Source organism: Pleurodeles waltl, chromosome 1_2 (assembly GCF_031143425.1).
Source record: "Pleurodeles waltl isolate 20211129_DDA chromosome 1_2, aPleWal1.hap1.20221129, whole genome shotgun sequence".
Lineage (NCBI taxonomy): Eukaryota > Metazoa > Chordata > Amphibia > Caudata > Salamandridae > Pleurodeles > Pleurodeles waltl.
Window position 1 is genome coordinate 526,145,414 of NC_090437.1, and position 72,089 is coordinate 526,217,502.

Consider the following 72,089-nt stretch of genomic DNA (forward strand, 5'->3'; position numbering starts at 1 on the left):
ATATTTATGGGTGATCAGGGTTTTTAGGAGTCAGTGATGAGTTTTTGTGTAGAAAGGGGTTTTTAGCCTTCAATGGTAGAAGGTGTTTAGGGTGGTGAGTGTTTTTAGGGATCAGGAATGGGTGTAGTTTAGGGATGGTGAGGCATTTTGAGGTTCACAAAGAAGTGGAATTTAGGGGTGGTGATGGGTCTTTAGGGTTCATGGCTGGATGAAGTGGAGAAGTGTAGAGAGGCTTTTATGGTTCACGAATGGGCAAACTTTAGGGCTGTGAAGAGTTTTTAAGGGTGAGTGACGAGTAGAGTTTAAGGGTGGTAAAGGATCTTTAGCGTTCAGGAATGAGTGGAGTTTAGGGGTAATGAGGGAGTTTTGGGTGTCGGCGATGGATGATGTTTGGGGTGGTGAGGGGTCTTTAAAGGTAAGGGATGGGTGGTACTTAGGGGTGGTGAGCTTTTTTTTAGGATTCATGATGGGTGGAGTTTAGGAATGGTGAGGCTGGGGTGAAATAGTGGCTCCTGCTGCCCATGCAGCACAGACTGGTCCCCAACCATTCAGAGGGACCCTACCCTTCAAGAGACCTCAACTGGGCCCAAGGTCAATGAAAAGCTTTGAGATATTGCAGGCTAAGGGACTCCTCATCATATTCTGCAGGGAGGAGCCATAATTTTTCATTATTCCACTGTGGTGAGGGGTTTCAATGGGTGAGTGAGGTTTTGACATAGAAAGGAGTTTTAGGGTTAAGGAATGGGTGGAGTCTAAAGGTAATGATGAGACGGTCTTAGGGTTGAGGGATGGGAAAAGTTTAGGAGTCAGGGATCGGTGGAATTGAGGCTTGGAGAGGAATCTTTAGGTTTTTAGGGATGAGTGGAGTTTAAGGGTAGAAATAGCTTTTAGATTCTGGGATGGGCGGAATTTGAGAGTCAGAGATGGATGTAGTTTTGGCAGGGTGAGGGATTTTTAGGGGCAGGGGCTGTGAAGGGGTTAGGGATTGATCGTGTTTAGGGGAAATGAAGGGTCAAGAAATTAAAATGATCTGAAATAATTGGCTGACAGTGTAAATTATATAATATGTAAAAGAAATGGCCGGTGCCATATAACACTGAAATAAATACCTCAGGTAAAAATGTAAGTAGGACCTGCAACCATTGCATTCATACTTTAAAAAATAAGCACCAAAAAAATTTCTGAAAAAAAGATATTCTATGAACTGTTTTTTTATTAAATGGTAAAGGACATTTATACTGCAAATTTCCATGAAATGGTATAGATTAAATTATTTATCAGTAATGCAGTGCTTAATTTGTATAAATATAGGTGTCAGGGCCCTTGTAAGGAGGTCACTGCAGCTTGAACCACCCATTTCCCCTACCAGTGCTGCCAATGGCAGTACCAAAACAACTATTACCAACCATGCTCCTACAAGCATGATAATTTAGAAAATCCCTGGCACCTGCAGCTATAAGAACGGCTTGAGTGGCAGGTATTAGTCATTATTAATGTATATTGCATTAATACACAACCATTGTTGACAAGTGCCAGTGCTAATAATTAAGTGCTGTGCAGAGCATAATAAACCACTGGCTCAAATTAAGCACTGCAGTAATGGTATTCTATGAAATTGTTTTTCTAAGAAATCACATACAGACTCCATTATGGGCCTGTCAACTGCGATGTGCATTGCCAATGGCACTTCTTCTAATCCTGTGACTTTGCTGGCTCCTACTCAGATTCCCAGGCACAGTCATGACATCCTCAGCTTTCTAACTTTTGCTGCAGGACTGCTGGTGCTTGTAAATATTCCATACTCTCATGGACTTTGGACTGCTTCATCGTCAGATGCAATGCTATGTGAGGACCTGGAGCTCAGAACTTGTGAAGGACAGACCACTGCAATTGAACAGGGGTGGCCCCTCTGCACTGGCGGAGGAGCGTCACCCCCTGCTGAAAGGAAGCAGAAAATTAAAATGATAATTAAAGCATTTTATTTTCTCACTTAGGCAGGGCGGAACACTTAGCACTCTCCAGGCGGCTGTGTTGCACAGCTGGGAGGAGACCAAGTCCAGGCTCCCACTCCCTCACTGAACAGCATTTCAGCCCACTCAGGGCAATCCCAGTGCTTCTCTCATGCTGTATAACAGCATGAGAGGAGCATCTGGATTGGGTATGGAGAAGAGCAAGGCAGCACTGAAGCAGTGGGAGCAAAGGAGGCGGCAGGTAAGTGTATTTTTATTTATTTATTGATTATTGACCCCTTCCCACTCCCCTTGCTCCACGTGCTGCTCCACTAGCCCTTTCTAGCAATAGCCGCTGCTGCAAATGGGTACAAAGCTACAACTACTTTATTGGAAGGTTGGGCATACTTGAGAAATTTCTATTGCCTCAGGGTTTATCCACTCCTGCCTGGACCTCCATCCTCCTCTTCCCTTGTTCTTTTGAAAAATTACTCTTTTCTCTTATCCCATCAACCACTTCCTTTCTGTCTCCTCCCAGACAGAGGTCAGGGTCCCTTGGGCAGATGAACTCAAGCCCTCGACTTTTTCCCTAGGGTCTTAGCTCCCACTCAAACGTTGTGAATGTTTGAAAGGGTGTTGAATTCTTGAATGGCCTATGAAGGAAGTGTTTTGATGTCTAGTATGGAGATCAGCTTTCTGCTCTTATCATGTTAAAAGTTGCTGTAGAGAGAAATGGAGTGAGAGCAAAGGACTGTGAGATAGAATAATTTTGCTTTAATTGTGTATTTTTGTGTATGGGGTTGTTAGAATGCAATAGCAGCCTAGTGAAGAGTTGTGATGTAACGTGATTGGCAGTGGTTACTTTTATTGTATTGCTGCGAACATATTCTTTATTTTGGGTGGCTCGAAGGAGAGTGACCGATATCTGTGTATGTGGTCTTGTCTACCATAACTTTGTGTGAATTAGTTTTAATTTTAATGTGGCCATAATTGGCTCCTGGAGAGCAATTCTGTTTATCCTCTTTCCGGTATATGGTGATTGCTGCCTGGAAGGAAAAAAAACTGTTGAAGAGTGATAGTTGGCTGGTGCAGAACTAAAAAATATGCAGACACTACTTAACATTTTGAAAGGTGCATATGCATTCCGTTAAACTGTTGAAGGGCGACGTGGAAAATAAGTCGAATCCTTAAAAGCATCTACACCACGGGTGATTAAGAAAATACTTTTCTTTTTAATAAATGCGCATTTTGAGCCTGAAGAAACAAAGCTTGAAGCAACCAATTCTTACGTCATTTCACACAATGTTTAATTAGTGTGCTTTATGGCGTTGATACATATGAATTGACAAGGATGGCGACACCAGAAAAGCGATCCCCAATTCAGACATTTGTTCAAGTTCATACAAGAAATAGTGCAAACTTTTAACAATTTGAACTTAGACTTCCTTCATTTTGTTGATTTTTTGTTATTCTTTCCCTTTTTTTAAAATTAGGTTTTTTCTCGTCTATCTCATTTCTGGGGCACATTACTTAGGTGGTCCAAAGTGTGATTGATGTTCTGCAAACAGCTCTTATCCCTGGCTCCAGGGTCCCTGTTAAGTGCTTTATCTGCTCGCGAGAGAACGTTCAAAGGGCCGCACTGGCCCTTCATCTCCTCTCGCGGTACAAAGAGCCCCATTGTACATTGTGCAGCCTGGTGGGGTGATGGCGTCTTTGCAGATGCATAACTCTCTTTCCTACCGTATAGTTTTTGATGGTCGCCTGTTTCTTCCCTCACATATATAACTTTGTACATAGCTTACGTTTGATTTATCAGATCGTGATGTGTCCGCTGAGAAACTTCTCGTCAGTAGCGTGAGCCGCCTTGCTGCTACACACAGACAGCGTCTAATCCTTCTGACGGAAATCTTTAGATTTAGCTGTATTTGGCATTTTCTTTAATAATTCTAAGAAGCGTGTGGAGTACTTGGGTCTTTTCTCTCTGGCACTTTTTTAAGTGTTGTGCAGAAGCAAAAAAAAAGTTGAAGAACAATGGCCCTGATGGGTAGGTCTGAGAGAAGTGTGCTGAGAAAAGCTTCGAGAATGTTGTGAGAAATCTTATTGTCAGGTACAGAGAAAGGATCCGGCCTTGTGTAGTGGCCGCTCCTTGTGACGTCTGAGGGGTCTCGTTAAATAAGGGGGAGGGCCATACAAGCTCTGCCTGTAAAGTCGACTGCAGCCTTTGTTTTGCAACCAAGCATCGCCGGCCCTTAAGTGTGGGCTTTATTTGCAGATGTCGGGAGCACTTCGGTGCCTGAGGGGGTGTGAGCCGCAGGGGTCAGTGAGATTACCCTCCTCTCACGTGCCTGACAACGCTCCCTGGTGGACCCTCCATGAGGAGGGCCTGCTGCCGCCCTGCACGTGGGAGAGCCTTTCCTCCTATTGTCGGCAAAGCCTGCCGTGTCAAAGGTGGGTCTGGGGGGGTCGGGGGCGTTCACTGCAAACATTTTCACAGGCTGTGGGAATGGCCAGGGAGGGATGGGGGTGCAGCAGACATCCCCCCCAGTTGGAGCAGGGGATCTCTGCAACAACCAGCGAACGGAGGCAAGGATTTAGGGTCTGGATTTCACTAGATTTTCTATGAGAAGTAGTCATACCTTCTAGGTATTAACTGGTATATATGTATAAACTTCCGGACAGGGCGCCGTCGGGGAAAGCACGCGTCCAGCTTCGCCACCATATTGTTTTATTCAATGGCGTTCTTGATGACGTAACCATTGCCTGCTCTAATACACAAAACAGCCCGAGCCATTAGACGGTAAACACGGATACACATTATGGTTTTTATTAACTTTAATGAAGTTTTAATTACAGATACAACCAGAGGAAACACACATAGACGTCAACAATCACACCTTTGTACATGTTAGTGCACCATCTTTGGCATTAGGGCCCGCGCGCATACACTTAAACATATTTCTATGTTACCGTCCTAACACTATAGTAAACACAGTTAATACACAAACACTGTTTAAGTTGAGCCGGTGTTGCAGGTGTTCCCTATAGCACTCATTTTTCAGGAGCGAATCTCATTTTTTTCCCTAGCATTCCTTGATCCAAAGCAAGAGAGAGAGAAATACACAAAGGGACAAACAAGCGGAAAATAAAGCGGGAAAAAGTTACAAAGGAGGAAAGCAGTAATGAAAAGAACACGCACGAGTGAGATAAAGCGGTAGGGAGCGGCCGGTGGTGGATTAAAGAGTCACGAGGAGGAATCATGACTGAGCACTCACGGTGTAAGACACCGCGACCCTTGACAGCACCACGGGACTTGAGCTTCTGAACAAAAATGCGGGCCTTTGACACTCATTTAACAAATGAAAGCCTGCACATACAATCTAACACAGAACACGCACTGCGTACAAATGCCATACAAAACATACCTATAAAATACAAAAAGATATAAGCTCAAGCACGAGGCTACTGTTATAATATGCTTCTACCTGCATTAAAAGGGAGAGGCAAGCAGGATCCCTGCCACAGTCATATATTGGCACCTGAGCCATCTCCTTCTCAAATAAGCTCAAACCTCCAGCTGGCAAAATCGGTCGGCATCTCTTTGCTTCAAAGTTGCCAGGTACTATATGATGCCAGTTATGCTTCGTCACACCGGCCTGTGGCCTAGAACAGTGGGTGGGGAACGGAGATATTTCTTCGCAGCATCTGGGAAATGGCGAGGTCCTGCCACTGACCCGACACCGGGGAAGGGGGGGTGAACTTCCTGGGCTGCTGAGGGCAGGGGTGGAGGGGGAGCACTTGCTGCAGGTTGGGGGTTGACCCTCATTGTATGCACGTGCAAGGGGGTGCAGGGCCGTGGCACAACACAGCGTTATGAGCCCTCCTGCAGAATGTGATGATGGACCGTTGCGACTCACTCTTATATCTCATAGATATTCTTAGGCTGAATGGACAACCTTGAGAGGGCCCCCCGGGCCATAGGGCCTGCATTACTCACTTAATGCACGTTTTTTTTATGGGGGGGGGGGGTTAAGGGGTGAGTGCATGTGGGCGTTAGTCAAGAATCCAAGGACGGCCTTTGAAAGATTAAGGCACTGCAGCAAACATCGGGGGACATCCACGTAACATCTGCAATGTTGTTTACGTTAATTCTTTAAAGGCTGGGGCGTCTGCCGTCTTGTGGGAAATGCTTATTTAGCTGGTGTTCTCTCACTGGGCCTAAAGAGGACTTCGCTCTCATTTAAGGCCCTGTGGAGGGACCTCGCTTTTCACTCACAGGGGTAAACAGCACCAGTCTGCAACAGTAACTATAGTGAAATATTACCCAGAGAAGCAACCAGCAGTCCCTAATTTAGATATTACATTCAAGCAGAGAACGCTTGCATTTTGAAGGGACAACCTGTGCAATGTGAGGCGCACTTGACAAAGAGGGGACAGGAGTATTTTTTTGGGGTGGGGAAGGGGGGCCGGGAGGCTGTGGCGTAACTACAACATTCTCGGGTAGATTCAGAGTGATCCAGGCCACAAGGGACACGATTACCTTTTTAGGTATACAACGTCGGGCTCAAGGAGCCTTGCGTTGCCTGCAGCGATCCACTCGGTAAGTGTCTCCAGGTCATAGAAACACGTCATCCGCTGACGTCATCCTGAACCTGGAGAACGGGTGTGGGAGTTTGTGTACTAGCAAGCTAATGGTTTAAATGGGTCTGAGGTTCACCTTTCCGTCCTAGTAAAAGTAGTCAGTGGTAAAAGGGCGAGGAGTGCAAAGTTTTGCAGCGCAGCGAGGAGAGGGAACGCAGCCGCCCCTCCCCCAATTACACAGCACCACCCACAGCTTGCACCATATGGGTGTATATTAATTTACATGACATTTTTAATATTTTAGTAAGTGGCACTGGAACTATTTCCTGGCATGAATAATTAATCACGCACACAGTCTTGCAGAGAAAGTCAAAGATGTTACAAAACATCGAATAAAAAAAGGCACTTAATATTCGGAAGACATTTAGATGAACAGGTCACTAGTTACGCCTTAACAAAAATCGCTATTTAAGTTTAGAAGACCAAACACGACTCTAATGGAATTACATTATATGCGCCTTCCCTGTGCTCTGGCAACTCATATTTCCGAATGCTTCTGCTTTTTTGGTGTGCATAAAGCAGTTCACCGGGTCCAGTAGCTTTATTAGGTAAGATTGCTGACTATTCGTGGGCAGATGGCTGTGGTGTTTCGTGGCAGCAGATTGAACGGGTTGGCTCTCTGGCTTTGGGGGATCAGCAGCCAGAGCTGTGCACTCTTGTGAAGAGGTTTAATTCATGCACAGAGTGCGTGTCCCGTGCGCCGGCGCTAAAGACCGTCATTATTGGCAGCGCTATTGTGCGCCATTGGACACACGCGCTGGTCTCTGCAGGAGAAAAGACAGGGAACACAATGCCTTATAAAATGCTTTTGAATGCTCGGAGGGGAGGGTGCGGAGTCTCCTGCTGGCCACAGCAGAGAGGGGGCTGGGGTTCATCTTGCCTGCGTCAGCCCCTGCTCCGCTGTAAGGTGCCAGACACATGCATTTGAGTCCGCGAGAGCGTAGGAGACAGGGGAGGGAAAGAAGACACGAGTGTGTTTTTTTAAAAAATTTATTTTGTTGGTAGAATCCCAAGTACACGGGCTGGACTAGGCAGCACACCCACAATAATCTATGACACATATTCCACTTTGAAGCCAGCTGGTATGATCGTCAAACATGAGGACGAGCGCTGGGAGGGGCGAGATTGTTCCGCTGCACACTGGGCACATAGGGCGGTGGGGTGTACTTTCTTTGCCGAGATCTAGATAGATTGCCGAGGATGACAAAATATGCTCCGCCACAGTGCTGTGCACATACAGCACCTACAGATACACCCTATATCTTATAAACGTGCAGCAAGATGAAGCATGTAATTTGTAATAAACGTGATGTCTGCTAGCATTCTCAAAGAGCATGTACTGGACCTTGGCTAAAACAGCTAATGAGAAAAGTGCAAGCCAGTACACCCAGCAGCCCCCGTCCCCCAACCCCGATGGGAGTGCAGATTTGATATGTGTCAGGTCCACCAGAAGAGCCCTGCCTGCTGAAACCAAGGATCTGCCATTTTACGCACAGCCGAACAGACTCGTCATTAACAACAAAAACTCCGGGAAAGCATTTATCCAGATTCATGACTTTCCTGAAAGTTCAGCCGAATATTGGGAACATAACACTTCAGTAGGACTGGGGTGACGGTGTGTTGGGGGAGCGGGGAGGCAGGTTTGCGGAAAGATGCAACATTCCACAGAGTAGAATGGAGAACACAAACAAGTGGACGAAGGTCGACGATGCGGCAGAACCGCTTTTCCGAAGAACCCCCTTTTTAAACTGATTCTCCCCCCACAGAAAGTTTCCTTTCTTACACTTTGGACAAGGGACATACAGTCCGGGGTCACAGGGAGAAAGAAAACGAATTAATAGTACAGATAACAATCCAAGGTGTCACGAAAATAAAGGGGACACGGGGCTGTTGTTAAAGTTTTGTTCTCTAGTAATTTGTCTCCTCTTTGTTGGGGCACACTCGTAGAAAGCGAATGCCGTGTGGGAGGGACCCCTCCTCCCCCACCCTCTCCGTCTCCCTTCCCTTCCTCCGCCCCCGCCATCCACTTTCCCTCCTGCACTTTTGTGACTCCGCCGTCCCAGGCTCCACCAAGTCGTTGATTGGCCGGGCGCACTTTCAGCACCAGACGCGAAAAAACAGAGTCGTGGTGAAGCTTTGTCTGTGCTGAAGGCTGAAGTTGTGGAGAATTTAGTCTGGAGTGGGCGACAGAGGGGGGCTTAGTCTGCGTGTCAGCAGAGGAGGAGGGCAGAGATCAGTCTTTGGAGGGAAAGCAGCGGTGCAGGCTTGAGAGCAGCAGTGAAGAGGTGGGCAAGAGAAGAGTAACCCTAAACGCAACAGCTACAACAGGGGTACCGGACCTGCTGCAGCGGAGAACACGGTTCCGTCCTCCAAGGACAAGTCTTGAAGCAGGGAAGAGGCGACACCAGACCTGCAGCATCCTTCCTGGGGTACGACGCAGCCTGTCGCGGGCAGCAGTCACAGGAGGGAGAAAGAGGAGGGAAAGTTTACAAGGCTGAAAATTGGAAGTTACCCGGACTCCCTTGTTCTGCAGAAGGGTCTCTGCCTGCTCCCCGGTTCTGGGGACCCAATGCGCGCTGGGCTCAGACCGCCCAGGGAGTTTGGCAAGAGCGTGCTGTGAGTTCTCGGGACGCGGAGGATGCTTTGGAAGAAGATGGGTGAGCGCAGCCTCTACCGGGGACTCCTGCCCCTCGTGTGCCTCCTGCTGCTCCTGCTCCGAGGATCCGGGGCCACCAACCTTAAGTACCGCATCTACGAGGAGCAGCGGCAGGGCACGGTGGTGGCGCGTCTCTCGGAGGACGTGGCCGCTCTGCTGGCCCAGCTCCCGGACCCCTCGGCCGTGCGCTTCCGCGCCATGCAGCGCGGTGGGCCACAGCTGCTGAGGGTGCGCGACGATACCGGCGAACTGAGCGTGGCCGGGCGCATCGACCGTGAGCAGCTGTGCCAGCGCGATGCCAACTGCTCGCTGCAGTTTGATGTGATCACCTTGCCCACTGAGTACCTGCGCATACTGCACGTGGAGCTGGAAGTGCTAGACATCAACGACAACGCGCCGCAATTCCCGCGCCCCCTGATCGCCCTGGAGATCTCGGAGAGCGCCGCCGCCGGCACCCGCATCCCACTGGACGCCGCCACCGACGCCGATGTGGGTGACAACGCGCTGCAGGGCTACGCGCTCTCCGGCGCAGACTGCTTTGGCATCGAAGTGCGTTCCCGCACCGACGGCGCCAAGTACGCCGAGCTGGTGCTGCTGAAGGAGCTGGACCGAGAGAAGCAGGCAGGCTACGAGCTGCAGTTGACCGCCTCAGACCTGGGGGTGCCCCAGAGGCAGGGCACCGCTGTCATCAAGATCACCGTGTCTGATGCCAACGACAACAGTCCGGCTTTTGAGAGGCCTTCCTACACCCTGCAGCTGCCCGAGAGTTCTGCGCCGGGCGCCCTGCTCATCGACCTGAACGCCACAGACCCCGATGAAGGTGCAAACGGGAAGATTGTCTACGCTTTCAGCAGCCACGTGTCACCACAGATCCTGGAGACCTTCAAGGTGGATCCGGAGACGGGCCACCTGACCCTGCTCAAGCAGGTGGACTACGAGGCCACCAAGTCCTACGAGATCGACGTCCAGGCCCAAGACATGGGCCCCAATCCTATCCCTGCGCACTGCAAGGTAATCATCAACGTGGTGGACATCAACGACAACAAACCGGAAGTGAGCATCAACCTGATGGCCGTTGGCAAAGAAGATGTGACCTACATCTCCGAAGCGGCGCCTTTGGAAACCTTTGTGGCCTTGGTCAGGGTGCAGGACAAGGACTCCGGCCTGAATGGTGAAGTGGTTTGCAAACTACATGGACACGGGCACTTCAAACTCCAAAAGAGCTACGAGAATAACTACGTCATTTCCACCAATGCCTCACTGGACAGAGAGAAGCGGTCGGAGTACAGTCTGACTGTAATAGCCGAGGACAGGGGCATTCCAAGCCTTTCCACTGTCAAGCACTTCACTGTCCAACTTAATGATGTCAATGACAACCCACCCCGCTTCCAGACAAACCGATACGAAATTGTGGTGGCGGAGAACAACTCTCCCGGAGCCTACATTACATCGGTTATGGCCACCGACCCAGACCGAGGAGACAATGGTCTGGTGACCTATACTATTCTGGACAGCTACATTTTAGGGAGCTCCATCACCACCTATGTGACTATTGATCCATCCAATGGGGCCATCTATGCCCTTAGGACGTTTGATCATGAAGATGTGAACCAGGTGGCCTTCGTAGTTCAGGCCAGAGATGGAGGCGAGCCACAGCTTTCTACCAATGCCACAGTGGTTCTCACCATTCTTGATGAGAACGACAACCCACCTATTATAGTGAGCCCTGCACTGAGGAACAACACTGCAGAAATCGCGATCCCTAAAGATGCTGAAAGTGGGTTCCTTGTTACCAAGATAAGGGCCAATGACAGAGACTCTGGCATGAATTCTGAACTTAGTTGTTCAATCACAGCAGGCAACGAGGACAATATCTTCATAATGGACCCAAAGTCATGTGATATTTACATGAATATAAGCATGGAGTCCTTTCCTTACACAGAATGGGAACTGTTTGTGACTGTTCATGATAAAGGAAGTCCTCAATTGAGTGCCAAAGCTGTCCTTAAATGCTTCGCCTTCGAACCTTCCTACACTGCTTCCAGCACTGAAGCCACCCACACAAGGAAAGCCTCTCTGGATGTCTCCATGATAATAATAATTTCTCTGGGAGCCATTTGTGCAGTCCTTTTGGTCATCATGGTCATCTTTGCCACTAGATGCAACAGAGAAAAAAAGGACACCAGATCTTACAACTGTCGTGTGGCAGAATCAACCTACCAGCACCACCCTAAGAGGCCATCACGACAGATCCACAAGGGGGACATTACGCTGGTGCCCACACTGAACGGCACCTTGCCCATCAGATCTCACCACAGGTCATCTCCATCATCATCGCCAACTTTAGAAAGAGGGCAAATGAGCAGCAGGCAAAGTCAGCACAGCCGGCAGTCCCTAAACAGCCTGGTGACCATCTCCTCAAACCATGTGCCTGAGAACTTCTCATTGGAACTCACCCATGCCACACCCGTCGTTGAGGTAAGACCATCTGTAAGTACACAAGTATCAATGCAACCTTCTATGGGTGATGCATTTTTATGTAAAATGTTTGTGCAAGTGTTCAAAACTTTGTAAACTGTAAGAGTGAAGTTAAAGTAAAGGAGCAAGTGTGAATCAATTTTCATAACTACTTATGCATTTGAGGCCCAGTCTCATGCCACGCATGCTAGATTAGATGCTTGATTTATTGTGAAAACTCAACAAGTTGTGGTGGTCTACTGAAGTTAAAAGAAAGATGAAATGACTGGTTTTGTACACATACTGACAAGGTACATGTTTAATGTCAGAGCAGCAGAACACACCAGGTGATCCACTGATACTTGAAAGAGAGCTTCAATCTCTTGTCAAGCTAGTCTTTTTTTCCAGTCAAAACAGTTGCACTGTGGAATAGACTCTTGTACTTTGGTATTTATAAATGCCTTCAATGTCTTAAAGATGTTCTAGTGGGTACTATGTTTTGTTCCTAAAATAAGAGGAAGATCTGAGATTTGATTACTTTTAAAATGATAATAGGTTAGAGCTTGGTGTGATTGGTGATGAAAAGACCTATGAATTGAAATTCGTTTCTAAAGATATATTTTTTAATATCCAGCTACTTGTATAACTAGACGAACCCTGTGTTCTACTTGTGTATTAACCATGAATGTGTGTTGTTACACTTATTAAGAGAGCAAATGTCAGATAGGGACTCTATGCAGTTTTATGTAGTGTTCAATAATTCTTCCTTAACAATGATGTTGTTTGCACGTGCAACTATAGATTAAGAATGTGTTGCTTAAAAAGGACATTCTCCAAACAATCTATCCCCTCTTCTTCCTACTTGAGGTCTATACTCCATGGACTTGAAGTCGCAGGCTGAAGATTCTGCAGAGATTTTCATAGTAGAGAGGGTTCGTTTTGCCATGTTACCTTCCTTCCGGCCTTCAAAACCTGCACTTCCGGCTAGTGCAGTGTTGAATGTTGCCTTCACAGGCCTTCCTTCCAGCTAGGCAATGCTATATGTTGCCATCACAGGCCTTCCTTTCGGCTAGTGCAATGTTATCTCCATGGGCCCTTCCTTCCCGCTAGTGCAATGCTGTATGCTGCCTTCACAGGCCTTCATTGCAGCTAGTGCAATGCAGTGCAGATTGGAATGTCTGGGGAAGGTACACTTTTCATCCTGAGTGTTGCCATGAGAAGCACACAGAAGTGCCTGGGGAGGGCAACATGGAGACTGACATGCCACTCTGCAAATTTTCGGAGGACATCAGCATCTTGACACTACTACGTCACAAGTTTGCAAAGAACGATGGCTCATTTCTGCAATGTTGATCACAACTGAATCCACATTGGCCAAGAACTGCAGCGCCCCACGAACTTTACATTAAAAATCACCAGGGAGGGTCTGGGGAGGTCAACATTCAATCCAGCTCGCACTCTGCATGCAAACGTCCGAAGTAAATGTCTATTCCCACAGACCTAAACATCTCGAAAATGGGCATTTATCGGAAAAAATATTAACAGAATAGTGGCCTCCTTCTGCCATGTTGGATTAGTGGTCTATCATCGTGGCTACGTGCCTGGAGTCACATGTGTGACCTTGTTGGGCAAGCATTTATTTGCTTTGCAGGCGCTACTGAACGTTACAAAAAGGAGAGCCAGAGGTCCTTCCTGAAGTCTGATAGGGAATTTTTATGTAATTATCTATGGTAAATGTCTTATGGCTTGGCTTCAGTAGCTTCAAAACTCTCCAACTCTCCATCAAAAAAGAGGTCGAGGTGCTGTGGGGAGGGGGGTGGTGAGTGGAAAGAAGGGCTTCTGTATATATATATATATATATATATATATATATATATATATACACACTTGTTTTAAAGTTAAGAATACTTTGCAACCACACTTTGCTTTCATGTCTTTCACTTCATTGTATACATAGGAAGCTTGCACTTGTTTGAAATTTAGAATTGTCTTATTAATATTGTAATATAACTATCTCGTAACCAGTGGGTACAATGTGTGTGTGAATGTTGCATTTGTGAAATATTTAATAAATGTGCGCATATGTAGAGAAGTAACCTTCAAAAGCATCAATGGAGGCCTTACTTTTTCATTCTGAAACTTATTATACCATTTTCTCATAAAGGTCTCACAGCTCCTTGCCATGCTTCACCAAGGCCAGTATCAGCCAAGACCCAGTTTCAGAGGAAATAAATATTCCCGGAGTTATAGGTGAGTTCCTAAACTGTACAAGCTAACCCCAAGATAGGACTACAACTGTATAAAAAGGGGTTCTATGTAATGTGTACTTGAACTCTTGTATTTTGTATCTGCAGATATGCCCTCCAAGATATGGATAAGTTTAGCCTCAAAGATAGCGGCCGGGGCGACAGTGAAGCAGGGGACAGTGATTATGATATGGGCAGAGATTCTCCGATAGACCGTCTTCTGGGTGAAGGATTCAGTGATCTTTTCCTTGCAGAAGGCCACAGAATTCCTACAGGTAACCCCCATTTACTTGTTTTTAGTAAATGTTAAATATTTCACTGAGTACTCCTACTGCCACTGCATTCGAGTCTCTCCATATCTTCTCTAGTTTTCTCTCCCCATATCCTTATTTTCTAAATAAACATCCTGCCCTGTTTCCTTCTTGTCTTCTGTTAGTGACTACCTTGAATTTCTAGCCATAACTTTATGTCATCAACCCTTTTTCTTCAGTTATCCTTGTCTTCCATATCTCTGAAATCTGTAATCAGTTACTCTTTCCATGTCCATCACTTTTTTTTCTCAATGCTTATCTCTTCCATCTTGTGTCCCCCCCCCCCCCTCCTTACAGCCTACTTTCTTTTATTCAGAATACATGGTGACATGTGCCTAATTCACCATGACATTTTTGAGATAATCAAACTTGGCAGTTCATCTATGTTTCTGATGAATGTGAATGTGTAAGAGGTTATTATGTACATCCTGCACAAACATATCCAAATGCACAAACCCAGAATTCAAAAGGAGGGCTTCTGTGCCTTGTGTGAGTCGAGGGTGGAAGGTTGTTGTATCGTCCCACTAGTTATTTGAAAGTGTTACGTGTGTGATGACTCCTCCTGCAAGTTTCTTGATCCTTTATGAAGTATTTGAGAGACTCTGTTAGTGTTGTCATGCCTGTTTCTTGGTCACAGAAAGCCTCCAAAACATAGGCCAACATTATCTCTCCAAGTCTTTATCACTCAAAGAAACTTATTTTTTCATAATATGGAGGTATAAGGGTAGATGATATTGCACAGTGGTAAGCATGCCCACAGTCATGCATCACCATAGGAAGGTCATGTCACACAGGCTGCACAACTGACCCTTAGGTGGGTGTGCACATCACTTACACTCACTTCGAGGTGGTGCAAGTGGCCGTCAAACGTGGATTTTGGAAGTTTGGGATCATCCCGAAATGAATAAATGACCGTCTAGAACTGGACCACTTCACATACATATGCACGACTATAATTGCAGTGCAGACTACAGGTTCTGGTAAGCCTCATTTGTCACTGGACATCTCAGTGAGTATCGCTTAATGTGATTAGTGAATGCCTACATCTGTGTAGGGTATTCCTTGAACATTTGCACATCCATTGTAGGCTGTTTGTGGATAACGTGTTTTCAAACTGTGACAGGCACATTTATATTTTTGTCCTCGCTGTTCTGTGTTTAGGAAGCTTGACTCTTAAATATCAGTTTGCTCACGTTTGTGCTGAATCTCCATTTTTACAGCTGCATTTGGCAGTTTGTGTTGCATATGTGGGAAGGCTCTGTGAACAGCCACTTTTCCTCAGGCTCATATTTTCCATTCATTTCACAGACCACTTTCGTTAACTCTATGGGATGTTTCCCAATCCACCCTCAAGGATAATTTTTGTGGTCTAGAAATTCTACCCTAGCTTGTTTTTCCAGTCTTTTGAAAGATAGTTATGGATTAGTGATGGAAACTGAACCCTGAATGGTAAATCTGACATGATCAGAAGAGTTGGCAAGCATAAGTCTTATGTGGAAAATATTTTGCAAAATACCAGTACAGGTTAGTGTATTAGCCTGTTGTAATGTGCACTGGACACTATAAAGGTAATTTTCACCTATGCAGTCTGTTAAAGAGTTTAACTGTACAGTTGAGTTAAATAATACCATTTAGTGGAGCCAGACAAGAGGAATAATATCGTGGTGGGGTGATGGGTATTTTGTGGGGAAAAAATCTACTGCACACATCTGTTCATGCTCCAAAGATCTTTCTACAGATGAGTTTACGTTTAGAATAAAAACAAGCTTTTTACATTGTTTCTGTTATTTGTTTGCAACATGTTCTTTTACTCACAAGCTTTAGTGTGACCTCATGTTATGGAATTGTGTGTATTCTATATCCTGGGTCCTATTTAGACACCACCACTTAAACCATTGTTTCATCGTTTAAAAAAGCCTAGAGGATTCAATTAACACATAATTTACACTTTGCATCTGAAACATTAATCTGCAATACATGTATGCTTCATTGCAATTTGTGGTAAAATTATGTATTAAAAACAATGTGACCTTCTCAGTTAAACCCATATGAGAAGTGATGTTACAAGAGTTTATAATTTACATGTTTGGTTGCATCAAAAGTTGGTCTTGTAAACTATGACAACAAATACATAAAACTTGAATGTCTGTTTTGACTGCCACTTTTAATAATATCAGCATAGGGTGAGAAATAGAATATGAGATTGAATGGAAGAGGAACCCATTATTCCCTCCTCCCTTTCTCCTCCCTGCTCCTCCTTTTACCTTCTCCCAGTTTTCCTCTTTCTCCAGTCCTTTTCTTCTTTTCCCATCTTTCTTTACTTTCCTAATTCTTTACTCTTTCTCCCTTTCAAGAATATTCAAGATGGTGTGTTTATATTGAATGAGTGATCAGTGCCATGAAAGGCCCCATGGTCCCGAAGTGATAATGCTGGCTGCTCGAGTGAGCTATATCAAGTATTTGGCCAGACTCACAGATCATGTTGGTCCCCCTTTTTGGCTGCTTAATCTTTAATACCAGCCCGTTAGGTTGCTACTTGCTATTTGTCCTGAAGAAGACCACATTTGAATGACTCAGTGGGGCCGAAACATTAACAATTTTCTAGCCCTGACCACTCATTTATAGTTGAACTACAAATAACCTGGAACTAGTACTTGTCTGGATGTAGATGCAATTTGTTCCAGTGAGTAGGTTCATATGTGTGTGTGTATATTGTCTGTGCAGTGTGTACTTTTTCACCATGGTGACTTGCACTGTGCCGTTACCAGGAACATCTTGATATCACTGTACTGTATATGCAACAGTTGTTTTTTATTTGATTTCAACATAAACGAAATATCATGAATATCCTTTGTTTATAAATAGCTGTGGGGACAGTTATCTGGCTGCTGCCACATATGGAATTAATAAGAAATGATGCAGACTGCAACACCGTATTTTTAAATGTACATGTGTAATTAAGGGTCGTTACCACTTGAGCTAGGCGAAGGGGGGAGGTGTTAAGGAATGGTGCTGGTGGGTATTAAACCTGGGTAGTAGTGGCATTATTGAGTTAAAACTAAATTGATTTGATCTCTTTTCGCTTTCTTTTCTGCAGCTGTCCTCTGTTTCAGCTCTTCCCACTCCCTTTGTTATCTTTCTGTTATGTGAGATGCATCTCTCATTTTTCACCTAGTCACATCACCCTCTATCTTCATCCCTTGAATCTTAAGCACTTTCCTCTTCATCATTCTCTCCTGCAATCGTCCCATTTTTTATCTATTCACCATCTACAGTTCTGGAATGTGTTTTTTTTCTCTTATCTCCATCCTTTCACACTACACATTTTATTCTCTGCCTGTCCTCTTCTTCCCTTTAATAAGACTGTTGTCCCATCAAACTGCCCCACTTTTTTCTTCTCGTGCCTTGCATGTGTTCATGCAGCCTCGTGCGTCACCCCTGCTATTGTTTTCATCTCATACATGTTAGTTTTCCCTAAGTGACTACTAGTAACACTGGTAACTGGGAGCAGACGTTCATGCAGATTATTGTTGACTAAAATGAACCATGTTCAATCCACTCCTAAGTGGGTTTCTGATATAGACATTCCATGTGTGTTCTAATACCTGTATTGAAGCTCATATCTGAACACTTGTGAGAGAAAGTTATCTTAGTGGCCCAGGTGAAGAGTTTGAAACAATGGCACTGAAAAATTGCACATGTTTTTAATACTGATTTTGTCATGTAAGTGGAATGCTGGTGTCTTATACAGACCACACTCATTGTGTGGCATTTGATGGCTCTGAAACCTCTATAACTAAGCATCACTTAATAAGATTTTAGCTTCAAATTAAGTGTACGTTAATTTGTTTACTTATTTCCAAAATTGAGGAAGAATACCAACAGTTTGAGAAGATATTCCCAAAGATATGTCTTACGTTCTTTCATTTTTAGCACTTAAAATTCTCACCAAGCCTGGCAAGGGGGCTGTGAGGATGGGTAAGTGCTAGAAAGCTTGCCCTTGCAATTGGAGTTTAAGTTGAAGGAGATGTTTATGCTTCCCAGCCTCCATAGATACCTATTTAGCTGTATGTTTTGCCCAAAAAGGAGATTGTGAGGTAAAGGGATAGAGCCATGCATGAGGGGCATAGCATTGGATCCTGAGTGGGACAAATTTGCTTTCCATCGTCCAAAACTTCCAATAGTGGGTGTGGTTAAACAGCTGTTACATGGCAACTGGGCTCTAGTTACAGATGATAATTCTGTCCAAGATCAGGGCACCCATGGATTGGGGATCATGGTGTACTGGTACGGAGTGGCAGTGGTCCAGCCGCATTCCTGAATGGCAAAATTGACCACTACTAGACAGGCACAGGAGATGTCCTGCCTCCTTTTTTAAAACTTCAATAGATTTGCACTCTTATATGAACATCAACAATGAGATTTAACAGCTAGTTAATAGGAAGGTCAACATTGAAATAGAATATCTACCATTAACTTAATTCCTCCTTCTTAGTACCTATGTGTGTGTGTCAGATGTATAACTGTTATTTTGATATGGTTACACTTCTGTCAGTATTGTCTATTCTAGTGACATGCCAGATCAATGCATCAGACTATGTAACAATACATGTTGATGTTATGCACTCTTAGGAAGGCAGTACCCATGCATGATCATTATTATTGTTCATTGAGTACCCAGAGTACATAAAAGGTACATATTGTCGAAATCAGATTTCCATTGGTTTGCCTGGCACAATTGTGGCTTTTAGTCTCAAAATTTTAAACTATAAAGTTTTGTGGCATACTGATGCAGTGTTTTTGATTTAGAAAATGTTTCCCATAGTGCACAAGAGAGAGAATTGATTTGCAGCAGAAATATACTTTGGAGGTCAGGTTGCAATTTGGTAACTCAAGGATGTGTTTTGAGGCTGGAAGAGCAGAACTTTAATCAGTGCCAGGGGAAATTATTTTACATTGATTTGCAAATTATAGAGTCCCTTCGGGTAAGACACATGGGCCTAATTTAGAGTTTGGAGAACTGGTTACTTTATCACAATGTGGCAGGCATTAAGTCTACTCTATTACAAGTGCATTACTTGCTGTTATGGCGCATCTTATAAGGCAGGTGGTTTGGAGTATGAGTTACTCCATCCCATGATGATGGATATCCTGTCCGCTTTTTTACCTGTGCATTATATCCAGGGCTGCTTAAATTATGTGATTTTGTGGTCACAGCTTTTTCTTCATAATTATAGATCTGCAGCGTTTGCCACAATCTATTTTGTGCTGTATAATCCAGAGGTTTCAACAAAAAACTGTTTTTAGCTGAAACAGATCAAAAGTTACTAAAAGCAAGGTGACACTGTTGCCTCTCATTTGGATGGCACTTTGAAAATGTTCATTGGTCACCTTTTTGTTGCCTTTTTTCAGTATTTGGGTGTCAGAGTGTACTAGTGAGGTGATAGCTGTGCGAAGACAATGTTAACATTTAAAAGCTGCAAGGTAACGATGTACTACTAACATTAAATGAGTCGCATTATGGTGCATAATTTGCCTTTTCTCACAGCATAATTCAGTCAACCCTTCTGTATAGTCTGGTCATTCACTGCCCCATAATTCCAGTGGCCCTGATTATATCCTGTGGTGTGTGTAATAAAGTGGGCAGGATATCTGTTACATTGTGACAGAATAACCCATTCATTAAATGCTAAATCGGACCCTACGTGTTTTCAGGGCCAGGTTGGTAAAATACATCAGAGATGCCCAGCACCTGTGGGTATCAGAATTAGCAATTAAATATTATATGGATTTGGGGCCGTTCACACATTTATTTTTGTCCGCTCTCAGGGCCAAGTGGAGCCACAGTGCACTGTAAAGTGATGACATTAAGTCAGTTGTGACGCAGGCAAACATTATAACTTTACAATATATTTTTCAAAATCTGGTTCATTCCTTGGCCTAGCCTCGTTCATTTGGTTTTTGGTACATATCAAGTTAAAAATTATTTTAATTGAAGGCCTCTTGCAGCCTTTTCACTCCTTTGCGCTGCCGTTCTGTGATTCCAGTCACCTATGCTAATCTCCCTCCTCCTCTGCTATTCCCATCATCCCAGCCTTCTGTGTGTACATAGGCATGCTGACATCTCACTTTGTAAAATAATGTCAGTCGTAGGGCAGTCTTTAGGGACATGCTGTAAACTCTAATCCACAGAGCCCCAAGGTGAATAACCTCTAAAATCGCCCTGGTCCCTGCAGGCCTGCATTGTTAGGGTCCCACAGATGGAGGCTGATTTCCATGTAGCAGCATGTTGTGCTGCCCCAAAGCCATCTGGCCTCCCATTGTTTTGTTTTCCCTTTCTTCGAATCCCCTCACTGTTAATGCCTCTGCCTGGGCTCTCCCCCTGCCCCCAGCGAGCTGAGCCAGGGCGACCAGTGCACCCCCATCAGGGCTGTCTGCATAATAGGCCAAGTGATACAAGGAGGAACATACTGGGCGGCAGATGCATTCTATTGCTGGCAGAAAAGTTGGTCTGCCATACATTTCTGACTGGTAAGACTTGCAGAGAACCAAGGCTATCAGGCAGTGATGGGTGAAACATGTTAGGTTCGAAGAAAATACCGATAGGACGAGGAGTAAGGGGCGTATCATAGTAAAACATTTGGAATATTACTTCTTCATTCACCTCCGAAGTGGCTTCTTTGTCTTTTATTTCAAAGTTTTTGCCCTTAATTATTTTCATGCCTTACCCGTGGTTTCTAGATTTGTTTTATACTCACTGGTGCAGAGGTATGTTAATTGTTGAAACTTGTAGTCATGCAGAAGTGTGCAAAATGTCATGTTTTTTTCTACAAAACCAACAAACAATTTGGGAAATTACACGTATTAAACACAATATACATCTCTGATATCCCAAGTGACTTCTCTCTTCGCACACTAAAGTCCCTAAATATACCTGCTGGGGACTGGTTGGAGAGAAAATGTCTTGCTCGGGCTTATAATGTCTGCTGCAAGAAGTGTTGTACTCAGACCACCATAAAGCGGTCAAATATCATGCCAAATCTCATTTTTTTGCAAAATGGCAACACTCCGGATAACAAGAAATGCACTAATAATACCCCGGGGGTGCACCAGTGTAACAAAAATTTGCACAATCCCATAGACAGAATCTTTAGAACATGACATAACTTGTGACAGCCAGTCGCACCTGTCACCCACTCATAATAATTTGTGTGTATTGTACATTTTCATGAACAAACCTACCCACCCTGGAAGCCAAAATGTCAGAAGAAGTGCAGCAGGAGGGCCAGAAGGGCCAAAGAGCACGCTCAATAGGAGATGTAAAGGGAAAGTAATGGGGACGGGGGTCGGGCTCCGAGGGTCTGCTCGCGAGGCAGTGGCAGCTGGACAGCGTATGGAGATGGATTGGAGGAGGGAGCGGATTGTTCTGCAGTGTCACAGAGAACAGTGCGAGGGCAGAGCAGGGCAAGAGAAGGACAGAAGGGGAGACATTTGGCTGGCTGGGAGCTGACTGAATGCTGAAATCTTTTCATACATAATTCACAGTGATCACTTCAACAGTTTTACCAGACGCTTCTAACTGCAATATATTTCCGCATCTGAACTCGTGATAAAATGTTACCCTGCCTTAACACAAAAAGTTTATTTGAGCCTGATTCTCACTGTAATTGGAAAGCGCGCACAGCACGCGGCCCAGTGTGCTCCTAATTAGCAAACAGGAATACGTTGAGTATTAGGCCATTCTGGTCCTTTTGCAGCAGACTCCCCCAATGCAGTTTTTATAGGAATCTGTGTTGATGTGTATTTTTTCCATGCTTTGATAGGCCTTCTTTCTGCAGTAAACTGGGTTATTTGCTGAAAGCTGATAAATTAATGGTTTTGTGTTCTTTCCACACAGCAATGAGACTCTGCACAGATGAATGCCGTGTTCTGGGACACTCGGACCAGTGCTGGATGCCTCCATTGCCATCTCCAACCTCTGACTATAGATGCAACCTCTTCATTCCTGGAGAGGAGCTCCAGTCCCCGCAGCAGCCGCAAGAGGAACCGCAGGAGCCACAGCAGAAACCACAGCTCGATGACGAGGTGCATACCGTCGACACCAACGAGAAGAAGAAGAGCTTCTCAACCTTTGGGAAAGACTCTGAGGACGAGGAGGCGGCTGATGTTTGTTCTTCCTCCCTCCTTTCAGAAATGAATAGTGTCTTCCAGCGCCTTTTACCACCATCCATGGACGCGTACACCGAATGTAATGAAGTGGATTGTTCCAATTCTTTGGAGCGCAAGAAAGGGCCCCTGGCGGCCAAGACTGTAAGTTACCCCCAAGGGGTGGCAGCGTGGGCAGCAAACTCTTATTTTCCGTGCCCCACAAACAATAACGTGCCGCCCCTGGGGATACATTCAGGTGTACAACCGTCTTCAAAATGGCTGCCAGCCATGGAGGAGATCCCAGAGAACTATGAAGAAGATGACTTTGACAATATGCTCAACCACTTTGGTGAGGGCAAACACGAACTCATGGACGCGACCGAGCTGGTTGCGGAAATTAACAAGTTGTTACAAGATGTAAGACAGAGCTAGTTGTTTTGAAGCTTTATTTTTTCCATATTTATGGAAAACTGGAACTATTGCGAAAAACTGGCATTGCCAATCAGTTGCATTTATCATAAATGTGTCCGTGTATGTTAAATATTAAAATATGTATTTTCGTATGTACACAATGCAAGTGTGAATATCCTTATTTGTATTTTAAAAATACATTTGTATCTTATATTTATGTGTAATTTAATAAATAAATTATATTTTTATACTCTGTAATGCAAGCATGTGTTCATACATGTACACATTGGCACTCTTTATTGTGACATTACATGATACACACGTACTGAACTATGTATACATGAAATAAATAATATCCTTGCACTATATTTGAAATGGAGAGTGTCCCTAACGAATTCACTTACATACACTCATTCTTTCCTAGAATTTCTTAATCCAAAAACTCATTTCAGTGTTGCATTCTGATAATAAAAACTTTTCACGATTTGTAAAAAGCATAAAAGTACTTCATTTTCTTCTTCCTCGGGAAATGGGATTGGGCTGCCAAAGGTAGAGTTCAGTATTTTTCAGTCTTTCTTGCATTTGCCTTGCTGTGTTTCTCTAAAAATTGTATTCCAGTTCATGAACCATGTTTGTGCGTGAGTCGTCAAAATACATACATGTTTAATGATATTTTAGGTCACCTGGATAGAAAGTTCAGGTTTATGCCACAACTCTGCACATTTGTATAAGCCTGCTGGTGGTAGTTACAAATCCTAAACAAACATGATTTGCTTTTTGGAGAGCACCACAGCTCGAAAGAACATGAAGGTCAGTAAGTAACCAAATAATTTAGAAATAAGTATGTTCCACTGTCATTTTAGGTAACGAAAGGGGGTCTTTACTATTCTGACGTCAGACACAATTTTGCTTTAAATTCACTTTGCAACAGATTGATCCACGCCCTAGTTCTGATTTTTTTTCTAGGCAGGCTGCCTAAAGCACAGAACCAAACTTTTCATGCTTTCTGGAGGTAAAATATTTTTTATGGGCTTCCAAGAACTTGAAAGGTGCTCACAGATTGCTTATTGCTTATCATTGGTTGACTTCACTTTCACACTCATTTGCTTCCTTTGCTTAGATTGACTTGCCTGTCTCTTGTGTTTGTCCCTTCCACAGAGCATAGCCTCTTTACCAACGTTTGGTCTGACTTGTGTGTTTCCACTGCTAACTTTTTGGTCAACTACTTTGTTCACTTTTTGGTCATCCAGCCCATGAAAGTATGTTTTTCAAGTCTCTCCCTCCTGGCTCCTCTACCCCACACTTCCTGTGGCTCTCTCCCTTGTATGCTGTGTGTTCATCTGCGTGATTCTACATGCCAAATTACCCCACGCTAATTTTTTCACTTTTTGGTCATGCAGCCCATGAAAGTATTTGTTTTTCAAGTCTCACCCTCCTGGCTCCTCCACCCCACACCACACTTATCGTGGCTCTCTCCCTTGTATGCTGTGTGTTCATCTGCATAATTCGACATGCCAAATTACCCCACGATCCATGTTACTCTCTCCATCAGGTGCTTCACCACTATCTGCTATGTTGTTCTCTTCCTTGGGGGCTTCTCACTCCCATGTGCTGCGTTCCCCCTCAGCCCCCCACTTTCAAAGTCTTTTTAAATTTTTTTTTATATTCCATTATTAATGAGGAGCCAGGCAGCAAATTATTATTTATTTAGCAGTCCCTCTCAGATTGCTAGTACAAAGTGGCATCCACAACATTTTGTGGCGGAAACAAGCACATGCATATGTTATTATGTATTCAGATGCCTATAAGCTGATGCCGCCACCAGTAGTGGCTGAAATATCACACCTTTTTCTCTTTTGGCCCAGGCTGCACCACATTAGCAAAAATGCGTTTTACCAAAAGGTCCTAAAGGTGAGATCTACTGGCTTTACTAGTGCTTTTTTTCACTCCTTTTTTCTCAGTACTGCTCAGGCAGATCTTACCCTAGTTCTTTCTCAATGAGGGTGATCAAGGATTCCAATAAGATATTCCTCTCACATTATATGTCAATTGGTACCTCTTTCCAAGAGTAGAGCTAAAACTCTCATTTGGAATGACACAGCCAGCACACGTGTGGAAAGGTGGTGAACGTCCATCCTGGGAGAACATAAACTTTCAACTCAAACACAGGGAGGGTGTGCTGGTGGCACTGGTTCATGTTTATAACTAGAGCCTAGTAGATGCTAACATAATTGACCCCAATGTTATTGTCCAAATTCCAAGCAAGGCAACCATGTAGTAGCTGGGTTAACTGTTACGTTCTTACTGCAGCCTCCTAGTGCTTTGAAGCTCCCTCAGAGCACAGGGATGGGTAGGAGAAAGACATCAATGGACAGGGAAAGAGTAGGGGGGACTTGCGAATAAAAAGAGCTGCCCCAAAACACACCTGCAGGAGGTGAGGTAGTCGAAATCTGAAAGCTTGAGCAAATGTAACACGATTCACTGTGGCTCAAGTCATTGTTGTCTATGGTACTATTAGTTTCACGCGCCTACACTCCTTTGCCTTTCTGTTCTAATGTTTCTTATTATTACCGTGGACCTATTCTGGTGGTGGCATTTCCACTCCTCTCTCTTTCTCTCATTTACACACATCCACTCACTACAGCAACCCCCCCCCCCTCCAATTGGCCGGGAAAAAAAATGCCAGCTCCCATGTTTTGATAGAATTTAGGTTTAATGGGACTCAGCTGTCAATCTATTTAACAGATATAACTAATCAGCATACTTTAATTAATACATATTCCACGGGAGCTAAAATAAACCTGTCAGAAGGCTATACACAGAGATCTGGTGTTGTGATGGAAAGAGCAGCTACTTGTCATCTCTCAGGCCGCACCACTGACGAGATGCCTCCCAGCTTGAAGCATCAGCGGGAGAGAGGCATGGCCGATCATTTTTAAGGTGAACACGAGCATAATACATGACAATTTCATAAAGTTCATCTTTTTATACCAGTGTTCGTAAGGTCACAACTCCTTAATTAGCTTAACATTTGAGAAGTGTGATGTCAAGTAGCACATTTTGACCTCAATCGAGGTGTATAAAAGACGGTTACAGCCCCAGTAGACCTGTTTTGAGAAAAAAGTAACTCACACGCAGCTGTAGATGTTAGATTTGGAATTAACTTCAAAAGTATATGGTGGGTTGAAAATTCGATTAATTAATTGTCATCGTTGCAGATTTAACCTTCATGTGAAACATAGTCAAGCATATGCGTCCAGAGCACAGATGTATGGGGCAAAGGACCCTGAAGAGAAAAGGGGATGATGATCTGTGTATCGGAAGCGGCAAGGGGACGTACGGTGGAGGGAAGGAGGAGAAGACAAACATTAAGGCGGCGAATGGACAGAACCCCAGAGCTGTTTGTAAAGAACGAGTTGTGGAACAAGAAAAACAAATAAATGAATTAAAAAGCAAAGTGACACACACACAGCTACATTGTCCCAAAACAAAAGGCACATTTCCATATAATAAATGCTGCATTTTCCCTTCCTGCAATTCGCTTATTTAGTACTTATCTCAGTAGGCAAGTCAGAAAATACATAGGGAGAGCAGAACGAGAAGTATGCTCCTGGACTAAAACTCAGAGCACAAGCCAGCCTATTGAAAGAGATGACGTGTAACTCACACCAAAGGATATTTTTAATTTTTTTAAGTTACCAATCAACCATCTTTTGGCAGAGTAATCTGTAAAACCTTAGCCTCTCCGTATAATCGTAGCCTCTCTGAGCATCACCTTTGAGGATGGTTTAATGACTTTACTCCATGTACCAATTCAAAACTTGGCCTCAGCAGTTCAATTGTCTTAATGTATGTGTGTATGTTGGCGCACAGAGAGAAGAAAGACAACTTGAAACCTGCATCATACTTGTGTCTGTTCCTCACACACTTAAATATACCAGGATTAGCTCACCAATGGTCAATTTAATAAAAGGATTGTTTCAGAATAGCTTAAGATATGGCTCCAATGCTGCAGGCCCATATTGTACTTCAGGTGGACCTAGTAGAAGAATTATGCTGTTGAGGGTCCAGGCTCTTGACTTAGCTGTGGCCCAACATTCAAATGGGACCTGATGGTGGCCCTAAGTCAAGTATTTGTCAGAAAATAAGTTTGAACGCCCCCTGAGTCTCCTACCAGTATTATACCGAAAAAGACATAATTCATATTTAACAGATGTAGCGCGTACTGTATATTTCAGGGTTACCTTATTTTTTATTTATTCTGTGTCCCTTTCCTGACACAACAACACGTGGAACACAAATTACTGCTGCTATGCATTTCTGTGCTTAGAGACCTATTTTGCCACCGAGGAATTCTATTGGCTGTCGTCTGCCTCAAAAGGAACTTCTCTCCCTTTCCTCACTAAGCATTCCTTCCATTTGCTTTGCTGACTATATAATTTGCGGACACTCTGAAATCCAGCAGGACATATTAGACTGACCACTCAGCATCCTCATGTTCACAATTCACCAACACCGTGCAGCATGCAAATCACTCTCCCTAAAAACGCAGTCATTATACAAAACCTTCATTTCCAAAGCCAGAAGAATATTGCAGTCATGCTCCATCACACGCAACACGGAGCAAAAGCTACTTAGCTAGTAAAGTGTTGCTACTCCACCTGTACACCCAATATACCATATAAGCTGGCCGCCTAAACCTCCAGGAAATGCTTGCTAAAACATACCATATTCTGTGTTAATACAGCTCTCTAGGTATGTAACACAAATAATGTGTAACATTACTAAAGTTAAAACACAGGCAGTGAATAATGATGTTGCTGCACAAATTAAATGGCAAAGTCCTTTGCACAGAGAACCATGCATATAGTACTTCATCACTGCATCATATGATCTAATCATCATATCAGCGACAAAGCACAGACACTGGGCCATATTACACATAGGGGACACTTTTCCGATTTGTGCCACAGTGCACCTTTAAAGAGGTGTGCCATGTGCAAACAGGGAAAGTGTGCCCTATGAGAGTGAATGTGCTGCGTCCAGTGCAGCCTCATACTCGTGCTTCCCTGAGAAAAGAGCCTTCAAGTGAAATAATAAGCTGCTGCCCCAAAGCCTCTCTGTATTTCACTGTGCAGGTGACAACTAACCTGCACTTTAAAGAGTGATTAGAGATCCCTTTCCATGCAGGTGCAGTGAGTGACTGTAACCCGCCTGCAAGAAGGTGTCTGGGGGGTCCATAGCGTAGTGTCCTCCCGAGTCTGGGTACCGACCAATAACTACACCACACATGGAGCTGTGTATTACATGTCTTTATTTTTCAGTGTGCAACCATGAACTCATAATTCTAAACCTGCATTCACTTCACCATGTCCTAAAGCTGACAGCATCATTCTATGGTCCTTTCAGGATGCTAAGGGTTCCATCATACATTCTCACAAGACACAAGATCACCCCCTCTTTTAAATAAAAAAAATTAGAATTGTATACAATATATACATATTATAACTCTTCAATGAGGCTTTTTAGCACTTTGATGACTCATCCAGTTCATATCTTTGGAAACTGGGAATCAGTAATGAGAGTGTCCATGATCTGCTTCAATAATGTAGGAGGAATGGTCGCCTGGGATTCTCAAACTGTCCTCTCTGGACCAATCTCTACATTGATATTAGCATCCAATGAGCACTGAGCCACATGTTTGAAGTGTGAGGAATCTCAGGAGATAGATTTTCCTGCACACTGGGTTGTCACCACGTGCCCTTTGCTAGTTTTAACATGAAACGGCTCGGCATCAAAAGGAGCATCAGACTTACATCTTTGTGCTGACGAATGAGCACTCAAGCTCCTCGAGTGAGGACAATGTTTTTTGCATGTCGCCTTTTGTCAGCATAGGCCTTCATTTTCTGTTTATGATTCAAATCTGTTGTTCGAGTCTCTGTTTCAGGTTTTGGTCCACTGAGGTAACTTGGCTCTCCTAAACATCAACATTGCAGGGCTTTTACCTGTGGTTGAGTGAAGAGTTGAGCGGTAAGCTTGTAAAGTAGAATTCAAGACAGTCTTCAGGTTGAGCTTCTCTAATGTAGCACACTGAGCAACTTTCTTTAACATACTCATGAAAAGTTCAATGAGGGTGTTAGTCTATGGCCAAAGTGGAGTGCTCTCCTAATGCTCTCCTAATGCTTCACATTAAGCAGATTGATAACATCTTTGAATTCACTTCTATTGAATGGTGGGCTATTGTCAATTTAAAAAATCATAAGAATGCCCATGCTGTAAGGATGCCATCTAATCTCTCATGCTACTGCCCTGAGTGATAGACAATAGATCTTCAAATAAGGGGAAGCATTAGGTGATATCCATTGTCAAGTTGCCCGAAAAAGTCAACAGCAATCCTTTCCCAGGAATGCATTGGCAACTCTGGCATGTTCAAGAGGTGTTGAGTAGTTTTTGGTGACAGGAAGTTACATAGATGATGGGTTTTCAGTTCTTTTTCAACTCTTTCATCAACATAAGGAAACCAGACTCAATCTCATAGAGCTTGTTTAGTGGCAACAATTCCAAGATGTCCTTCATGGACCACTTCAATCACTTGCTTTTGCAGAATCTCTGAAATGACAGTTGTTTAACCCCTCAGGATATATCCTTCTTGTGTCACTGACAGTTCATCTTTGACATTTTTGTACTTCTGATACATACTGTCACTGGTCTTGTAGCCATAGACCCCAATGATCAATTCATGAAGGCATCTTGACTTTTGGATTGACAAAGATAGTCAGCAGTGCTTGATGGTCTGTCACAAGCTTGAAAGGAACATATGGAATTGTTCACAAGCCAGCATAATTGCTAACCTTTCTTTTTCAGGTTGTGAATAAGAATGCTCAGTGTGGGGCAAACTTTTACTTGCATAGGCCATAATATATCTTCGAGCATTTGTCTGTCTGCTGTCTTGTGCAAGCATGGCACCTCACCTGACTGGGCTAGCATCAACAATTTCTGTATGCAGCTTTGGATCAAAATATGCTATTTCAGTAGCTTTTCCAATAGTTTGTTTAATTCTCTTAAAATATTTGCATTCATGTGACCAGAGAAATTAAACTTTTTTTTTTGTTAACTCTCTCAATGGAGCACTCACAGTGGTAAAGTCTTATGTATATCTGGAACAGTAACTGGCCATGCCAGGTAATGAACATAGCATGGAAAAATCTTGTGAGGGATTGCAAGTTGACAACGCTTGTACCTTAGGTGGATCGGGTGTCATACTCCGTCCGACAAGATATGTCCAAAGGACTTTGGCTTTGTCTTATTAAATTCACATACCCCAGCATTTAGTACTAAACCTGCATCAACAAGTAAACAACACACTTGTCTTAAAACGCATTCATGTTCCTTCTGTGTAGCTCTGAAAATCAATGTGTCATTCATATAATTGAAAGCATTTACAACAGGTTGTATGAGACACCTAATCTCATCTTGAAAAATCTCAGCAGCTGATGACGCACCAAAAGTTAGGGGCATATTTAAGAGCCCCTACTGCCTCTGTAGCATCACTTTTTGTGACGCTCCGGTGGCACTAAGCACTGCTCCATATTTACAAGGAGGTGTAATCCCGCGTTACACCTTCTTGTAAATATGGGCCCCTCTGACGCAGTTTTCTGAGTCAGAGGGGCGTGTAATGGGTGTTGCTGTGGGCATTCTACTGCAACACCCATTGCTTTTGACACTGTCTCAGATTTACGAGTTGTCATAAACCTGAGGCTGCACCAAAAACTAACACCACCCAGGGGTGGCATTAGCATGGCAAAACGAGGAGGAATGCTTTTATTCCTCCTTGTTTTTTGCTTTTTCTATTTGTGCTGCATTCTGTAGCACACATAGAAGAAGCAAAATGCCATGTTTACATGCACGAAGGGACACCTTCCTGCACATAAACAATCACTAAAAATTACGTTTCGGTACTTCTATGTGTGCTGCATCCTGCAGCACACATAGAAGTGCCAAATTGAATTTACAGATTGTTTATGTGCAGTAAGGGCCACCTTCCTGCACATAAACAATCTATCCCCCTCAACGCAAACACCTTTTCACTCTGGTGCAAGGTTGCCTGTGTTGGTGCTAGAAAGCTTAATTCAGCACCAGCGCAGGGGGAAACGCAGGGGTGCGCCGTATTCCTCTAAATACGGCACACCCTGGTTTTCAATAGTGGCGCAGTGTGGCACTGCTATTTTTGGTGCAGCACTGCGCTGCACTATTTTAGCATAAATCTGGGCCTTAGTCGTGTGTATCGAAACAGACCAACATGTGTAGAAAAGATTGTAATGTACCTGTAATTCTTCTTGAGCTCCAACTTATGATATCCTTTATTGGAATAAATGTGAGAGAAGACTTTTGCATCGTTCAATTGTGTTATCATGTCAGCAATGTGCTGACCTGGATGTCATTCTTTTTCAGTTGTCTTGTTCCCTTGACAAATATCCACACAGATGTGTATGGCTCCTTCACTGTCCTTTTTGAGCACTACTACTATGGGAAAAACCAAAGGCATCGGACCAGCAGAATGCTCAATTATATCATGCTTAAGTAGTGATTCAAGTTCATTTTCAGTAGCTTCTTGTAAATGAAATGCAAATCATCTGTGTCTGAGCAACAGGACGAACATCCTCATTGGTGCAGCTGTACTTTCAGAGTCTTAAGCTTTCCTAACTAATGAAATAATGAAGGTCACTGACTTACTATTTTATGCTAAGATTCATACTGTAGTTCACAGATATCAGTCTGATATCAGCAGCTGTACTGAAACTGAGTAGGCAGAGACTTAAGGCTGTATGTTGATGTTTGTGAATGGACGCTGGCACTTTTGTTTTCTTTTGCTTCATAGTCACTACAAATGAGCCTTTACTTTTCAAAGCTGTCAATGCAGCCCATGTGTACACTTTTGTTTTTCATGGCATCAGTCATGGTAGTGGACATAGTTAATTATAGTTCTCCTCAGGCATAATACTCATGGACACACTGCTGTTGATGATAAAAGGTTTTGCACAACCATTTCTTTTCAGTATAATCTTTGCACAATGTTTGAACAGCTTAGGTGCTTTCTCATGTCGACTTTTCTTTGACTTTTACTTCTCTGCACATGCAGCCAGTCCAACGTGTGCAAATTCTTCTGAGGTAAACATTGACATTGCACAAACTTCTTCTTCACTTTCATGAACCACTTATACTGACACACATTTTGATGATGAGTTAGATCATGTGTACTCACAAACTTTTGGCCGGGGGCTAAAATTACAGTCTGGTTTGTGGCTGAGAGCCATGCCGATGGGCCTGTGGGGGTGGTAGGTGGGGCCAAGGGGCAGGGCTACTGGTGTAAAAAACATTACTAGACAATGCAGTATTTCGAAGCCAGATGTAAGTACAAAGCTAGATATTTTGACAATACATTTTAATTATTTAATAGTATTCTTTAGAGGCATTGCATAGTAATCCTTGCTAAGCAGATATTCAGCACAGGTTTAACTGAGACCGGAAAATAGGTACATCAAAGAAAGATATACTAAGAACTTATTTTACACTTCATGTCTCCTAATAGTGTCTTATAATCTGGTACTATGTCTGAAATGGCAATCCTTAAGAGTTGATCCAGGTATGTCTGTTAGCTTATTTCTGAGGTTACTCTTCAACAGTCCCATTGTGGAAAAAAAACTTTCACAAACATATGTTGACCCAAACATACAAATTACTTTCTGGGCCACTGTAAAAAGAACAGGAAATTTGTCAGAATGCACAATGTTTCAGATTTCTTCTGGTGCCTGCCCCAAAAAAGATGCTTCGAGAGCTACCACTTTCATGGGACTTCAGGTGGAAAATACTATAAATAAATATCGTAGGAAAGATGCAGTGCTCGAGAATCCAACAGAAGCACAGGTATAAATACCTCTTCCCTCTCCACATACATGAAGGCACGCTTATAAGCACATCAGGTGCATGCACACTCAAACATAATTACACACAGAAGTCACACTTATTGCTGCGCAACCTGATGCATGAAACTGCAGCTTAACCCATTAGAACCCTGGCAGATGCTGTGCACTTCAACTACCATTACTACCGTTAGGCTTCAGTTTCTAATAATGCAAATAAATAAAAATGTAGGCAGACTAGAATTACGATCAGTGCTTAATTTGTACTTGTTGATTCCGGTACAGAGCACCAGCACTTATTTTTGAAGGCTGGGGCATATTTTTCTGCCTCAAGCATTTATTCTGAGCAAAACGCACATATGGGAAAGATGGAGGAAGAGAAAAACAAAAAAGCGTCACAAAGGGAGAAAGCAGAGAGCTGCAAGAGGGAGCTGAAGGGGGCAGGGAGTGGCTTTATATGGATTGAAGAAGCCCAAGATGGCTTCAGGATTAATGTGCCTCAGTATTCCATGTTCGCACATTTAATTGCAGCAGCTGCATGTTTAAGAGGAGGGATTTGGGCACCGGCATGTTTTTATTTACAAATTAAACACTGATTACGATACAGCCCCGACCCACCCCCGAACCTCTTGACCCACTCCCCAAACCCACCAACCACCCTGAGCCCCTGACCACCCATAGGGGACCAGATCGTGGGGGCTTACCTTTAAATCAGGAGACATTGATGCAGGTGGCGAGGGTAACGGGAAGCTTCCAAAAGACTTTTCAAAAGTCAGCTGACTTTCAAAGGGTCTTTGCACCCTGCTACCGCAAGCATGTGATGTCACCCTGGCTCCAGCTCCAGGGCAGGAAACACAGAAGAGGGCCTGCTCCATGCTCCAGCGGCCCTCTTTTGTTTTTACCAATGGGACGTTTTATGTTTAGGAAAAAGGTCCGCGTGCTACCATGGAAGGTCTGCCGGGCCGCGGACCGTATTCTCAGTACTGTGGAGTTAGATGATGATCCACTTTGCTGGTGTCAGTTTGTTTCAAATGATGTTACGGCTTAGCCTTTTCAGCCCATCAAACTTGGATTCTGGAATGTTTGGTTGACCATTTTGTCTTCTCGCCGTGACGTACTTACTTTTTGCCTTGCTAAGCATCACAAAATGGTTCTCTTTACCACAGCCTTTGCATGTCTGTCCAATGGTGGGACACTTACCTTCGTGTGGAAGTGACAATACACATCTGAATCATAACTTCTTTTTCCATGGCGACATCACCCTGTGTCCTTCAGCTTTGTGTTTCTGCTTACTTTTCATGTTCATGACTGGTTCACTTTGGGCACCTTTGGCCTCCATTTCAGCAGCTTGTCGATCAGCACACTCTTCAGCTCTGGAAGCCATGAGAAATTGCTCCAGACCTAGAGTTTCTCTCAGCACTCCTCATCAGAATGAGTCTGACATGCATCTGTCAATAACTCTGAGGGATTGAATGAATGAAATCTGCAGTGTTTTATGAGCGTATCCAGTGTCTCGACAAATTCATCTTGGTTCCACCAATTCTTTGTCATTCATGACTGAAAATGAACCTTTTATAATGTACATTCAGAACTGGAATGAACTTGAGATTCAAGGCTTCTTTAATTTGACAGTTTGTAACTTAATCAGTTCACTGTATTTTCTTTATGCCTTCTTTTACACCCTCACTAGCAAGGTTCTTGAGGTATTTGATAATCTTTTGATATCTGTTTCTTCTAGCGCATTAATGAAATCATCAAATGTCTCTATACAAGCAGTCCACCTACTGCCAATATTCTGCTTATTAGCGCTATCAATGGGTGGTGGTGGTTTAAGGAAGTCAGCAGCATTGTAACTGTTCATAGGATTGGCTAACACTGCGACTGGAACTCTTCCCTGCTCCACCTGGTGATCTTGGTGATTTGGCTTATGCACACCATCTCTGAAGCCTTGTGACTTGCTGGCCTCTGGATCATCTTTAATAGTCTGTGGAGCTGTGTCCTCTTTCTTAGTCTCCTTTGGAGCCCTTCACTTTGTGGAGACTTCTGGAGTTGTGCTGAACTGCCACCCAGCAGCTTTGGAGGTATGTCACTTCAAGTATTGGACAGCTCCATAAGCACAACCCCTGTTCTTTTTCTTGGGTCTCCTCCCCCACCGCGGCGGAGATCATAAATATCTTCTTTTCAAGGCTCAGGTAAGTGTAACTACTATGTGCTTCATTTTCAATAGTTCTGTTAGTTAGCACTCTTTTCTGTATGTGTGTTTGGCCTTCTTTAGAGTTATCACTCCATGCACTGCGTAGCTTTATATAATGTAGTAGCATAGTACCTTTCTGTATGGTCTTGATCATAGTTTCTCGACCAATGATGTGTAGACTTCTCAATTAAGCTTTTTTTAATCATGACACGCTTCACAACTGCTTTAGTTGCACTTTTACACCACATACACCAACTAATTTGACACTTTGACGAAGGTACATGTTGTACGCACAAGCAGTTTCCTTGGCCCACAGCAAACTCTCTGGAAGAGCACTGTCAAACATTGGGTTACTTATCCCCTACCTCATCGCCAGATATAGCCTCCTCTCCAGCCTAGGTACCCACCAATGACTATGTCACAAACTAAGCTATGTATTACATGCCTTTATTATTCAGCATTTATTTGCGAACTCAAAATTCGAAACCTGCATTCACTCCATCACGTTCTAAAACTTACATCATCATTCTACGAAGTCTTTCAGCATCCAAAAATGTTCATCATACATTCTAACAAGACATGACATATAAGACCCTTTTCTCCTCTCCAGAGGGTTTCCATCTTTTTGTGGCACACTTCAGTGCACCGCTTGACAGCTTCTTTGACTTTGCTCTCATGTCCATAATACAGCGCAGGTGCAGAGATGAAGAGAATCCCTCATTTGCATGGAGCCACACCCCCATGCAAATGAGGAAATGCCCTCGTGAGATAGCGCTGGTGCTACATGTGCATCAGTGCTATCTGTATTACAGGAGGGGCTGCACAAGCATCTGCAGCCCCTTCTTTAATACCAAAGTGCCCCAGAGGTGCACATGCTCATTGTGCCCTTAGGGAACGTTAAGTAATACAGCTTCAGCGATGAATGTGAAATTACAAAACCATGTGGAAAGAGCATCCAGTGCTATAGGAGCATATAGATAGCAGAAATGTGCAGTGCAAATGATACTGATATGGCATAACTTTTTTTAATTCTGTCTTCCACTTCATCCAGATACGGCCAGGTGTGCACTCTTGCCAGGCCACTGCTGCTTCAAAAAACAGCACCAGTCATAGTTTACCACATGCTGTATAATTGAGGTTTTTAAACAATTGTGGACATCCTTTGCAATTATCATCAGGAGTCCTTTAGAATTGTCCTTATTAATATTCTTGGAAAGCACAACTTATGACACATTCATTTATCTACCCATAGCTAGCAGGTGATTTTGAAAGCAAAACCTATGCAAAAGTATGTAAACATACCAGTACTTTGCCAAGGAGAACTGATGTCCTAAGGCTTTTGTCAGGTAGTATTACCTTTATTTTGCAGAATTCACCACAGTGGCATAACAGCAATTCTTTTTGATGTCACCCGAATATCAAAAGAACAAACCAGTCTTGTTCTTTGTTGACCATTTCAGTTTCCATTCAGAATTTGAATTAATCTTTAACAACCCCTCTCTCTAACTTCTGTTTGTCTTGCATTGTAATTGCATTTTTATAGCACCTGGCAACGGAACCCAAGATTAGTGGGTAGTTCAGTGTTATTGGTTAGTGTGCAAAATCCTTCACTTCTATCTTTGGATGAGGTGGGAAGCTGCAAGACCATTTGCATTTGTACAGCATACAATGGATCTCAAGTCATGAACTCAAGAGGAATAGAGTGTTCACGAGGAATCCTTCTCCTTGAGGTCCTCCAATAGCATGTGACTAGACTTCATTCTCCTAAACCCATTTCCAACTATGAAGTCATCACTAGTTCTCACCAGTCTTCAGTTACTGTGAGCCAACTCAGTACCAAATAACGAATTTGAACAAGCTTGATGCATGAATCGGTGCACAGACTTTGTGGCTTCCACCACAAAATTCACAAGTTACCTCTGGTTAGAAACAGCTTTGAGTCCCCCATCTCCATCTTAAAATGCGGTTACACAGTATTATGGGTGATACTACAGAGACCAATAAAAGAGAGATTGGAGGGAGCAGGACAGATGTGAGGATGAGTGATAGCCCTAGGACCTCTATAGTCTATTGTCATGTCAATCACATCATGAATAGCTGCCGTGATTAATGATGTCACGGCCATGAATACTCAAATGGACCACGAGCAGCCGCCCTTTCATGGCAGAGAGCCCTTATGGATTACAAAGTAAGTACAGATTGCAATTAGCGGTCGTTCTATCTTGAGGCTAATTCAGTGACTGAGAGGTGTGAAGTGAAGCAAGGCAGATAGTACTTTTTACTTAAATATTCAAACGTGGGCTTTACTTAAAATGGCAGATCCCTTTACAGAGAATTATAAAACAAAGCATGTTGCGGTTTGCGATTTATTATTCAGTACAGCAAATTATATAAACCAATTACTTCCAGTTGATTAAAAAAAACTGCCAGTTTTGTTAATAAATTGTTTCCTTGCGAACTTAGATCTTGTTGGTTCTTTGCTTTAGGCCCCATCCTGTTATCACCAAAGCCCAGCATTCAGGAACCAATCTGTCAAGAGATGTAATTTAAAAGGCTCCCAGTGCAAGCTAATGTGCCAGGTTCTTATTATTTGGCCTGGAAATATAATTGATGGCATTGTATTGCTTATGTTATTTATACTTTTAATTAGGCAGATCCTCCACACAGGTTTCTCACACTAAACAAATTCTCTGAGTTAGTGCTTTATATTGTGACATGCGCGTCATACAGTGCTTTATATTGTGACACGCGCGTCATACAGCCTCAATCAGCTGACACGTGGTAAGTTTTCTCCTCATTCTGCGTCTTGAGCTCTGTTCGATGCTTTTGCGTACTTATGATGATGATGGGGTATATGTACAACATAATAAAGGCAGGTGTTTAGTTTTGCCCAGCCTGTGGTTCGGCACACTTACTTGAACGTAAATGCTCAAAAAAGTGGTGTTGGAGCATACATTTTGAAATCCTGATACACGGAGCCAAGATCAGTGGGCGTGTATGCCTGCAGACTAAAAGCCCAGCTTGCAAATTTTTACCACAATGCAACGCATTAGTCAAAGTTTCTGTGCTGCATTGTAAGAAAGGGAGAGAGCAGAATAGTACCTTATCCTCAAAGTTATGGAGCTGTGTTGTCTATCTCGTTGCAAAGGTGAACTTTAGACCTCCGTGTGCCACACACTCATCTGTGAAAGGGTGTGTGAGTGATGTCTAGGGTAGGGCGTCCTTCCAGTAGAAATTATTATGCTTCGCTATAGTTAAAACCTTTACCAAGTGTGTATGTGCTGTACATTACAGCATACATTCAAAGCTGCAAAAGTTTGGAGAAAAAAAAACATGTTTTTTCAGTTTTATGCTGGCTTGCAGGAACATAGGGGCATATTTACAAGCCCCAAGTGCCACCTTGAGTGGCCCTACCATCAATATTTTCTAACGATAAGGTGGTGTTAAGGAGGCCTTTTCCATGCAGTATTTACAAAGTGGCACAATGCATGTATTGTGCCACTTTGTAAGCCCTAGCGCCACATTATGCCTGCGCCAGGCATAATGTATGCAAGGGAGGAGCCCCCCGCCACAGGAAAACCCGAAAGAACAGGCCAGTAAAATTTACAATATTTCACTGCACTATTTTTTCTGTCATTTTGAACGCCTGCTCAGAAGTGGCGTTAAAATGATGCACTCATTTCTATCAGCGGACCTCCCTGTGCTTTGCGGCACTAGTGCTACCATCAACATTTATTATCCTAATGCAGCAAAGCACCATAATATCATAAAAAATGTTGATGTTATTGTCTTAATGATCACCGTGGTGCACCGTATTCTAAATAGGGTGCAACCATGGTGTTGTTAGGTGGATCGACGCAAGATAAGTGGCGCATTGGGATCAGTGTTCTTTCCCTAAACTGTACCATTGTTTCCACAATTGGCACACCCATGCTACACAGCTAAGTCCCTTGTAAAAGATACCAAAGGTACCAAGGGCTCTGTGGCCAGGGACAGTCCCTAAGGGCTGCAGCATGTATTGGCCCACCCTAAGAGAACCCTCACCAAACACTTGCACACTGCCTTTCCAACTTGTGTGTGTTGGTGGGGAGAAAAAAGATCCCATGGCATCCCTCCCAGGGTGCAATGCCCACAAACTGCCTGTGGCATAGCTAAGTCACCCCTCTAACAGACCTTGGGCCCTTGGGCAGTATGCGCTATACCACAGGTCAGGACATAGCTGCATGAGCAATATGACCCTACAGTGTCTAAGTCCATTCTAAGACATTGTAAGTGTAGTGTGGACATATTAAGCACATGAGCTGGGAGTTTGTCATTATGAACTCCAATGCTCCATGATGGCTTCACTGAAGACTGGGAAGTATGGTATCAAACCTCTCAGCACAATAAGGTCACACTGATTCCAGTGTTGGATGTGTTGTAAAATGCCCACAGAGGTCATCTCAGAGATGCCCCTTGTATTTTATCCAACCCTCTAGTGTAGGGCTGACTAGTCTGTGCCAGCCTGCTGCTATCAAACATGTTTCTAACCCGATTGAGTTAGAGCCTTTGTGCTCTCTGTGGTCAGGAACAAAGCCTGATCTAGGTGCAGGTGCTTCACACCACCCCACTTGGAAGAACTGCAAAACTTGGCGGCGAGCCTAAAAGGCTTACGCCTCCTGCTTCCTGTTACAATGCCACAGGGCACTCCAGCTAGTGGAGATGCCTGCCCCCCCAAGACCAAGCCCCACTTTTGGCAGCAAGTCCGGCGGGAAAATTAGGAAAAACAAGGAGGAGTGACCACTTCAGCTGGGACCACCCCTAGAGTGTCCAGACCTGAAGTGACACCCCTCCTTGCAGAATCCTTAATCTTGTTGTGGAGGAGAGTGGCCAATCTTGTTTTGGAGTAGAGTGGCCAGTAGGGATAGGAATGTGGCCCCTCCCCAAAGGGGCAGGGCACACAATGGGTGTAGCCACCCTCAGAGACAGTAGCCATTGGCTAATGCCCTCTGACCCCTGTAAGGCCCCTATGGCTAATATTTAGACTGCTGAACCTTGCTCTTCACATTCTTGGTGACCTCAAGAAAGAAGAAAAAAGAAGGATTGAAGAGCCAACCCAGGAAGTGAAGACTTCAGATGACAACTGACTTGGTCACAGCCATAGTGGCCTCTCTGCAGCTTCAAGACTCACCTCATTTAGGTATAGTACAGTGGTTCCCAACCTTTTGACTTTTGTGGACCCCACTTTCTCATTACTGAAACCTCGAGGACCCCCACTGAATCATTACTGAAATCTGGGAACCCCTCACTGATCATTATTGAAAGCTGGGGACCAAATCCTTTAATATTATTTAATTTTCTAAGCAGTTGTGGACCCCCTGAGGAGGCTTCATGGACCCCCAGGGGTTTCCGGACCACAGGTTGGGAACTACTGGTATAGTGTATGCAGAGCCATCTTCATACTGTGATCATTTCTCAATATCATAGTTGATTTGTTCTGTTTTCTTATAGGATTTCACCAATCTCCAAAACTATGGACCAGGAGGTGGTTCAGAGGTATCTGATTCAATTTGAACCCTCTAGATCGTGATTTGCAAGGTTTTATTTTGCTCTTGTTCTACCCTAAACATGGTAGATGTTCTTCACTCTGTGAAATTCTGGCACTGATCACTAGGAATTGTCATCTCTTTTTTCCCTCTTTTTCCCACTAGTGTGTTTATGACACCCTCTTTGAAACCCCGAGTTAATTCATCTTCCTCACCCAGAAAAAATTGTTGTCTACAGTGAGGAATATCCATTGGTAGGGACCATAGCTTTGCTAAACTGGGGTACAGACAATTTCATGTGGCAGGTCTTCCGATGGAGACCCACTATAACCTGAGTCATGGGGTAAGCTTTTGTTTTTTTGTGCATCCATGTTGGGTCTATATAACGCCCACCCCATTCCTGATAAAGTATAGGGAAGAGGAAGAACCCACTCTGGATATTTTCCAACTGAAAGCATCATAAAAAGAGGGTCTGAACCTTCTGTGTCCTAAGTGTGCTTAATGGTGCAGGAAAGATTGCAGCAATAGGATAATCTTATTTTGGTATGATGATGGTATGAGGCAGCTCTGTGGCAGCACCATGATAAGACCAATGATGATGGTGCCAAATTAGTGATTTTCTTAAATGCACATTCACAAATAAATAGTTGTGTATTTATGAGGAACAAAATGCCACTTGGAAATGTGTGTGCATATTTCTTTTGGTCTCTGGCCCAATATACACGCAAGACCTCTGACTGGTAGAGGGTGTACAGGTACAATTCCTACATGTCTTGGTTGTCTACAGTGCAGATAAGATCAGCAGGAGGGAGCCCACTGCTTTAATCTCTATTGACTCATAATTTTGCATGACAAAGAAAGGGCCCTTTCGGGTCAACAAACACTTGCCTATTTACCTACACAGGAGCAGTATTGATAAAGGCAGGACTTAGCAGGCAAACATATTTCAACACATTTAAATATATTTCTAAATGTAAGTTAGATATAGAAGTGTAATTTTGTATTCCGATGCTGGCAGGGGACGTTTCTCTTTTCAAGTTGTGTTGCACCTTTCCTTTGGAAAGATCCGCACTAGTGTGGTTGTCATAGGCCCAACAAAGCCAATACTGGTTTCAGCAAGTTTGTGTTCCCAATTAGTGGGGATGTGGCCTGGCTATTTCGGCCTAGGGTCTTCTTAGTGTGGGAGGGCAACGCATGGCTAGCCTTTGTGTAGATTGGTACTTTGGATTACCAATTAATCTCACTAGGCTGAGATTAAGTCAAGTTTCCCACCCATCGCTTTTTTATTTGTCTAAATTAATTGTTCGTCCGTCAATGAGGGGACCTGAACGATTGTTTAGCATCTACAGATTGGAGAGGGTCCACTGTGCTGTACGATATCCCTCTAGACTAAGCATTTACCTGTGAACACTACAGAAGTGAGCTTTAACGCGACCTGCTGCGTCCACCATCTGACATGAGATCATAGGTCAGCAGCAAGAACATGGACCTATCATAACCAGAAAGGAAGGAGACAACTAACCCAGAATTGGATATAAACAGGTTAACCACTTTCATTTATCTCCTGCAGGAGGTCGCTGTGTCTGACGTGCCAGGTGATATGAGTAGTAACAGCTGAGAGCAGAAACAACATCATAATTCGATATCCCATTATATTCGCATGAAATGTCTTCAAATTACCGTTTGCTTAGCCTGTTCCACATATGTGCGTTGAATACAGACAGATTTATACAAAAAGTCTGACCATTCTATAGTACAGTTTCACCCCCCATTTTTCTTTCTTCAGAATGCAGTTCAACGTAGTTGCTCCCGAGGCAGGTTGTTTAAAGATTGAATTTCAAACATATTGATTTCACAAGCCTTTCAGCCGCCGCATTGAAGGTTTAACTTGGATATCAAAAGATGGATCTCAGCTTGTGCCTTGGCAAGTTGTTTGAGAGCCATCTGTTTCATTTTTTCAGCACGAGTCTCCCCGCTTTACTTTTCCCTGTCATCTGTGGAGAAAGGGTTTGCCAGGATCCATTTTCCAAAACACAAAGCCTGGGACATGTGAGCGCCCACCTAATAGTAAACAAGAAGTAGCCACATCTCGGGAAATAGCAGAATGCTGACAGCTACACACAGGCATTGTGACCCAATCAGTAAATAAATCACAACTATCACCCCTGTTGTCTGACAGTGGAGGTGAAACAGTGTACCTTCACTTACAGAAGCAATGAGATAGTGCAAGTCCTAACCATGGTTTATTAAAATCATATGGAAATCATTTAGCTCTCGGTGCTTTGAACTAACACACGAGCAAAATACAAATGCTAAAAAAAAATTCTCTTCGATTTAAAACGTCTTTCAGTCTCAGTCTATTTTCTCGACAAACATCCTAACAGAATACATTTCCTCCTATCTGGACCCCAAAACACAAGCCACCATTATTTAAGTGGGGTGCTGGCGGAAACCCGGGCGCCCGTGTTTAGTTACTCGGATTCGATGGCTGCTGCTGAAGCTTGCAGAGCAACTGGTCGGTGGCAGACAGTCAGGTCATAGCAAGACAGCTGCAGGGTTAACATAGAGCAGTACTGAAAGAAACCGTGAAGGCGTCTGTTACTGCCTTTTCCTTAGCAAGACAGCTGTTTCTACCGAAACCCAGGGGAAAGGAAGAGGAAACGTGCAAGAGGGTGGTGCCTGACAATATTGTAAGGTTTTCCTAATTATAAGAGCCCGGTATAAGCAACCCAACGACGACGCAAAGCTTTGATTTCTTCCTATTCAGCAAATGCAATGGTGTGGAGTGTGTGTGGCCGCTGTTCTTCATAAACACTCAAGTGCATCATGCTAACAATGAAATAAGGCATTTCCTGTAACTGTATACTGTTAGATTGTACCAACGCCAAATGATTTCAATGATTTCCGAGAGGTCACTAAACACAGCGCTGAAGACCGAGTCGTGAGTGATGTCATGGGACTCCGAATGCAAATTAATTTCCTTGGCTTACAATCAATGTAATAATTCAAAAATACACAGAGCCAACACAAAGTAATCCTTTCTGTCACTTATAAATTCTGAACTAATTTTTATAAACAATGAATGTTTATTTTGGGCTGATCCTTCAACCAGGTTGTGGCATATTTTGGGGACAGTAGTGAATGTCTCTGTAATTCTCTACAAACATATAAAGATTTCACCACATAGTTGCAATTTTCTGTAAATGTGTGAATGCTCTTTCTCCATATAGGATTGCGAAATTGAAAAAAGTCTCTGAAAGCTTCTTCTGATAGCACACTGCAATACATTGAGTAAAAATCAGCAATAGGGATTAGCCTGCTTGTATATACATATGAGGATGATTTGAAATTGTTTTTTTTAAATTGCAGATTATAACATTAATTGATCTTTTTTGTTTAGTTATATGTTCTTGGTAGTATTGTTCTGAAGATTGCAGTGAATGGTTAGAACGTGTCAACACTATTAAGGTAAGGTTATATTGAAAGTGTAAAAATACTTTTTTTTATGTAGTAGACAAAGGGGATAATCGAAGGGTTTAGCCAATTTCAAAGCAAGTTTGTATTTGACAATTAATATACACTTGAAATGACTGTATTTTGATAGCAAAACATTTTCTAGAAAAATTATTGCTCTAAAAGACGATTGCTCATATAATAACTAAAACACAAAAAAAGGTGAAGGGAGGAATGCTTGCAATAAGTCTTACCACTGACAATCACTTGGGATAGCATGCCAGATGACCATTTGTGCCTACCCTGCCACCACAGCTGGACCCCTACATATGCAAATCAGTCTTTATCCTGCTTCAAAAGAAACAGCCCAGCCCAAGGTGCCAGGTCCTCCCTGAACTGAAACCAAGAACGGGTTTGCCCTGATTGTGGCTCTTTAGTTGTCTGTAGTTTGGTTCCAGTGACACCGTGAGCATTTGTCCCACATCTCGTCATATCCTCTGTATAGTATAGGAAACACAATTTTACCCCAGGTAAGAAAATGCATAATGGGGGTTATGATGTGCCTCCATTTAGATATTGCACTTAGTTTAAAAGTAGGCCTGGGGGGAGTTCACAGAGTTCTGCTATGCGGAACTCCATGAAGTGCAGAAAAAACGTTGCCGTGCTACACGGAGTTCCCCGAGCGGCGGAGTGCGGTAAGTCATTCTGCTTGAGCTGATTTTTAACACCAGTAGTTTGATTTTGTATTCTTGTGCCTCTTGTGCTCCAGTACTATCTTTACATTTAGAGATTTGTTGTATAATGCCTCACCCCTATGCTCTCCCACATGCCAAGCAGGGTGTCTCATGGGTAATGTGCAAACAGAGTTGAGCTGTGTCTTATGATGGTGATCTACATTATGCCTCCCTGCACTGGGGGGGGGGCTCCTTTCTGTTCTCCAACAGACACCTAGGCAGAGAGGTTCCTTTCACTGTGGAAGCATTGATGGACAATTAAAGGACAGTGTGCACATTGAGGAACCTACCCACCAGCAGAAGTCCTCCTGTAGGCAAACTTTGTTGTTCCTCTGGCCCCTCATGTCCCTCCAGTTTGCTAGGCCCTCCAGAAGATAGTGACCACTGGCCTCCTACTCACTTCCAGAGAAATGAGAAAAAGTCTGAAGCTATGTGAACTACATCAAATGCATCAAATGCAGAAGATCCTAGTGTGAACACATCAGACTGCAGTTCTATTCCCCTGGAATTTGTACTGTGCCTTCAGAGAGGTTGCACATGGAATCTGTGCTCTTCAATCTGTGCCAGTTGGGAGCATTGCACCAAGTGCAGAGGACAGTTGTGTAAACACACCTTGGCACAGCAGAGATCTTCCTCTGGCTCACATACCCTAACTCCAAAGAGGCTGTATGCAAGGCCACTATCCTGAAGCTGTGTTGGTTGCTTTCTGTTCTGTTAGGCCTCTAAAGGGAACCACCTTGCATGCCTTATCTAGACCTCCTAGGTAAGACTAATGGGTTGAACTGTCCTGATCCGGCTGAATTAGATAAATAAATATAGACCCCTCGGTTGGCTTCTGATGGAGACAAACCTGTTTGTCTGACCTAGGCAGAATATAGGTAGGGCTATTTATTTTCTCCTAGCCTGATACAAGGCTATGAGTTGAAAGGGAGATTAGCGCTTACTTATTTAACTCAACTAATAACCATTAATAAGAATATAGCTAAAATAATTTTAGTTTATATTTCAATCTGCAAAACATCATTCACATGTTTTTAATTTCCACCATTTATAAAGTCATTGTCTATATGCATTTCTGTTGCTAGCTATTCCCAGATACACTCAACCTCATCTCCTGTTGCAACACCTCCAGCCCTCTAATGTCATGGCTAAACCCAAGAAATACTTCGCAACACCTAACCTTATACCATATAAAATAATAGTATTTTGAAAAGCAGCTATGATAGTGTGACAGCTTATAGTTAATGTAGTGTGGCTTCTGTGTTGAGTACACTGTGGATGGAGGTGCACAAGCTATAACATTCCAAGTGGTTGTATAAGTTGTCAATTAAAGGTATACATATAACTTTAGAAATTTACATTTTTGTGCGCTTTAACTTTTATTTGTAGCTAAATCAATCATTCAGTCGGTATTTGTATAGTGCGACTTGTTACCAGATCGGGTATCCAGGTGCTTGCTGCATGTGTTATTCTAGCCAGATTTTCGACCTCTTTATGAAGTGGGCCAGCGATGATGTGATGCGGAGGGGGATGGAGAAAGCGTTTTATGCCTTGGCAGTGAGGTGGGAGAAGGAGCATCCTCCTGTGCGACTGCGACATATGCATGGTATTTTTTCAATGGCGAGATGTGTGAAGCGGAGGCATCTCTTGTGAATTGGGAGCCAGTGGAGGTGTTGGGTGATGTGAGTTTTATTGGGTAAGTTGAGGATCAGTCCGGTGTTCTGTATTGTTTGGAGCCACTGCAGGAGTTCAGTGACGGTGCCCGCATAGAGTGCGTTGCCTTAGTCTAGAAGGCTGGTGATGAGGGCCTGTGTCACTGTCTTCCTTGTGTTGAGGGAGAGCCACTTGAAGATCTTCCGGAGCATGCGAGCACATAGAAGCAGGCTGAGTAGACAACATTGACCTGTTGTCTCATCAAGAGTTCACTGTTGATAATTTTGCTGAGTTTCCGGGTGTGGTACTTCCTAGTCAGGGATGGTCTGAGTTCTCCTGACCACCAGGAGTCTTTCCAGAGCATAGGGTCTCTACAAAAGATCAGTACCTATGTTTTTTCCGTATTGAGCTTCAGACAGTTGCCCCTCATCCAGGTGGAGATGCTCTTCATACAGTTGTGGAAGTTTGTCTTGGGTGGGGTCGTTTAAGAGCGAGAGGATGAGCTGCGTGTCATCGGCGTAGGAGACAATGTTGATGTTGTGATCTCTCACAATGTCTTCTAGTGGCGTCATGAAATGTTGAAAAGGGTTCGGCTGAGTGAGAATCCTTGGGGTATGCTGAGGTGGTGTGCTTGGCTTGTGAGGTGAAGTAGGGAGGCAGAAATTCTGGGTGCATCATGTGAGGAAGGATGCCACCCACATGAGTGTAGTCTGTTGGCGTAGTCGGTTGATGAGTGTGTGATGGGAGATGGTGTTAAAGGCAGCAGAGAGGTTGAGTAGGATCAGGGCGACTGTTTCTCCTCTGTCGAGTATAGTGCGGATGTAGTCCGTTGTGACGATTAGAGATGTCTCAGTGCTGTGGTTGGCTCTGAAACCTGTTTGGGATGGATCTGGAAGGTTGTTTTTCTCTAGGTGTTCGGTGAGATGGAGGTTGATGGCCCTCTCCAGAACTTTGGTGGGAAATAGGAGCAGGGAGATGGGGCAGTAGTTTTGCTGCTTGCTGGGGTCTATAGAGGGTTTTTTGAGGAGTGGTCTGATTTCAGCATGTGTTTCCAGGCTTTTGGGTAAATTGCTGTGGTGAGCGATGTGTTGATGGTGGGGGTGAGCTGGTGGTTGATATTGCCTCTTCTGTTGTTGAAATTTCTGTGGGGGCAGGGGTCCGTGGGTGTCCCAAGTGAATGGAACTCATGAGGTTGGCCGTGGTGGTTGTGCTGAGTTGTTCTCATGCGGAGAGCAGGTTGTCAGCGGTGGTTGTGGAAGGAAAGATGCAGGGTTCCGGGGATTGGGCGTTAAAGTGTTTGTAGATGATTTCTAACTTGTTGTGGAAGTGGTTGGCTAGGGCCTCGCAGAGTTCCTGAAAAGGGGTGGTGGAGTTTTTGACTGCTGATGGGCAGGCAACCTCTGTGATGATGGTAAAGAGTTCCTTGGTCCGGTTGGTGCTGAATTCAATCCACTGTGCTAGGGTGGGCTTTTTGGCAGTTTTGATCTGGCAGTGGTAGGTGCTGAGGGCTGATTTAAAGGTGGCTCGGTCAGTGAGGTCCTTGCTAGTGCACCATCTTCTACCAGTTGTTTGCATCCCAGGGTGTACCAGCTACCTTGCTTTGTGTTTTTGTGGGTTTTGGTTTTCTTGAAAGGGGCTATCTGATCGGCTGCTTTGGTAATCCAGTCGGTGAAGTTCTGTACAGCTTGATCCACATTGACGGTGACGTTGAGTTGTGAAGTCCTGAGGGTGTTGGTCCAGTGCTGCTGGGTGACCTTGGACCAGCTGTGGAAGGGGAGATTTGGTGGTTTGGGATGGTGCGGTGGCGTACTGCAATGGTGAATTGTATGATGGAGTGTTCAGATCAGGTGAGTTCTGACTTGTGGCTGTAGCTGACTCTGTTGCTGGAAGTCAAGATCAGGTTCGGAGTGTGCACTTCTTTGTGTGTGTGTGGGATCGGTAACCAGCTGATTTAGGCCAATGGTGTGTAGTCTTTCCAGGAGGTCGGTGGAGTTGGTGTCTGTGGTGCCGTTGAGGTGGAAGTTGAGGTCTCCCAGGAAAATGTAGTGTTTGGAATCAGTAGTGAGCGGGGTGATGAATTCTGTGAAGTCATGGCTGAGGCCGGTTCTTGGGTCCAGTAGTCTGTAACCAAGCGTGCCGTAAATTGTGGTGTTGTTGTTGGTGTGGAGTTGGATATTCACATGTTCAATGATCGTCGAGGTTACATCGTTGGTGATGGTGCAGGTGATCAATTCCTTGTGTATGATGACAATGCTCCCTCTGTGTCTGTTGGTGCGGTCACAATGTTTCATTTTGTAGTCAGGGGTCATAGCTGTAGCAAACTCTGAGGCTGAGGCAGGGGTGATCCAGGTTTCTGTGACGAAGGTGCCATCAGGGAAAGGGTGGAGATGGTGTCCCATATTTTGGTTGCGTGCTTGTATACAGATCTGGCACTGAGCAGGAAGCATCAGAGACGTCCCAGGGTTGTCTTATAGAGGAAAGTGCAAGGGAACAGTCCTTTTGTGTGCCAGGGCGATGTGAGGAGATTGCGTCCTGGGTTGAGTATGAGGTGATATGCAGATGAGTACTTCTGGGGGTGAGTTGGATCAGGATTCTTGGCACTGGGCACAGTCCAGGCACAGATGGGCACAGGCGGGCTTGCCTTTGGCACGCCAGCAGCATGCTTCCTAAAGAACCAACACCTCACTGGCCCGGTAGCAGTAAGGAACCAACAGTGCACCGGCTCCAGCAACGCCTCACCTCCCCGACTCCATGCAACGTCTTTGTTTCCTCATTTTCCAAAGTTACTGTACTTGGGGTCTATGTGACTCTGTGAACTTCCCGCACTCCCTCGCAAGTGGCATTGGACTGTTGGGGAGTACTCCATCAAGACGTTGTGTTATCCCCAGTTGGAGCTATTGTGTTTCTAAGCACTATACTAAGATTTAATCTTTGAAAATACGCATCTCTGCTTGTGTATGTTGGATTTTTGTCGTTTTGGTCCTGTTATACTCAGATAAATATTGGCTATTTTTCTGAACTAGTGTGGAGTACTTTTGTGGTGTTTTCATTGTGTTACTTTGTGTGAGTACAAAAACTTTATACATTGTCTCTGAGATAAGCGTGCATGCTCATGCCAAGCTTTAAAGGGGGTGAGCAGAGGTTAATTTAGATGCGTGACTTCCTTACCCTGAGTGAGGGTCCCTATGTGGACATGGTGCAAACCCCTGCCAACTAGAGACCCCATGTCTAACAGTCGTAAACTGTTATAAATTGAAGCGGGGACTCATATAGTTGAGTGGAGTGTTGTGTCATTTAGAAAATTGTTGTATAGTGGAATAGAATGTTGGATATTGAAGTGTACGGACATAGAGTCGAGTATAGATTTGAACAGTGGAGTGTACAGAGATGGAGTGAAATAAAATGTCATAGAGTGTCATGAAATGTGGTAGACCTTCATAGAGTGGAGTTATAGAGTGGAGGAGAGTGTCATACAGTGGCGCGGCATAGAGTGGAGTGGCATACACTATAGTGGTGTAGAATGTGTTACTGTAAAGTGGAGTAGCATACAGTGGAATAGCGTACAGTGGAGTGTAGAAGAGTGGCGTGCACTAGAAGGGAACAACATAGAGTGGAGCAGTGTATACTGGAGTAGAGTAGACTTTTAGAAACTGTCAAAGAGTGGAGTACAGTGTTGTACAACAGTGTGTACGTGCATAGAGTTGAGTGCAAAGTTGGAAAGTGGAGTTTATGGGGATAGAGTGGAGTAGAGTCTAGTAGAGTGGCATAGTGTATAGTAGAGTTTTGTAGAGTGGAGTTATATGGAGTGGAGGAGAATACACTTGAGTGGTGTAGGGTGGAATAGCATACAGTGGAGGTGCGCAAAGTGGAGTAGCTCAGACTGTAGTGGCATATAGTGGACATGTGTAGAGTATAATAACATACATTGTAGTAGCATGCAGTGGAGTGGTATAAAGTGTAATAGCGTATAGTGTAGTAGCATATAGTGGAGTGGGGTACAGTGAAGTGGTTTAGACTAGAGTAGTATGTTACAGGTTGGGGTGCAGTGTAATAGCAAAGAGTGGAGTGGCATACAGTGAACTGGGGTAGAGTGGAATGCCATACCGTAGAAGGACACAGATTGAAGCTGGGTACAGTATAATAGCGTATAATGGAGTGGGGTACAATGGAATGGTGTACAGTGGAGAACAGTGAAGTGGCATACAGTAGAATGGAAGAGTGAACTAACTACAGTGGAATGGTGCACAGTGGAGTACTATAGACTGGAGTAGTGTACAGTGGAGTGGGGTTGAGTAAAATAGCAGATAGTGGAGTGGCAGCCAATGGAGTAGCATAGAATAGAGTGGTGAAGAGTGGAGTGGTGTATACTGGATTGGCATACAATGGAGTAGCATACAGTGGAGTAGCGTACAGTGAAGAGTATAGAGTGGAGTGGAATACACAGGAATGGGATGGATTGTAATACCATACAGTGGAATGACGTACAGTTGAGTGGTGTCCAATGGAACAGCAAGGAATAGATTACAGTAGAATACAGCATAGTGGCATACAGGCGTAGAGTGGAGTTGCATACAGTGTAATTGCACAGAGTGGACTGGCGTAGAGTGGAGTTGTGTACAGTGGAATAGCGTAGGGTGAAGTGCCATAGAGTGGGGTGTTGTACAGTGGAGTGGCATAGAGTGTAATAGTGTATAGTGGAGTAGCGAATAGTGGAGTGGCATATAATGGAGTGGTGTAGACTGAAATAGACTACAGTGTCATGAGGTAGAGTGTAATAGCATACAGTGGAGCGCTGTACATTAAAGCAGGGTCCAATCGAATAGCGTAAAAAGAAGTGGCGTAGATTAGAGTGCTATACATTGGAGTGGCATAGAGTGGAGAAGCATACAGTGGATACAGTGGAAAAAAGTAGATTGGAGTGGTGTACAGTAAAATGGTGTAGAGTGAAATAACTTATAGTGGTGCAGAGTCAAGTGAAGTGGTGGACAATGTAGTGACGTAGACTTGAGTGGCAAACAGTGGTGGTGCGTAGAGTATAATAGAGTAGAGTGGAATGGTGTGGAGTGGAGCCTCGTACAGGGAAGAGGCATAGAGTGGAGTTGCATAGAGTGGAATAGCATATAGTGGAGTGAATATATTGGGGTGACATATGGATGTATGTGAAATTTAGCAGCAATGTAGATTATTGTGTGTAACACAAAACAGTGAATTGCGCCAGACTTACCAATCAATGCAGGGTCATGCACGTGGCCTTGCCTTCGTTTGTAAATCTGACTTAAGTATTGCATTGCCTATGAAACACCATGAGTGACGCCAGGGTACCACAATCCAATAATACATCTAGGCCTTAGTTATATTTTAGGCTATCCTCTATTGTGATAACTTTGCAGTATACCGTGGTACATGGCAATGAAATGCCATTATATAATTGGGTAATGGAGGTTTTCAAGAATGAAAAGGCAACCATATTTTTATACCACACTTTAGCTGTGTTCAGTGTTAGAGCCTTAGATACAGCTAAGTAGTAGGTCCCTACCTATTACCACTTTTGTGAAAGTTGTAATACATAGGGGAATTTTTTAATTTTTTACATATTTGTAGATAAATTTATGGCCACGTATTGTGGTAGTTTCACAAAATTTACTGAAATTCCGCAAAAGTACCTCAGTGATAGATCACACAAAGTTTAAATGCCTTAGAACTTGAAAAATACCTACCCTTCTTGACTGCAGTACCCACAAATCATAATCTCTGTGACATAAAGTATAATCCTGCCAAATTTCATGGAAATCCATTCAGCCACTTTGTGCTACGTCAAATACAATAGTCTATGGAAAATGCATTTTGGAAAAACACTTTTTGGGACTCCCTTTTATCTTTGCATCCCCTTTACGATTCGCCACAAAAATGTACATTATCTCAAAGATGTAGAAAATGCTATAGGCCTGGAATGGTTTGTGGTGATTCATCAAATGGATGGAAAGTAACTAGGGAGCTAATATTTAAGGAATTCCTATCTTTGGGAACGCTACCTATAACTGCAGAGTGGAAATCAGATTTAACGGAGTTCTTTCTTTTTATCTATCATGTTTGTTATGTATCTGTCTGTTGGTTTACATAATCATGTGACCATAAATGTGTCTTTTATTTCTTCATATATTCTGTAAGTTGACATATGCAGTCTTGTTTATTTTTGAGGCTTCGTTGCTACTTTTAGTAGGATTGTGCTACGTATGAAGTCCAAAGTGAATGAAAGCCAATCGTTGTTGTTTTAAAAATACATTAAGATTTTTTTTTTTTTCCGAATAGTGAATTATCATGACCTCCATGTAGTAGTTAGTGTAGTTCACTTCTAGGTCAGTTTTCCATTTTGTTGCACAGAAGTATATGAGGAAGATGGGTTTTGTTTGGCTTGTTGGGCACACTTTTATTTTGTGAGCCAGAATCTGTAGATTAAGATTTATTCTATTTGTTATTTATAGTTTTCCATTAGCATGTGACCATAAATAGGTATTTCAGTTGTTCATGTAATAAATCTGAAACTTTACATATACAGTCTAGTTTATTCTTTGGGATTCCTTGCTACTTTTAGTATGACTGTGCTACACATGAAGGCCAAAGTGAATAAGAAGCAGGGGAATCAATAAGCAGCAGGTCTACTAAGACCATAGTTCCTGCTGCCAGACCAGTCCGCATCGCTCTTGTGCCAGGATGTACTTGTTTAAATTAATGGAGAGCTCCCGCTGCGTGGGAATAAAGGAGCAGCAGCGGGGTGAGTTGGTCCATCAGGAGAACTACTTAAACCATAATTTCTGCTGCCAGGCCCACCCGCATCACTCTTGTGCCAGGAGGCATTTGTTTAAATTAAGGGAGAGCTCCCCCTCTGTGGGATGCACATGGGACGTGCCCTGGCGCATGCCCGGCAAAGACCAGGCCAAGACCGGGCCGGTCTTCATCTATCATCACCCAAAGGTGGCTGGGCTGGGCCACCTCTCTTTCTCCCCCACGTTGGTTTCAGGAAGTACTCTATTTTCTTTGTTTTTGCTTCCTTTTGTATTGATTGAGCCTTTGTATCATCCATTTGGCAGCTCTGGGCTTAAGGATCCTGACTTTATTTTGACCTATGGTGAATAATGGGGAGGAGAATGCCGCTTCAAGCACTTCCAACCCTCTTATAACCACTCCCACAACCATAGATGGTTTTCTACAAAGGGCTGTGGGAGTCTTTAATAAGGAAATTGAACTGGCTGAGTGTAGGCTTTCTCTTTCATCTCCTGATTTAGTTAATTCAGTTCTCTCCTTCAATAGTGACATTATCCATTTTGTCAGAGCATCAAGACCGCAGGAGTTGCCTGGGGGTAGTGAAATTTTGAGTTGTTCCCCCTCCACGAGTGATCTGGGCTGCTGTTAGGGGGGTCCAATGCTCATAGTACCACAGGTCACTGAAGAGGTGGCATTGGATAAGGATGAAGCTGGTGGAAGGAAGAGGCAAAAAACTAACCCCTCTACTAACTCCAAACTTCCTAGTGGGAATATCTCTGGGGTTCCATCTGACGCTAATATGGGGTCAACGGAGTATGAAAGACAAACATTACATTTGAAACCTTTCTTAATAAATTGATTGCCGCTTTGGGTGACAAACTGGAACCGCTACTTACTAGGCTCTGTGCCATTGAACAGAAACGTTCTAACCTCTCTAATTGAGAGATTTGAGAGGCCCCGCAGGGGCTATCTGTGTACATGTCTGTACAACTCCTCTTTGCTCAGTCTGCATTGCCAGCATCAGTGAGTAGGGGGAATGATCAGGTTGTTCCTGCTATACATCCTCTTGTCCCATGTGGTGACACTCAAGTTTGCTCTTCATCACAGATCAGGCCGGGGTTCCTGAAACTGTTAAACTCATAGAAACACTGTGAGGAGAACAGGATACAAACCGTGGTTCTGTGGAACCTGGGTAGGTAGGCTTGTGATTGGTGATCGCTCCCCTTGGTTAGGGCAATTCTGGGGCCGTTGGTGTTGTGAGAAGGTAGCCTCTTTCTAGCCTTGTTACCCCCACTTTTGGCCTGTTTGTGAGTGTATGTCAGGGTGTTTGTCACTGTTTTCACTGTCTCACTGGGATCCTGATAGCCAGGCCTCAGTGCTCATAGTGAAAACACCATGTTTTCAGTATGGTTGTTATGTGTCACTGGGATCCTGCTAGTCAGGACCCCAGTGCTCATAGGTTTGTGGCCTATATGTATGTGTCACTGGGACCCTGTCACACAGGGCCCCAGTGCTCATAGGTGTGCATGTATATGTTCCCTGTGTGGTGCCTAACTGTCTCACTGAGGCTCTGCTAACCAGAACCTCAGTGGTTATGCTCTCTCATTACTTTCAAATTGTCACTAACAGGCTAGTGACCATTTTTACCAATTTACATTGGCTTACTGGAACACCCTTATAATTCCCTAGTATATGGTACTGAGGTACCCAGGGTATTGGGGTTCCAGGAGATCCCTATGGGCTGCAGCATTTCTTTTGCCACCCATAGGGAGCTCTGACAATTCTTACACAGGCCTGCCACTGCAGCCTGAGTGAAATAACGTCCACGTTATTTCACAGCCATTTTACACTGCACTTAAGTAACTTATAAGTCACCTATATGTCTAACCTTTACCTGGTAAAGGTTAGGTGCAAAGTTACTTAGTGTGAGGGCACCCTGGCACTAGCCAAGGTGCCCCCACATTGTTCAGAGCCAATTCACTGAACTTTGTGAGTGCGGGGACACCATTACACGCGTGCACTACATATAGGTCACTACCTATATGTAGCTTCACCATGGTAACTCCGAATATGGCCATGTAACATGTCTATGATCATGGAATTGCCCCCTCTATGCCATCCTGGCATTGTTGGTACAATTCCATGATCCCAGTGGTCTGTAGCACAGACCCTGGTACTGCCAGACTGCCCTTCCTGGGGTTTCACTGCAGCTGCTGCTGCTGCCAACCCCTCAGACAGGCAGCTGCCCTCCTGGGGTCCAGCCAGGCCTGGCCCAGGATGGCAGAACAAAGAACTTCCTCTGAGAGAGGGTGTGACACCCTCTCCCTTTGGAAAATGGTGTGAAGGCAGGGGAGGAGTAGCCTCCCCCAGCCTCTGGAAATGCTTTGTTGGGCACAGATGTGCCCAATTCTGCATAAGCCAGTCTACACCGGTTCAGGGACCCCTTAGCCCCTGCTCTGGCGCGAAACTGGACAAAGGAAAGGGGAGTGACCACTCCCCTGACCTGCACCTCCCCTGGGAGGTGTCCAGAGCTCCTCCAGTGTGCTCCAGACCTCTGCCATCTTGGAAACAGAGGTGCTGCTGGCACACTGGACTGCTCTGAGTGGCCAGTGCCACCAGGTGACGTCAGAGACTCCTGCTGATAGGCTCCTTCAGGTGTTAGTAGCCTTTCCTCTCTCCTAGGTAGCCAAACCCTCTTTTCTGGCTATTTAGGGTCTCTGTCTCTGGGGAAACTTTAGATAACGAATGCATGAGCTCAGCCGAGTTCCTCTGCATCTCCCTCTTCACCTTCTGATAAGGAATCGACCGCTGACCGCGCTGGAAGCCTGCAAACCTGCAACATAGTAGCAAAGACGACTACTGCAACTCTGTAACGCTGATCCTGCCGCCTTCTCGACTGTTTTCCTGCTTGTGCATGCTGTGGGGGTAGTCTGCCTCCTCTCTGCACCAGAAGCTCCGAAGAAATCTCCCGTGGGTCGACGGAATCTTCCCCCTGCAACCGCAGGCACCAAAAAGCTGCATCTCCGGTCCCTTGGGTCTCCTCTCAGCACGACGAGCGAGGTCCCTCGAATCCAGCGACACCGTCCAAGTGACCCCCACAGTCCAGTGACTCTTCAGCCCAAGTTTGGTGGAGGTAAGTCCTTGCCTCACCTCGCTGGGCTGCATTGCTGGGAACCGCGACTTTGCAAGCTACTCCGGCCCCTGTGCACTTCCGGCGGAAATCCTTCGTGCACAGCCAAGCCTGGGTCCACGGCACTCTAACCTGCATTGCACGACTTTCTAAGTTGGTCTCCGGCGACGTGGGACTCCTTTGTGCAACTTCGGCGAGCACCGTTTCACGCATCCTCGTAGTGCCTGTTTCTGGCACTTCTCCGGGTGCTACCTGCTTCAGTGAGGGCTCTTTGTCTTGCTCGACATCCCCTCTCTCTGCAGGTCCAATTTGCGACCTTCTGGTCCCTCCTGGGCCCCAGCAGCGTCCAAAAACGCCAAACGCACGATTTGCGTGTAGCAAGGCTTGTTGGCGTCCATCCGGCGGGAAAACACTTCTGCACGACTCTCCAAGGCGTGGGGGATCCATCCTCCAAAGGGGAAGTCTCTAGCCCTTGTCGTTCCTGCAGTATTCACAGTTCTTCAGCCTAGTAAGAGCTTCTTTGCACCAACCGCTGGCATTTCTTGGGCATCTGCCCATCTCCGAGCTGCTTGTGACTTTTGGACTTGGTCCCCTTGTTCCACAGGTACCTTCAGACAGGAATCCATCGTTGTTGCATTGCTGATTTGTGTTTTCCTTGCATTCTCCCTCTAACACGACTATTTTGTCCTTAGGGGAACTTTAGTGCACTTTGCACTCACTTTTCAGGGTCTTGGGGAGGGTTATTTTTATAACTCTCACTATTTTCTAATAGTCCCAGCGACCCTCTACAAGGTCACATAGGTTTGGGGTCCATTCGTGGTTCGCATTCCACTTCTGGAGTATATGGTTTGTGTTGCCCCTATCCCTATGTTTCCCCATTGCATCCTATTGTAACTATACATTGTTTGCACTGTTTTCTAAGACTATACTGCATATTTTTGCTATTGTGTATATATATCTTGTGTATATTTCCTATCCTCTCACTGAGGGTACACTCTAAGATACTTTGGCATATTGTCATAAAAATAAAGTACCTTTATTTTTAGTATAACTGTGTATGGTGTTTTCTTATGATATTGTGCATATGACACTAAGTGGTACTGTGGTAGCTTCACACGTCTCCTAGTTCAGCCTAAGCTGCTCTGCTAAGCTACCATTATCTATCAGCCTAAGCTGCTAGACACCCTATACACTAATAAGGGATAACTGGGCCTGGTGCAAGGTGCAAGTACCCCTTGGTACTCACTACAAGCCAGTCCAGCCTCCTACATTGGTTGTGCAGTGGTGGGATAAGTGCTTTGAGACTACTTACCACTCTTGTCATTGTACTTTTCATAAGAGAAAAATATACAAAACAAGGTCAGTGTATATACACATAGCCAAAAAGTTTTGCATTTCCTCTTTTCACTCTTTTCTAAGTGCTGAAAAGTACTTCTAAACTTTCAAAAAGTTCTTAAAAGTTTAAAAAGTTTTTTTCTGTCTTTCCAAAAAGTTCTGAAAACTTTTTTCTCTTTTTCTATCACTTTAACTCTCTCTAAAAAATGTCTGGCACAGAAAAAAATGTTGAACTGTCCAAACTTGCATATGATCACCTTAGCTGGAAAGGAGCAAGGAGTCTCTGCATAGAGAGAGGTTTGAGTGTAGGGAAGAATCCTTCCTTAGAACTGTTAATTAATATGCTTAGAGTACAGGATAAGGCCATAAGTGCCCAATCTGTAGAAAAAGTAGCTAATGGTTCTCAATCTGATCCAGGGACTCCCCCAGGAAAAGGTTCAGGAAAGAAACTTCTCAGCCTGCCCATTACTAGACAGTCTAGCATAGTTGGTACAGAGGTTGAATCACACCATACTGATGATGTGATCTCACATTATGCTGGTAGCCAAGCTGTTAGGGTGCCCTCTGTAAGGGACAGGTCTCCTTCTGTTCATTCCCATCATACCTCTGTATCTAGAAATGTCCCTCCCACCCACCCTGATGACAGATTGTTAGAAAGGGAGCTCAATAGATTGAGAGTGGAACAAACCAGACTGAAGCTCAAGAAGCAACAGCTGGATTTGGATAGACAGTCTTTAGAATTAGAGAAGGAAAGACAGAAGTTGGGTTTAGATACCCATGGTGGCAGCAGCAGTATTCCCCATAGTCATCCTGCAAAAGAGCATGATTCCAGGAATCTGCACAAGATAGTTCCCCCTTATAAGGAGGGGGATGACATTAACAAGTGGTTTGCTGCACTTGAGAGGGCCTGTGCTGTACAGGATGTCCCTCAAAAGCAGTGGGCTGCTATCCTATGGCTATCATTTAGTGGAAAGGGTAGGGATAGACTCCTTACTGTGAAAGAAAGTGATGCCAATAATTTTACAGTTCTTAAGAATGCACTCCTGGATGGTTATGGCTTAACCACTGAACAGTACAGGATAAAGTTCAGAGAGACCAAAAAGGAGTCTTCACAAGACTGGGTTGATTTCATTGACCATTCAGTGAAGGCCTTGGAGGGGTGGTTACATGGCAGTAAAGTTACTGATTATGAAAGCCTGTATAACACAATCCTGAGAGAGCATATACTTAATAATTGTGTGTCTGATTTGTTGCACCAGTACCTGGTAGACTCTGATCTGACCTCTCCCCAAGAATTGGGAAAGAAGGCAGACAAATGGGTCAGAACAAGGGTGAACAGAAAAGTTCATACAGGGGGTGACAAAGATGGCAATAAGAAGAAAGATGGTGAAAAATCTCAAGATAAGCATGGGGATAAGGGTAAAACCAAAGATCCCACTTCAAATCTTAAACACTCTTCAGAGGGTGGGGATAAAACAAATTCTTCCTCTTCTTCCCAACCTGCACACATTAAAAAGCCTTGGTGCTTTGTGTGTAAAAATAGAGGCCATAGGCCAGGGGATAAGTCCTGTCCAGGTAAACCCCCTGAGCCTACCACCACTAATACATCAAGCTCTAGTGCCCCTAGCAGTAGTGGTACTAGTGGTGGGACTGCTGGCAACAGTCAAGCAAAGGGTGTAGTTGGGTTCACTTATGGGTCCATAGTGGAAACTGATGTAATCAGTCCCAAGACAGTTTCTGTCACACCTAGTGGCATTGGCCTTGCCACACTGGCTGCTTGTCCCCTTACAATGGATAAGTACAGGCAGACAGTTTCAATAAATGGTGTTGAGGCCTTGGCCTACAGGGACACAGGTGCCAGTTTCACTTTGGTGACTGAAAACCTAGTGCCTCCTGAACAACACATCATTGGACAACAATATAAGATTATTGATGTCCATAACTCCACTAAGTTTCTTCCCTTAGCTATAATTCAGTTTAGTTGGGGTGGAGTTACTGGCCCTAAGCAGGTGGTGGTATCACCTAGCTTACCTGTAGACTGTCTCTTAGGTAATGACCTAGAGGCCTCAGGTTGGGCTGATGTAGAGTGTTATGCCCATGCAGCCATGCTGGGCATCCCTGAGGAATTGTTCCCTCTCATTTCAAGTGAAATGAAAAAGCAAAGGAGAGAAGGCCTGAAAACTCAGGATCCCTCTCCATCAACAGGTAAAAAGGGTATCACAGTATCCCCTAACCACCCTACCATTCAGGATACTATTCCTGTGGTGGGAGAAACCTCTCCTGGGGTGGCACCTGTTCCAAGGGAATCATCAGCTGGCAAAGCTAGACTCCCTGAGGTGGAAGTACCTCTCTGTGGGATAACTAACATTGGTGAGAAAAACAGCACCATTTTAGTTAACATGGAGCATCCCTCCAACCCTCCCAGAGAAACTTTAGTGCAGAAACCCTGCACTACCTCACAACACTTAGGACAGCATCCCTGCCCTAGTGTGGAGCTCATAGGACAGCATCCCTGCCCTGCTCCAACTCAAGAGAAACAGCATCCCTGTTCTCTCTTCCAGCCAGATGGACAAAGTTTTTGCCCAGCTATGGCTTTTCTGAGACAGCATCCCTGTCTGGCATTTCCATCACTACAAATAGGTTCAGTGGACAATTCCCACTGCTCTAAACTAAAACTTACTGATAGAAACTCTGAAAATACATCTTCACATTGTTGCTTAGCTAAAAAACTTCAAACAGGGTGGTTTACATCCCCACAGGGAAGTAACCATATAGTGGATGATAAAGGGAGTAACCAGTCTATTGCAGAGCTACTCTCTACTTATCACCACTTAGACAATAAAGTCTCAACTGGCCAAGGTTAGCCTTATTGTCCTTCGTTTGGGGGGGGGTTGTGTGAGAAGGTAGCCTCTTTCTAGCCTTGTTACCCCCACTTTTGGCCTGTTTGTGAGTGTATGTCAGGGTGTTTGTCACTGTTTTCACTGTCTCACTGGGATCCTGATAGCCAGGCCTCAGTGCTCATAGTGAAAACACCATGTTTTCAGTATGGTTGTTATGTGTCACTGGGATCCTGCTAGTCAGGACCCCAGTGCTCATAGGTTTGTGGCCTATATGTATGTGTCACTGGGACCCTGTCACACAGGGCCCCAGTGCTCATAGGTGTGCATGTATATGTTCCCTGTGTGGTGCCTAACTGTCTCACTGAGGCTCTGCTAACCAGAACCTCAGTGGTTATGCTCTCTCATTACTTTCAAATTGTCACTAACAGGCTAGTGACCATTTTTACCAATTTACATTGGCTTACTGGAACACCCTTATAATTCCCTAGTATATGGTACTGAGGTACCCAGGGTATTGGGGTTCCAGGAGATCCCTATGGGCTGCAGCATTTCTTTTGCCACCCATAGGGAGCTCTGACAATTCTTACACAGGCCTGCCACTGCAGCCTGAGTGAAATAACGTCCACGTTATTTCACAGCCATTTTACACTGCACTTAAGTAACTTATAAGTCACCTATATGTCTAACCTTTACCTGGTAAAGGTTAGGTGCAAAGTTACTTAGTGTGAGGGCACCCTGGCACTAGCCAAGGTGCCCCCACATTGTTCAGAGCCAATTCACTGAACTTTGTGAGTGCGGGGACACCATTACACGCGTGCACTACATATAGGTCACTACCTATATGTAGCTTCACCATGGTAACTCCGAATATGGCCATGTAACATGTCTATGATCATGGAATTGCCCCCTCTATGCCATCCTGGCATTGTTGGTACAATTCCATGATCCCAGTGGTCTGTAGCACAGACCCTGGTACTGCCAGACTGCCCTTCCTGGGGTTTCACTGCAGCTGCTGCTGCTGCCAACCCCTCAGACAGGCAGCTGCCCTCCTGGGGTCCAGCCAGGCCTGGCCCAGGATGGCAGAACAAAGAACTTCCTCTGAGAGAGGGTGTGACACCCTCTCCCTTTGGAAAATGGTGTGAAGGCAGGGGAGGAGTAGCCTCCCCCAGCCTCTGGAAATGCTTTGTTGGGCACAGATGTGCCCAATTCTGCATAAGCCAGTCTACACCGGTTCAGGGACCCCTTAGCCCCTGCTCTGGCGCGAAACTGGACAAAGGAAAGGGGAGTGACCACTCCCCTGACCTGCACCTCCCCTGGGAGGTGTCCAGAGCTCCTCCAGTGTGCTCCAGACCTCTGCCATCTTGGAAACAGAGGTGCTGCTGGCACACTGGACTGCTCTGAGTGGCCAGTGCCACCAGGTGACGTCAGAGACTCCTGCTGATAGGCTCCTTCAGGTGTTAGTAGCCTTTCCTCTCTCCTAGGTAGCCAAACCCTCTTTTCTGGCTATTTAGGGTCTCTGTCTCTGGGGAAACTTTAGATAACGAATGCATGAGCTCAGCCGAGTTCCTCTGCATCTCCCTCTTCACCTTCTGATAAGGAATCGACCGCTGACCGCGCTGGAAGCCTGCAAACCTGCAACATAGTAGCAAAGACGACTACTGCAACTCTGTAACGCTGATCCTGCCGCCTTCTCGACTGTTTTCCTGCTTGTGCATGCTGTGGGGGTAGTCTGCCTCCTCTCTGCACCAGAAGCTCCGAAGAAATCTCCCGTGGGTCGACGGAATCTTCCCCCTGCAACCGCAGGCACCAAAAAGCTGCATCTCCGGTCCCTTGGGTCTCCTCTCAGCACGACGAGCGAGGTCCCTCGAATCCAGCGACACCGTCCAAGTGACCCCCACAGTCCAGTGACTCTTCAGCCCAAGTTTGGTGGAGGTAAGTCCTTGCCTCACCTCGCTGGGCTGCATTGCTGGGAACCGCGACTTTGCAAGCTACTCCGGCCCCTGTGCACTTCCGGCGGAAATCCTTCGTGCACAGCCAAGCCTGGGTCCACGGCACTCTAACCTGCATTGCACGACTTTCTAAGTTGGTCTCCGGCGACGTGGGACTCCTTTGTGCAACTTCGGCGAGCACCGTTTCACGCATCCTCGTAGTGCCTGTTTCTGGCACTTCTCCGGGTGCTACCTGCTTCAGTGAGGGCTCTTTGTCTTGCTCGACATCCCCTCTCTCTGCAGGTCCAATTTGCGACCTTCTGGTCCCTCCTGGGCCCCAGCAGCGTCCAAAAACGCCAAACGCACGATTTGCGTGTAGCAAGGCTTGTTGGCGTCCATCCGGCGGGAAAACACTTCTGCACGACTCTCCAAGGCGTGGGGGATCCATCCTCCAAAGGGGAAGTCTCTAGCCCTTGTCGTTCCTGCAGTATTCACAGTTCTTCAGCCTAGTAAGAGCTTCTTTGCACCAACCGCTGGCATTTCTTGGGCATCTGCCCATCTCCGAGCTGCTTGTGACTTTTGGATTTGGTCCCCTTGTTCCACAGGTACCTTCAGACAGGAATCCATCGTTGTTGCATTGCTGATTTGTGTTTTCCTTGCATTCTCCCTCTAACACGACTATTTTGTCCTTAGGGGAACTTTAGTGCACTTTGCACTCACTTTTCAGGGTCTTGGGGAGGGTTATTTTTATAACTCTCACTATTTTCTAATAGTCCCAGCGACCCTCTACAAGGTCACATAGGTTTGGGGTCCATTCGTGGTTCGCATTCCACTTCTGGAGTATATGGTTTGTGTTGCCCCTATCCCTATGTTTCCCCATTGCATCCTATTGTAACTATACATTGTTTGCACTGTTTTCTAAGACTATACTGCATATTTTTGCTATTGTGTATATATATCTTGTGTATATTTCCTATCCTCTCACTGAGGGTACACTCTAAGATACTTTGGCATATTGTCATAAAAATAAAGTACCTTTATTTTTAGTATAACTGTGTATGGTGTTTTCTTATGATATTGTGCATATGACACTAAGTGGTACTGTGGTAGCTTCACACGTCTCCTAGTTCAGCCTAAGCTGCTCTGCTAAGCTACCATTATCTATCAGCCTAAGCTGCTAGACACCCTATACACTAATAAGGGATAACTGGGCCTGGTGCAAGGTGCAAGTACCCCTTGGTACTCACTACAAGCCAGTCCAGCCTCCTACAGGTGTCAAATGCTGCAGCACTGAGTCAAGTCTACAACAATCTGCCTCAGGAAGCAGCACCCTACATTGCCATTTTGGGAAATTTGCCTCCATTAAAAGTTGGGGTGCCAGAAGATTATGACCAGTTGAGGAACAAGGCCCTTGCATGGGAGTTAGGTTGGTGGGTGGATTAATATGGGTAGGAGGTTAAGTGGTTTGGGGGGGTGCCAAAGTCATTTGTAGGGGACTGTGTAATTATCAACTTTAATTGTCTCTTGGTTGCTGGTAGTGTTCTGGCTTAAGTTCACAGCCCAGGATCTGTCCTCCCTCCAACTTCCATTGTGGCTCTTCCACTTGGCTCACCAGGGCTGGTTTGGCATTACTTGCAAGAGGTTCTCCTGTGTTTAGGGATGTTGAAGGGAGAGGGGCTGTGTGCCCATGGACAAGGTAGTGTGGCTACTGCAAATAGATTAGCTCTGTTAGCCTCCCTGGATGCTTGTGACTGACTTACTGCTCGGGGCCTATATCATTCTCCAGTTTTGCAGGAAGTCCCCCAGAGTGGCTCCCAGAGTGCATTAAAAAAAGCTGTGGAATATCCTTTCATGGAATTTAGCTAGGATTAACGTGAAACTATTGGATCCTGATAGAGGCTATACATTGATGAGAATGATCTATGTGTTTTCCAAGAAACCTGATCTCCTAATCTTTGCTGCCCTTGTGGAATTTTTTTTTTTTCTGTCCTGCTGTAGTTAAAGAAAGAGGCTGTCTGGTAAGGGCATTGTTGATCTGGATAAGATATTCATTGACCTGTAACATTACTGCATTGAGGGGTGCAACACCGGACCTACTAGGCCTCCTAGGGTGTAAGGATGGTGCTAGTATCTATCTTTTCAACATTTATAACAGGTCCTTGGGACTGAACAAGCAATCACCTACTATTGCCCTATAGATAATCTTTTGAATGCTGGTAATCCTGGAAATGTGCCAAAATGATACACCATCCCAGAGGTGGCGTGTCAAGGAGAGATATTTTTATTTCTCCTCATTACTTCCTCTTCCTATTGTGCTGCATTTTGCAGGGCACATAGAAAAAGGAATATGCCTCAGGGGATTGTTTTTGTGCAGGATGGTGCCCCTTCCAGCATAAAAATAATTGAAGGGCCCTTGCACCATGGTGCAAGGGTACACACAATGGTGCTAGGCTGCCAAAGTGGTGCCAGCAGAGGGAGAAAGGAAGGCATGCACTGCATTCCATTAATATATGGTGCATTACTGCCCTTTCCCTTTCACGCCACGCAGCAAGGTGACTTTAATGGGAAGCAGGAGTTAGCTTAGCCTTCTGGCTTGCAGACTTGTGCCTCCATCACCCAGTGACTTTTACCCTACTTAGTTTGCTCTGTATAAGCACAATTAATTAATTATATCTTTCCAAGATGGCTGCATTGTTTCTATTTAGGAAGATGTTTCAGTTCCATGACATTAGTGCATCTGTGCTAAGGCATCACTATCAGTGCCAAAGATAAACAAACTGTAGGTAATTTCCCACTTTGTGCTTCCGAGGGAATTGTTTTTGTAATTGCAGCCCTAAGCACGTTTTATTATCTATTGTTTCGGAACAGACCTACGTCAGAGGTCTGATCAGATCTATATAAAGACAGATAGTTAGAGGGATTCTACCAGATGCCATTAACGTTATTCATGCTACACTTCGCCTTGATGCTGACCCAGTCATTGTGTCCCCACGGAGTCTGATATAAAGACCTCATTCCAAAGTAATAAGCGTTGTGGGGCTCTTCTCATGGACATTGCATTGGCAGATTAGGTTTATCACACCTAGCTCTCTTTATGTTAGGGGTTCGGTTCATCATGTTAGGGTCTTAGGACACATTTCATATAATGTTCACAATTCTGTTTCTTGCACTGTTCATTATCCTAATCATTGCAGCCCATGCAATTTATTGTAGATTGCAGTATTGTTAATAAAAATCTATTAAGACTCTACTGCATCTTTTACATTTTCTGTGTTTGACTGAGACATGTTGTTCATGTGAGAAAGGGGTAATCTCTGCTCAACCATGACACTCCCTGAGATGTCGCACTCTTGAGTCCATGTGCAAAGGCTGCCACAGATCACCTTTTACTGTTTGAGTTTTTGGTGGGGTGCTGCTTGTGAGCCAGAAGGGTTGGGACGACAGTTGCTACTTGTTGTAGGATTGGTCTAGTCATCTACAAACATAAGTACTGTCCTCCTTAAACCAGCAGTCTCGCCTAGAGAAAGAGTCAAACTATGACATATCTTGAAGTAAGAAGGAAGTGTGGGATTAGTTCACTCTCTGCAGTTGCATGCTACTCAAATGGCATAAATGATGCTCTCTGCATCTCATGCAGGCAGATTGTGAGATACGGTTGGCAGGTGGTCTTTGGTGGAGTTTTAAAGGGTTTACAACAAACAGGTATTTGACACCTATTGGGTCCTCACAATGAGGTCACTTCCAGTGGCAGCTGGCTCTTAATTACAATGGGAGGGGCAGGAGGGAGGTACAATAATAATGCAATTAAAAAGGCACTTACTGTAGGATGATCTCTTCTCTCGTCGTCTCTCCTGGCTCCAATGCTTGACTAGACCCAGGAAACCACACTAGTCAATCCTGGCGCTGCTTTAATGCTGGAGGCCTGTGCTTTCTCTAACTCAGCTGTCTTAAGACAGCTGGGTTAGAGAAGTTTAAAGTGCACATGTCAAGCTGGCCATCACAAGACGACAGACCAAAGGGACATGTGCACTTTAAATAAGTGCACAGCTCCCTGCTGCCACTCGTCAGCAATTGCCCGGCCCATCCTGACACTCAGTTCAGTACAGGGTGCTGAAAAATAAAATGGTAATAAAGAAAGTTTATTATCCATTTTATTTTTCCATTCTGGGGGTATTTTTTTAATGGGGTGATAGTCCTTCGCTCTCGTGGAGGGGCCTCTTCTGATCACTTCCTTGGTGGGAAAGGAAAAGGTTTCATTTATTTTATTTATTTAGGTTATTTGTAAAGTTCTTGATTGCTGAAGCTTCTTGGCAATATCTAATCTTTCTTCTCCAAATATAGTCCCTATAGATGTCAAAAGCAGTCTTGAATAAAATAGTGTGTAGCTGTCTTTTAAACGGGACTACAGACACTTGGGGGCAAATTTATACTCTGTTTGCAATGAATTAGCATCATTTTTTTTACTCTAATTCATTACAAAACTAACTCCATATTTATACTTTGGCACTAGACCCATCAAGCGCCAAATTTATGGAGTTAAAGTCACTTGTTGGAAGTGGAAACCTACCTTGCCCTAATGAGATACAAGGTAGGCGTTCCCATGCAAAAAATGACTCTATTGCCTTAATGCCATATTTATACTCCTGTGCACGGGAGGTAGGAGGGGTCAAAAAATGGGGCAAAGCTTGCTTTGCCCCATTTCGAAATGCCTGGTTCAGGGCAGGTGTTACGGGACCTGTGGGCCTATTTCCATGGTGGAACATCATGAAATAAGCCCACAGATGCCCTGCCCAGGCCCCAGGGGCACCCCCCTCCCCACACCAGAGGGACTGAGGGGGATGGGGACCCCATCCCAGGTAAGTACAGGTAAGTACAGGTAAGTATTGCATTTTATTTTTTAAAGTGCCATAGGAGGACCTGAAATGGGCCCCCCTACATGGCATTGGGTGCAATGGCCCTGCCCAGGGGACCCTGGCCCCCTGTGCTGTCCATTGCAGTGGTGGGCATGACTCCTGTCTTTTCTAAGACAGGAGTAATGTGATATGGATGGTTTTGCACCAGAAAAGTGACTCTAGGCAGGTTAGAGTCCATGTTTTAACTCTAACCCGTCAAACGTCATTTTTTGGTGCAAAACCCCCTCCTGCCATAGCGCCAGCCACACCCAACCCCACCTAAACATTTTGGTGCAAAACTGAGTTAGTGCAGTTTTGCACCAAAAAGTATAAATCAGGGCCTTTGTTTCGATGTTTAGTGGAAGCAGATTCCATTCCTTTGCATAGGAATACAAAAATACTTATCCCCCAAAAGAAGCGTAACGGATTCTAGGAATAGAAACCAAGAATTGTACATTAGAACAAAGATAGAGTGTAGAAACATGCACACTGACGTTTTTTTTTATCAGTGTAGGGGAGCCACTGTGAACAATCCGCTGAACCATCACTATGGATTTAAAGAAAACCCTTTGCTTTAGTGGCAGCCAATGAAGTTGTCTTAAAATGGATGTAATTTGCTTCCTAGAAGGAATTTCGGCGATAATGCAATCAACTGTGGTTTGAGTTAGCTGAAATCTCCTAATTGTTCTTTTTGAAAAGACAAATAGCAAGAGCTGATCTAGTCTACGACTATTTAATATAAGTAGTCACCACTTTCTTTTGGAGGTCCAATTGGATAAATTGTAGAATTTCTCTCAGGTTCTTTCACAGCCATGAACAGGTACTTTTTACCTTGTTGATTTCTGGTATTAAGGCACAGTTGGAGTATAGCGCCCCCCCATCTGATGTTTTTGTACTGTTGCAGGAGTGGGTGCAGCGCCAATTATGGTGGTCTACAAATATGGTAATTATTTCTCAGTATGATTCCTGGCGACCAATATCTCTGTTTTTTTTAATCTGGAATTATTCAGAGTTGACCTCAGTTGAAAGTCATATCATCCTTGTGTTCTCTGGGGACAGTTGAAAGTCTGAATAGCTGGGGATGAGAGGGCTGGTGGATGATCTCTCCGGTTTCGTGGGAGCAACATTCTCCTGGACTGTGGTCTTCAGATGTGAGATAACCCTTTCTGAAGCTTGCCATGTTATGCATCAGTTTTAATGTAGAACTGACGCTCGTCAATTATTCAAGCTGGTGGCCAATTAAGATATCAACATCACTGGCTTCTTTTTGATCCCTCTGAAGTTATCCCATTACCTTGTTTAATAATAAATCTGTTGCATAAATTTATCTAACAGAAGCATGTCTTGCCTTTTATTTAATTTGGCCTTAATTTTATACTGCACGTTTTATGTGCTGAGGAGTCTGGGTTGGTAACTTGGTTATGGGACACCAGTGCTAAGCCCCTGCAGTTCCAAGTGTATGCAGCCTTAACTTTACTGTATAGCTCCTGGTATCTAATGCAACCTAGGCTCTCGTGATTAGGAGAGTGAAGAGTGGAGGAGGGCAGGGAAGGAATGGTTGTTGGGGTGGATAGTTTATTTTGCATTTGGCCAGTCTGTGCACTGGCATCACAGATGTTTTGATTACCTACAGGATACCACTACAATTTTAATTCTCGGCCCTGGCATATTTTGCATCATATTATAAGCTACACATAACAATGACAGACTCTTAACTGATGCAGGAACAGTGATGGAAATTGTGGCTCAACACAGAAATTAAAACTGGTGCTATTTTGGCACACAGGTTTGTGCTGCAATAATTGAATTGGTCACTCCGTAAGATAGTCCTGCTTTTCTTGTAGCTCAATTAGCTGCTTCCAATTTAGCTCAAATATCTCCTTGCTGGTCATCAGGTTTTTGTGTCTGGCACGTACTTTCTTGTCTTGACATCTACCTGAGAAATATTGCTACTGGATACTGTCACAGCCCCTGAACAATTGGAATTTTTCATTAGTTCCTCTTCAGAACTGCTTGGAAATACTTTGTTTTTTTAACCTAATTCCTTCAGAAAATATACTGTACTATATATGATTATTTCTGACTCGCATACCTTCTATGAGAGGATCAGATTCGGTCACTTTGCTTGCTAGCATGGTCCAATTTAGGGCTCATTTCACAGTAATTCTGTGATTTCATGTGACAGTTCGACCCTGCCGATGATCTAACATCTATCTATCTGAGCTCTTGTCCTAACAACCATGTCAATCAGGCGACCTCTGCTGGCAATGCTGTCCATGTAGCCATTTTTTCCAATGCTTGCACCGCCATGCTGTTGAACATGCACATCCATCATTTCCCTCTTGCTTAATCATGTCTGAACGTTTAGCACAGAACCATAGACCATTCCAGTATCTACAGGTTGCGCGCTCAGTACAGCACTGACAATATCCTCTGCACTCCTAACTGGTTGCACAAATTTCCAAATAGTGATCTTCTCCCTTAGACACATTTCCACCCATCTGTATTCATCCAACACAGTGAAGAAAGGCCAACCAATTAGCAGCATGCATGTCACTGTCTGTATTTTGGACCAGATTTATCAACACTGTGCCGATGCAAAGCCGCCAAAAGAAGTCATTTATTGTTTTTCTGCACAAAACTTGTTTTGTGCTCGAAATTTGCCTGAAAATAACACAAAGTAGCACTTTGCTCTGCTTTGTTATACTTTGTACAAAAGGAGTGTCAAATGGGTGGGACATGGGGGTTCCCATGCAACCTCCCATGGGACTTCATGCAAAGCCCCAACTAATATTTGTAGATTGGTTTTGCAATAAAAACGTACCTCTACTCCAGACCTCCAAACGTTTCTACATTTGCATGTATAAATGTATATATGCATGAACGGACCAATGTACTATTCATTTCACACAACAGTGGCACCAAAATTGCTGCAGTGAATTTCATGAAAAGGAAAAAGTAGCACAGCTCAATATCTACTAATATATTGCGTTGTTCCACTGACTGGTGCATTTTCTGCCTGCCTAGCACCGTGCACACCCCTTTGCACCCACCATTGTGCAAAGGGGTCTGAATGAGAACCGGGGATCACCAGGCATAGATGTACAGAAAAAAATGCAATTCATGAGTGATGTGATATGGATATGGATCCAAGGAATGATCATTCAGCCAAACATGGATATGGTTATCAGTCATATAAATGTGTAAATGAAAGTGGTGATGGTGGTAATGTGCTCACTTTGTTCCTTTTTAGAATAATAGAATGTTTTACATAAGAGAATGGTCTAGGAATGTTGAGTACTTTCAATAGACAGTGGTCACTTGGAGGGGGAGGAAGAGGTTGAGATTCATTACTGCTGCTGAGGTTTTTTCCCTACCTTGGAGTCTATTGAATCTGTGAACAAATAAATATCATCTGAATTTTTAATTGAGTGTTGAGGCATTCATCTTTCTGAAAGTGATGTTCCTATATAGGGGACACGTATACACATGGAACAATAATGTAAACAGGTAGCAACACTATTGTCCCAGCTGAAATACCCTTTTGTTGGAAGTGTAATTTTTCTATATGGCGTTGTTTGGATGATGTTATTAAATAGGTTTGGAAGCCTTCCTGACACATAACCGATACTGCCATTGCATCTGATGCATGAGCGAGAGAACCTGAGAATTTACTGCATTTTGGGTTGTACACTGTTTGAGGAGGATACGGCAATAGGCTGGAGTTTGTCCAGAGAAGTGAGGAGATCCTTTCATGTATACTCCTGCATGACCACAGTTGTTTTACAGGTCTGACCGTCTGAGGCTCAGCTACTATTATTTAATGTAGTTCTTTAGTTGTGACGTTATCACACCTGTTAGAAGTTTGCTGGGTAATGGCAATACTTGTTAATGTCTTTGGGGAATACTACGCAGTTCCACAGGAAGAGGGATATCATTACCATTTTAAGCTGTCTAAAGATCTTACCACTATTGGAGAGAAGCAGTCATAAGAATAATGATGTCCGGAATGAGAGCCCCAATTAATTCTTCCAATAAATCTACTCTGTTCCAGTTGATAGACAGCATCAATACCTAGATTCTTGAGGCTGTCTCCGGCTTGGATAAGCATTGTTCTTTATTCCATCCCAAATGTCATAACTACTCTCACAAGGAGACTGTAGAAAGCAGGAGATCAACGCGATTTACTAAGAAGAAAATTAGTGACTAATCAATATAGCCTTTTATGCTATTTAGCCCAGGTTTTGGCTAAAAATAGAAGCATACATGGTCTTTTTTTAACAATGCTGCAAAACAACCAGGGCCCTCCATAAATACGTGGAAAGCACTTAATTAATGTTGGGTACTTCAGACACTGGGCCTTAATTTACTTTCACCTTGCAAATCTTGGTGTAATTCACTGAAATGATGTGCTTTACTAAAATAGATTGCTGTGTTGTGCTCACAATCATTTCTAAAACATAATAAATTAATGCTAAGAACCGGGTTTAATAACCATTCACGTATCACAAGGGAGCAAGGCAACTTGCTGAGCTGTGTTGTGTGAAAGGGAGATAGCAGAAATGTACCATATCTACAAAGATGTGACACACTTCTTCTCATTCTTAGTGCTGGTGCACTTCAGGCAGCCTCGCACCAATCCAGGCACCCTTGTGCCATGGGGAAGGTTTGTTTTTGTGACACCTTCCTGCACAGAGACACCGCTAAAGCACATTCCTCTTTCTATGTGTGCTACAAAGTGCAGCACAATTGGAAAGAGGTAACAAGGAGAAATGAAGATACTCCTCCTTGTTGCACCTCTCTCGAGTAGACACACTATTTTGGTGAAAGTCTCAGCTGACTGACTTAAATAAATCTGGTTTTGCGTCAAAATACACGGGTGGATGTAAAAAGAACGCTCCACCCAT

General features: G+C 44.2%; 1 protein-coding gene across 2 annotated transcripts; it reads left to right on the forward strand.

Annotated features, from left to right (window-relative positions):
* The first annotated feature begins 8,666 nt into the window (after window positions 1–8,666).
* PCDH18 (protocadherin 18) lies at window positions 8,667–23,191 on the forward strand. 2 transcript variants are annotated; one of them, XM_069242113.1, is made up of 4 exons: window positions 8,667–11,721; window positions 13,865–13,950; window positions 14,055–14,221; window positions 22,155–23,191. In XM_069242113.1, the coding sequence occupies exons 1-4, from the start codon at window positions 9,226–9,228 to the stop codon at window positions 22,835–22,837; spliced, it is 3,432 nt and encodes a 1,143-aa protein (XP_069098214.1). In that variant the 5' UTR covers window positions 8,667–9,225; the 3' UTR covers window positions 22,838–23,191. The 2 variants fall into 2 exon arrangements, with proteins under 2 accessions (XP_069098214.1, XP_069098206.1); XM_069242105.1 differs by having other exon boundaries at window positions 8,681–11,733.
* The last annotated feature ends 48,898 nt before the right edge of the window (window positions 23,192–72,089 follow it).

What these genes read in the sequence shown, in the direction of transcription:
- PCDH18 (XM_069242105.1), top strand. Translation starts at nt 9,226, where the DNA reads ATGCTTTGGAAGAAGATGGGTGAGCGCAGCCTCTACCGGGGACTCCTG. An exon ending in TCGTTGAGGTAAGACCATCT is followed by an intron (nt 11,734 to 13,864) that starts GTAAGTACACAA and finishes TTTCTCATAAAG; the next exon opens with GTCTCACAGCTCCTTGCCAT. An exon ending in AGGCCACAGAATTCCTACAG is followed by an intron (nt 14,222 to 22,154) that starts GTAACCCCCATT and finishes CTTTCCACACAG; the next exon opens with CAATGAGACTCTGCACAGAT.